At 39.3% G+C, this 72089-nt stretch overlaps 1 protein-coding gene across 1 annotated transcript; it reads left to right on the top strand.

Moving 5' to 3' along the window:
• Window positions 1-31101: 31101 nt before the first annotated feature.
• zgc:165507 (monocarboxylate transporter 2) lies at window positions 31102-59285 on the top strand. The gene is made up of 5 exons (XM_005939239.3): window positions 31102-31327; window positions 42381-42627; window positions 52633-52776; window positions 53791-54594; window positions 54975-59285. The coding sequence occupies exons 2-5, from the start codon at window positions 42414-42416 to the stop codon at window positions 55253-55255; spliced, it is 1443 nt and encodes a 480-aa protein (XP_005939301.1). The 5' UTR covers window positions 31102-31327; window positions 42381-42413; the 3' UTR covers window positions 55256-59285.
• The last annotated feature ends 12804 nt before the right edge of the window (window positions 59286-72089 follow it).

The raw sequence follows: 72089 nt of genomic DNA, 5'->3' as shown, positions 1-72089 counted from the left end.
TTTTTTTTTGAGTCCATCACTTTCATTTAAACTAGGCTTAAAGCACAATGTTAGCCAAACCAAAGCAATCACGGGGATGCTTTTGCTAACTTTGGGGAATACACGTTTTCCCCTAGCAACAGGTGGTTGCCAGCTGGTTACTGTCATGTCTGTAGGCCTATGTGACACAGGCCTTATTCACTTTATGTTACAGTGATGGTCACACATTCAAAATAGTGGAAAAGCTAACGCCACATGGTTAAAAGACACGGGTTTGCAAAAGGTTAGTATGCCGATTGACTGTATAGCATGACATACATTACATGCAATAGTGAATCTTAACAGTGCAGAAGAAACATGTCTCATCTCTTCACCGTTTTTAATAATGCTAGCTAACACGCAGAGTACGAACCCTATGCTGCCTGAAGACATGGATACAGTTTTGTTAAAATCCATGGATGTCATTAATTACAACATTTTTTCACTGGCTATACAGAAATGAGTGTGTTCCAAAATGCTACCGGACCACTGAAATGTCCCTTTTTGGCAGTTAGCTCATTGCTCAGATTATCCTTCATTTAATTTTTCATTTAATTGTTAATATATAAATGATTTTGAGATAGTATCAACAGCCATGGGGGAGGTCTCTCAGTAGAAAACGCTGTAAAAGTTATGAAATACACTTATGAGTCCAAAACTTATGCTGTCCAGTAGGGAGTCTTTGCTTATGTTTGACACCCCCTTGTTATAGTGTCCGTGACAAATACGCTAGGATAGGGTCGGTTTTGAAATAAGATGATCAAAAAAAGAAAAGCTGTAATTAAAAAGGAACCTATATTCAAGTATACAAAGGTAACAAAGCCAGGGTCACACGTTTGATCTCGACAGCTTGTTCAGTGGCAGCCCCGGGGCAAAACCCCTCACTGAAACCCACAAGTAAGAGTTACTGAAACAAAATATCAAAAATAGTTGATCTCGCTCACCTGCTGATCAGAGCTGAAAAAACCCCCAAACAGTGTCCTTTTGCTGCTGACAGGACTGTGTTTGCGCATGTCTGCTCCGGTCATTGCTTTTGCATTTCAAAGCATAGTTGTTTGATTTAATAGCTTGGCTCTCAAATCAGTAATGGGTTGAAGGGTCACTGCGGAAAACAATGTACCGCTAATAAGTGACTCATTTTGAATAGAATAGAGGAAGCAAGCATATCTGATGGGAGATAACAGGGAGAGGGCCTGCGGGGGACACGCTGTTAATGAGGACTTTTACTATAACACAAATATACAATGGATGTTCTTTATGTTTTCGTTTGATATTTTTTGAAATGTTCTGTGTTGAAACAAAAGACTCTGAATGCCCTCGGAATGATTTTGCATTTTAAGTTTTGCATTTCTAAACATTAACTGCTACACATTATCACTTGTTATAGTGTAACACCTTTACAATAGTTAACTATTAGCAGTCTAATCAGGAGTGGGGCAGTGCACCTTCACAGGGATTCTGACATCTCAACCCAGCACCCCCTCCCGGCTTTTATCCCCCAGGAACCTCCTGCTGCTTGTCTCCTGAATGCTTTCCCTCCTCCTTTCACCTCTTCTGTTTTTCCATCCTGACCTATTGTTTGCTGACTGATGAAGCACAACATTCAAACCGGCTTGAGCTCTTTGTTTCCGGAGCAGCAGGAGATACCTGGTCAACCACCTGAAAAAAGGAAGGTAGAATCTTTAGGTTTGTGGTAAGTACATTCAGTATTGTTTAGTTACTTTCCAAGAAAGAGTATGAGCTCTGACTGTCAAACACTAGACTATGTCCTGCTGAAAAAACACCCCTGAAACTTCTGAAGCAAGATTTTCATTTGCAGTGACCAGAATCGACATGGAGTTAATCGTCAGAGAGACAGCTCAGGTCAAGGTGTTTGAAGACAAAGTTAAAAAGGCGAGACGACGATAGTTTGCACATATGCAGAGAAATGATAGTGAATACATGGGACAAAGGATGAAGATGAAGGCAGGAGGAGAAGAGCAAGACCTCCGAGTATGTAGTGAATGAGGACATGCACAAGGTTAGAAGTGATTTCGATTTAGACCGGACGCCCCTCTTAACCCTGAACGTTGACCTGATGAGTAGTTACATTTCTCAGGAGGTGGACGTCAGGTTGTGTGGAAGGTAGGTATCTGGGTTTGAATCCACCATCTGCCCCATGTCTGGGCTCTCTCCGGGTACGCTGGCTTATTCCCACAGTCCAAAGACATGCAGTTAGTTTGGTTAGGTTAATCGGTGATTCCCATAGGTGTTAATGATAGTATCAATGGTTATCTGTCTCTGTGTCGCAGCTATGCAACAGACTGGTGACCTGTCCAGGATGAACCCCACTTTTCTTATTCTATAGCAGCTGGGACAGGCTCCAGCCCCCCTGTGACCCTGAACTGGGTAAGCAGAAGAGAATGGATGCATGGATGAAAATAAAAAAAATCATTTAGTGCGAGGTTCAGTAGTTCAGTTTTCACTTTGCTTTTCTCTTGGTTTTTGGTCTCCAAGGTTTCATTGTGTGTTAGCCGTAATATCTGCACAACCTTTACAAAGAAAACAGCAAAGTCAGTGTGATAAAAAGAATACCTCAATTTCAACTTTGTCAATATTCAGTTTTGTGTATCATACTGTATTGGGATATATTAGAGGTATTTGTATTTGCTAGAGCTATTTTGTAATATATTGTATTATTTAATATTATGATCACTCTTGGATCAATGAAGGATTCTGATCAGGATGGTTTCAATGATTATTTTTTTCCATTGATCTAACCAATATTCAAATTGAAAGTACTGATTTGTATGGTGCTATGTATGAATCACTACTTAACAAACTTAAGAAAACACCAACAAATAGAAAAAAGCTGCAAAAGCACACAAAACAAAACAGAAGTTGAATAAAACACAATTACAAAAAATGAATGAAAACTCACAAAACACAACCAAAGTGTTCATGGGGAGACAATAACGTGAAAATATCACATGTGGAAGTGACAAGCTAACAGTTATCGACTAATCAATGAATCCTTCCCTTTGGGAGTCGGTCTTGTTGCACTCTCTGGCGTGTTTTGGTTCCTATCACTTCAGAAGCTGTTCTACAACATTATTGTGCCCCCCGAATACACCTTTGTTGTGTTTTTGTTATTTATTTTTTACATCCGTTGTGTTTTATTTAACTTCCATTGTGTGTTTTTTTCCTAGGTTACAGTGAGTTTGACCTCTCAGGACCACCATAGATCATGCAGCTTTTCAGCATTTTACATAAATGTGAAAACCTTCAGCTCAATGTATTATTGGACAAAACTCTCGTCTCAGGCGTGCTGCTAAATAGACCATGTAAGGGAAAATTTGCAGTTCTTTTAGAGTTGCTTTTTGAAGTGTATTGAATGGTAATTTGACTGTGCTGTAAAATAGGAATGTGTTGGTGTGAAAAGCAGAGACAGGTAGCTACAGCTGTTCGGTGTCTCCTCTCTCCTTCATCCCCACCCAAGTGGGAGGTGTTGAGGTGAGAATGAAGCCCTCCCTCCAGCTGCAGTCCTTCTGACCCAAACAGTCAGGGCACTCCCAGCTTTTGTGGAAACAAGCTGACAGGAAAGGTAAACATCAAGGTGTGGAAAGAGCCTCTTCCTTTGGTGGTCTCATCAGTCACAGAGCCCCGCACCAGTTTAACTGCAGCTTTAAATCACGAGCGGAGGCTGTGAATTCAAACATCGGCCAGCAGAGATGAGAAATTATGATGTGAGAGCTGACGTGATGATGTGAGAGAATGGAGCTGCTTTTCGCCTGTTGTCAAGGAGATGTCTGGTGTATTGTGACCTCTAGGGGTGGAGACCATGGAAAGGACATCACACTTACTGTACATTTGTACATCAATATTAAAAACTACACTGCATGTTTCTGTGTTCTTATATATCTGTACAAAACACTCCAGTGACCGATCTGCTTTATCTTTATCTTACTGCATACTGTTTTTTTTATAGTTTTTTATAATTAAAAACTTGTTTTTATGAGCTTCTTATTTTCTTTATTTTTTCCATTCTTATTTAACTTTTTATTTTTTATGATGGCAAAGCTGTCTTTAAAGCAACGCGCCAAAAACAAACTTATAACAACAAATACAACTTGATACAACTGATTTCTGGTATCCATCCATCCATTTGCTTCTGGTTGTCCTTTTCAGGGTCGCGGGGGCGCTGGAGCCTATCCCAGCTGTCATAGGGCGAGAGGCGGGGTACACCCTGGACAGGTCGCCAGTCTGTCGCAGGGCCAACACACAGACACATTCACATCTTTGGGCAATTTGAAACTGCATGTCTTTGGACGGTGGGAGGAAGCCGGAGTACCTGGAGGGAACCCACGCAAACACGGGGAGAACATGCAAACTCCACACAGAGAGACCCCGGCCTGATGGTGGAATTGAACTCAGGACCTTCTTGCTGTGCGGCAACAGTGCTAACCACCGTGCTGCCATTGATGTGCAATAAAATGATAGTGGGAATTTAAACTGTTAAAATGACTTTTTGACCTAAAATCAGTCAAAAGTACATAAAACTAGGGCTTCCAGTTGTCCTGTTTTATTCGGGACATCCCATATAATGAGCAAAATTGGTTCGTCCCTTATTCTACTTCAAATGTCCTGTATATTGCCATTGCCCGCAATGCCACAGATGGCACACTTACAAATACCAAATCTGATTTGACCACAATTGTAACAGACGAGTGCTTGTATTTGAATTTATTTTTTTTTTCTTATTTATCGAAGGAACTGCCCATGTGATTTCTGTCATCATTTACTGCAGCTTTGTATATTGCTTTAGATGAGGTATTTATTAAACTGAATACCTACATTGTACTGCATTTTTATTATAAGAATATGAACATGCATTTATATTTACACTATGCCCAGCTGTCTGTGCATTGTGCTTCTGCCATACCAGAGTGTCCCTTATTTGGTAGTTATAAAAGTGGCAACCCTAGGTCAAACATATCTCTCATGACTGATATCAAGTCATTTTAAGCCAGACATAAGATTCCCATCACCAAGTAGAAGCTGCAATCAATTGTTGGCAAAATGACTCTTCTGTGTAATTTATGTAACTGGGTAAAAGTCTCATTGACATTAAAAAGGTGTTTTTTTAAGAGAGATCTGGTCAAGACAGCACCAGAAATTGTAAGAAATATAACATCACAGTTCTATAAGCACAGTTTAAGTTTCCAAAAAAGGAGAGGATTGATTGTAATCCGGTACAATGAGTAGAGTAAAAACATTTTTTTATATATAACCCCTTCATAAATACTCTTTACTTCAGTGTATTTACTCATTTAAGTAAAGATATTATGCATAAAAATCACAAATCAGTTTTAGTAAACGATTACCAGAACAGTGTAGTTGTCCATAAGTTACGGTCATGGCATTTCAGCATCCAGTTAGCGCTGCCAAAGCATAAAGGGAGTACCATTAGTTCCGCCCAAAGTTTTTAAATTCAACATTTCTATTAGCTCAACAAACATCAGCAAACACACAAACTGTTTGTGTGCAGTTTGTCGTACAATGTGTTGCTAGCTAAAATTCCAGCAGCTGTAATTCCCATTTGTACTCACATTTTTTTCAAATTCTCTTTCACTGCTTGTGTCTTATGGAAGAAGATGCATGAAGAACGGGATTTATGAAGTTTAACAGAGTTAGAAGTTAGCAGGAAGTTAGCGTGCTGTGTTCCATCAAAAGATGATACACTGACCGTGGGATTTCTTGAAAACTGAAACGTATAGTTCTGCTATCAGCGTGAACATAAATGAAGACAGAAAACTAAACTGCAGCATTGTTTAGGATTACTGTTGTTTGGCTAGCTGGTATATAATGGTCTGCTACGTGGTAGCTAGCTATGGCTAGGATAATATGAACACATTAGCATAGTGAAGCTGGACAATGAAGGCTACCCTTTTCCATTTTTTTTACCCTTTTCAATAAAAGTTAAAGTGAGGGTCCCCAATGGTCAGAAACAAATGTAGTTGCATGGCAGTAAAAGATGCTGTAAATGGGTCACACTAAAGTTAGGAGAACATCTGAGATGATCCATCCATAACACAAGGTTCGTCATTAATGTACTACTGCATGGTTTGGGTGAGTGCTATCTAAAATTCTTAATCCTCAGCTTCATCTTCCTTTGGACTCAGAGAGATTCTTTTGTGAGCTGTTCAAATATTTGGTGTCTGGCAAACCATGAAAACTGAGCTTTAAAACATGCTGCAGATTAATACTGCTATTAAAAAATGCAGAGAGGCCAACAGTGATCACTGACTATTTTGGGGGGCAGTTCCCCCCTCCAGGGGCAAGGGTACCTAGACCCGGTTCGTAGAGTACGCTTGGGGAGTGTGATCGTGTGTACAGCGTCTCTTTATGTCTGTCTCCACGTTGGTTGAGTGTGGAGTAAGTGCATATGAGAGCATGAGGGTGGGAATGGATGTTTGTGTCTGTGTGTGCCTGTATGTCTGTGTCTATATGTCAGGTTGGGTGTCAGGACGCCACCTCTCTGGGGACATCTCAGGCCCTCCAAGGTTTGGAGGCCTATCTCCACCCACCACCACTTCCCCTGCCAGTGGCGGACTCCCTCAGCTTCGGTGCGTTGGTGGTTCTTTGTGTCTGGGGAGTGGGCGTCCAGGGTACACACCGGCTCACTCCTTGGCGGCCGCTTATCGGGGCCTGGAGCCTGGGGCTCGCTCGGGCCACTTCGGAGGTGGGGTGCCCCCGGCCTCTCGGCCTGGGGCTCGGTCACTCAGGCACAGCTGGCTGCCGGCGGAGCTCACGGGCGCGTCACTGCAACTCCCCCTGGCTTCTGCTCCGCGGCTGCTGAGTGAGCCCTCATCTGGGACTCTCCTCAGCTCTTACTGGGACAGTGGCGCGGCTGCCCCTCTGTTGGTCTTCCTTGGTCTCTTGTGTTCTGGGGGCCTCTGGATGTCTGGAGTTTTGATCTCCTCCATACCTGCTTCATACCCTGGAGGACGGGGCTGTGGCTCCCCACACTCCCTAGCAGATCGTTACATGGAGAAACCTTTGGAATGCAAGCATGCTGATCCACACAGGTATGCACACAGGTGTACACACGGGTATTCACAGACGCGGACTACAGCTTTCTTGGCTGCTGCCTCAAAGCACATTGTGCGCTGTCAATCTTGGGTGGAGATTTTGGAAAACTTCGTTTTTGTGTTTACGTGTGGACGAGGAAAACTGAGATTTAGTCACGCAACATCAAAGCTGTTTGCCACGTTGTTTACATGCGATTATTTCTACAATGGCGGAGAGCGACAAAATACTGCTGCTGTGAATCTGACTATCTGCAGTTTTAACACACTTGCATATACACACGCAGTTACTGTCCCTCCATTTACAAAGACAGAGGCGTCAGGGTGAACTTCAGACGTGGCTTCTACATTCAACACAGCCGCTGTCACAACCCAAATCCCAACATCAGTTTTGAATAAATGTACTTTTTTTTAAACATTTAAATTTATGTATACTGTGGGCATTTTGTTCATTCCTAAAGTTGTGAGTCTATACCAACCAAAATACTCTCTTTAGTTTTTAACATGTGAAATATTGGAAGGCACTTGAGAAAAGTAACACAAAATGATCTGCCTTTCCAGGAAAACAAAAACTTTTCAGAAGTACTTAAGGTTCTGAGAGGGTACAAAACCCTGTTTACTCTTTCCCTCCCAGGCATCTAGACTTCTGATTGGCCAACATTTAGTTTTCAGTGTTTACACGTGGACGGGATCAAAAAAAAAAAAAGAAAAAAAAAAAGGAAAATCTGTTTTCAAAAATACTCGTGTACGTGTAGACGTAGCCTAAATCTCTAAATTAATATTTTTTTTAAGTTCAGCAGGTCCAGTAATGGTGAATAATCTTTAACTTCCTGTGACAGGATATAAAAATACCAAGAAAGTAAATAATAAAACTCATGCTTGTTTATTTGTGAACTCCGTTGTATCTGATGAGTGTATTTATGCTGGATACCTAGTAAGCAAGCACTGTTACCATTAGCTAAAATGGTCATTCACGCTGGTTTTTGTTCTGCCCCTAATGAGGAATGAGGGATTTCTGTGTTGATTTCCTCGTTCCTCATCAATCAAGTGCTAAATAAAGCTTTGAAGGAGACTTGGCTCTCTGTGGTGTGTGTGGTTGTGAATCCAGCATGGTGGACTGGAAAAACCCGTATGGGTCATATTTAAAGAGCAGGAGCGCTTCATCGGAGCACTTGTTGGTTCACATCATAAAATATACTGTATGCATAAAATAAAAGAAATGAAGCTTAGCTATTAATTACTGTAACATATTCATGGATTATGTGGTAATTCAGTTCAGTTCAGTTCATTTTTATTTCAAACATGTGCATTCACAATCATTACAAAATACAATTCCATTCTTTTGTTTGAAAAGGAGTAGGCAGAAGTATACACTTATTAGTCCCTACCCCCTCAAATTAACCTTAATTAACCTTATTGTACATGAACATTGTTTGCAGCTGCAAAATCACGAACAAACAACAACTGTGAATTTGTTCCAGCACACAGATGTTAGAAATATGGGTTAAACTAGGGTTACAGCTTACAAAAAGCTATTTTTTTCCTTTTTGAAAAGAAAATTTGAACTAGTTTAAAAATAAACTTTAAGAAAAAAAGACAAAGTAAAAATATTTTTATTTTAGACACATGTTCTAATGTACAATTGTTTAGTAATTGCAGTATCTCTAACCAGAGACCTGCACTATATGCATTTACACATTTACAGAGAGCAAAGCAACAGGAGGAAAGAAAGAAAAATATATAAAAGGGAAATAACAGAAGATGAAGAGGAAGAGTGGTTGCAGGAGGGTTGACGAGCGGGACACAGGTGCAAACAATCATCTGATTTTAAATCCTTATGTTTCGATTTTGCAGCCAGGAGTGCTGTTGACTTTGTTCCAGTGTTGCTCACTTTAATGGACTTTGAGTCAAACACATCTGCAAAAAAGCAACGATCAGGATGGAAACTTCAGTGATAGTTTGGAACTTGTAAGTAAAAAGTACTGCACGGCGTTAGCACCAAAACACAGCTTTCCTTCCATTTTCAGTCATGGTCTGGGTGAGTGGCTGGAAACTTCCACTAGGTTCCTGAACTTCTCTGGTCTCCACCCATGGGCATGGCCACCACACCCTCTACCACCTGGAGCTGATTGAGCTAATTAGGCTGGCAGATTTAAGCTCTGCGCTGACGTCTCTTCTTTGCCAGTTTGTTGACTACTCTACGTTGGTAACCAGGCTGTATGGCTCATGCGTCTGACTGTAGGTGCTTTACTTACCTTGTTGTTTTTGTGTGTCAGTGCTCCCAGATGCTCCACGGCTTTAAACCACACATCCTTTTGGTCTTTCAATTTTCCCCTATATTTCCTGGGATTCACTCCTTGCCTAACCTGCCCGCCCTCCTGCTGTCCCTTGGTCTTGGAACCACAAGGAACTCCGGTCAGCCATATTCACATAATCAAACTCACCCGGACCTACGCCGGCTCTCCTTCAACGCATCCATCTCTCACCTGCAAATTAAGCCAAAAGAATAATTACACATACTTTCTCTGGAACTCCCCTCTCGCTAAGCGCTAATTTGGTTTTCCTCAATTCCCAGTGTGACTATTTCCGCTCAGTTACCTTCTCAGTCCTGCCCCTTTGTTTTACCCCAGCCATGTTGCCACATCACCCAAATCCTGTATAGTTTGTCACTATCAAATATTATTCTTGTGTTGAGCAATAAAACTGTCAAAACCTTTTCTTTGCCTCCGCTCTGGGTACTGCGCTTGGGTTCAGTTCCACTTACCGGCCTCTGGCCTTCATAGAGATATTTTCTCAACTTGGGACATCTCAATATTAAAAGCAATCGTCGTGCAGAGACACTTGGATGTGGTAAATTGTTGCTTTCAATCCAGCATGTCATATAGCATACATGCCCAACTGCCAGACTGTGGTGGGACCTCATATCTCCCATGGGTTAAACACAAAGACAAACAGTTGCAGAGCTGAAGAACAAACTGGTTCCTGTCAGTGTGGCAGCTATCAAACAAACAAGCTCTGTGGAGCTTCTCTGGGAAAGTCTACAACACAAATCTGTATAAAACTAAAAAAGGAAAGACTTCCTTCACCCCAGCTTCAGTACCTTCTCCTTTACACAGGGGACTGTCTCTCCATGATGAGAAGAACCTTTTTCTCAAGCTCATACCAGTCCAGTATGGAGACGGCAGCAGATTTCCCTACAGAGGTGGCCCACTTCCCACTCTAGTCATGGGTAGAACTTCAGTGGAGCTGTTCAGGTTTCCCCACAGAAACTGTAAAAAGAATAAAAGTGAATGAGCACACGAGTTTTTCAGACAAGAAGGTGAAACATCTTTATTAAAAAAGTTCTGATCACTCACCTGTTCACATTGTACATCTTCTTTGTGGATGTGTTTGATCACCACCTACAGGCCAGTCAGGAGTACTTTGGTTACTGCAGGGAACGCTATAAGAGATACAGGGAGTGCAGAATTATTAGGCAAGTTGTATTTTTGAGGAATAATTTTATTATTGAACAACAACCATGTTCTCAATGAACCCAAAAAACTCATTAATATCAAAGCTGAATGTTTTTGGAAGTAGTTTTTAGTTTGTTTTTAGTTTTAGCTATTTTAGGGGGATATCTGTGTGTGCAGGTGACTATTACTGTGCATAATTATTAGGCAACTTAACAAAAAACAAATATATACCCATTTCAATTATTTATTTTTACCAGTGAAACCAATATAACATCTCCACATTCACAAATATACATTTCTGACATTCAAAAACAAAACAAATCAGCGACCAATATAGCCACCTTTCTTTGCAAGGACACTCAAAAGCCTGCCATCCATGGATTCTGTCAGTGTTTTGATCTGTTCACCATCAACATTGCGTGCAGCAGCAACCACAGCCTCCCAGACACTGTTCAGAGAGGTGTACTGTTTTCCCTCCTTGTAAATCTCACATTTGATGATGGACCACAGGTTCTCAATGGGGTTCAGATCAGGTGAACAAGGAGGCCATGTCATTAGTTTTTCTTCTTTTATACCCTTTCTTGCCAGCCACGCTGTGGAGTACTTGGACGCGTGTGATGGAGCATTGTCCTGCATGAAAATCATGTTTTTCTTGAAGGATGCAGACTTCTTCCTGTACCACTGCTTGAAGAAGGTGTCTTCCAGAAACTGGCAGTAGGACTGGGAGTTGAGCTTGACTCCATCCTCAACCCGAAAAGGCCCCACAAGCTCATCTTTGATGATACCAGCCCAAACCAGTACTCCACCTCCACCTTGCTGGCGTCTGAGTCGGACTGGAGCTCTCTGCCCTTTACCAATCCAGCCACGGGCCCATCCATCTGGCCCATCAAGACTCACTCTCATTTCATCAGTCCATAAAACCTTAGAAAAACCAGTCTTGAGATATTTCTTGGCCCAGTCTTGACGTTTCAGCTTGTGTGTCTTGTTCAGTGGTGGTCGTCTTTCAGCCTTTCTTACCTTGGCCATGTCTCTGAGTATTGCACACCTTGTGCTTTTGGGCACTCCAGTGATGTTGCAGCTCTGAAATATGGCCAAACTGGTGGCAAGTGGCATCTTGGCAGCTGCACGCTTGACTTTTCTCAGTTCATGGGCAGTTATTTTGCGCCTTGGTTTTTCCACACGCTTCTTGCGACCCTGTTGACTATTTTGAATGAAACGCTTGATTGTTCGATGATCACGCTTCAGAAGCTTTGCAATTTTGAGACTGCTGCATCCCTCTGCAAGATATCTCACTATTTTTGACTTTTCTGAGCCTGTCAAGTCCTTCTTTTGACCCATTTTGCCAAAGGAAAGGACGTTGCCTAATAATTATGCACACCTGATATAGGGTGTTGATGTCATTAGACCACACCCCTTCTCATTACAGAGATGCACATCACCTAATATGCTTAATTGGTAGTAGGCTTTCGAGCCTATACAGCTTGGAGTAAGACAACATGCATGAAGAGGATGATGTGGACAAAATACTAATTTGCCTAATAATTCTGCACTCCCTGTATATAAAAATATGTATGTTATTACTCACTGGCAAATCATCTCTTTTTCTTCTCCCAGCAAAAACGGATCCAAAATCGCCGCCTCTGACCATTTCAAGCTTTGTGTATTCAGCCTCAAAGTGGGCTACACATCCAAAGATACATGTTTTACACACATGAACTTTGGATAATGTAAAAGGTTTCTCCTTCTGTCAACTTCAAATTCAAATTTTATTTGTCACGTACACAGTCATACACAGTACGATATGTAGTGAAATGCTTGGACAACTGCTGGTGACCTAAAGAAAACAAAAAAGGAAAAGGCTATGAATAAGATAGGAAATAAATATGAGAAATTAAAAAGGGTAAATTTAACTAAGAAGGAATAAAATATAAATTAAGGTTAAAAATGAAATAACTGTACAACACACAACACAACTTTATCACAAAGCAGGCGTTTTAATTCTGATGAACCAGGTTCCTTTCTGTGATATCACAAATACACAAGACTGAACTACCCAAATGAAGAAACCAAAGACTTACTAAAAGAAATGTATTGTATGGCATTAGGCAGTTTGAAAATGAATGATGATCAAACTGTGTTGGGTTTCTTTCCAAATGCAACCCTAGGACACAGAAACTGTAAGAACTGACCACAAACAGAAATACTGTACGTACAGAGTACCAGTAAGAATAGATTCCTAACTTATCACATTAACCTTCTATTGTCTAGTCTTCTTTCACACATTAAAAACAAGTCTACACTTTTAAGCTTTTTTTTTTTTTTTATAAATCCTGTCCACATGTAAATGTCTATATCTCGGTTTTCCTCGTTCACATGTAAGCGCAAAAACTGAGTTTTCGAAAACTCAGCCACAACAGCCATGGTAAGCCGACGGGTAAAGAGATCGGTTTTTTATCAGATTACGTCATGGACGAGAAATTGTTTAAGCCATGTTTCCGAAGTAACAAAGAGCCGACGGATGGTCTGGATTGCAGCCATTCCAAGACCAAATATAACGTTCCAGAACACTCCAGCTCTCATGTTAGTCTGCCCCAAGCATTTCCACAAAGGTACGTCTTCTGTTGTAGTTGTAATTACGTAATTTATCATAACATAATTGTTGATGTAGGTTACAAATAAGTCTTCTATTTATTTGAATTGAATTCGTTGTGCTATGCTGCTTTGTTCACTGTGGCTTTGCGGGCTAATGTTTGTTGTGTTTTGTAGGAAAACCAGCCTACAAAATGCTGGAATGCGATCCAGACTGGGCCCCTCTATCAACCTGGGTCATACTGAGTTTAAAGCTGCTACCACAGCGAGATTTGATCGGTTAAAAGAGAGAGCGATATCAAAACAGCCACGAAACGTCCCGCATATATGTGCCCAAGGGAAGCAATCGAGTGATGAATAACTGTTTTCCAGTATGTTTTGATATGGGTGTTTTTTTTTGTTTTTGTTTTTTTTTTTGTTTTTTTTGCATTGTTGATTTGGTTTTCACCGAAACTGCTAAATAAAGCATAATGGAATACAATTTTGCCTCTTTCTTGTAAGATTCTATAATAGAATGAAACAATAATGCCAGTTCTAAAGACAATAAATTGAATGAATTACGAAACACATTTTATTTCTATTAGATCTGAAAATGTTGTGTAATACTACAACCTGAAACGACAGGTTTGCGTTTGCCTGTACAGGAGATAAAGGGGGAAAAAAAACAACAGCTGTTAAATGGAATAGTCCAAATCACCAAAGTAAACTGGACCTGGGTTTGTTGCAGGGATCTGAAGTTAATAAACGTGAAGTGCATACACTCACGCTTAGGACCATATAATAATAAATATGTGCGTGATGAAAGTTGGGCAGCACACTAACGTCCTTACTCCACTCTGTATGCTCGTATGGGTCTGACTCTTTCACTCCTTTGATTTTCTCGTACTTTTTTTTTCCTTTTCATCAAGTCTGTCTTTGTAGGACCTACCGTGTTCTCCGTCGTTTTGTACATAACTTTTTGGGGGGCAAATAAAATTGATGCTTGATGCAGTGTTTTGATTTTCTTGCCACGGGTACCCACAAAGCAATGCGCGAAAGTCACGTGGTCTGTCAATCTCTATAGTAATCATCCACAACTATTTTCAGTTGCAGATGATAAAGGATTCAGAAAGTTTATTCATGCAGGCCCATATGACAGAGAATATGCATCTTCTTTATGTTTTCATATTTTAATTTATATTTAATTGTGTTGTGGTTTGCAGTGTTTTGTGTTGTTTCACTTTAAATTTGTTTAAAAGGAAAAAGCTGAAAATTTAAATAGTTAAAAGTTGAAATGTAATAGTTGGTTTTTGTATTATATGATTTATTTATTACATTTTATGTGGAGTGAATAAATAAAAGTATATTTACGGTGGCCCCTAGAGACAAGCACGTAAAAACTCCAAAACACGTAAAAACTCCAAAACACGTACAAAACACAACAGAAGTGCTCCAGGATGCTAGGCACAGTGTTGAGCTTTTGTTACCTAGTGGCTACACAAGCCAGAAGTACCAATGACCGGATTTGGTGTGTGGTAGTAACAGGTAAATGAACTTTTTTTTTTTTTTTTTGTTAATTATTTGAATATATATAATGCTTGTGTATAAATACACAAACAATACACATATGCTTTCAATTGACTAATTTAAGTGATCTAGGTGAGCGGTCCCCAACCTTTTTTGCGCCACGGACCGGTTTATGCCCGACAATATTTTCACGGACCGGCCTTTAAGGTGTCGCGGATAAATACAACAAAATAAAACTAGTACCGGTACCGAAAAAAAGAAGATTTATTCATAACACACGTGAAAAGACCCAGGAAAACCGAGTTAACGATAAAAACGATAACAAAATAACGCTGAAAACGATAAAAACCCTGAAAACCAAACATTTCACACCTGAGCCTCAACTCTCGCAGCCCAGCACCAAACGACTCACGGACCGGTACAGGTACGAGGCCCGGGGGTTGGGGACCGCTGATCTAGGTAGCTCTGTTTTGGAAGTTCAGTTAACGCTAGAAAAATGTGTTTTGGAATTTGTGCGTGCTTTGTCTCTAGGGTCCACCGTATATATTTATATATAAACATATATAAATAAAACCAGTTTGGTTTTTTTTTGGTTTTTTTTACATTAGTAATTCCTTTTGTGCATAATTTTTTTTTTTTATTGTTGTTAATAATAAATTAAATAAAGCAACAAAACGACCTGAAGAGCCGGTTGGGAGCCGAAAGAGCCGGTTCTCTAAAAAGAGGCGGAAATCTCATCACTAACCTGAATCAAATGATTAGTTCATATTACCAGGCCTCTGGAGAACTTCAAGACATGTTGAAGTTCTGTCTTTCTAAATGGAGGTCTGTGGTGTGGCGGGTCGTGTGTGCAGAACAGCTGGCTGTTTTACTTCAGTGAGGGGTTTAATAGTGTCAAACTGCATCACTGCCCCACTCACCTGTGGCTGTTGTGCTGGGTTGCTGGTTGTATTCTCCCCCAGGTCCAGTAGCTGCCCTCAGATCTGCCAGTTTTGCCACAATCTCAGCTTGGGCCTGCTCCAAAGATTCGGGCTGGAGGCGGCGGCCCAGGTTGCTCTTGGCCCAGGACATCGCTAACTCAATTGGGCCTCTCCAGTCCTGTTTAGGGAACTCAAAATAGCTTTTACTTCCTCTTCTATGCTCTCAGTATAATGATCACGGAGGATCAGAATGACTGTGTGAGCCCAGTTTCTAGCATTTCCCTCAGAGTCTGTGTCTTTCTGTTGGGGATGGCTGGCTTAAATGTCTCTTGAAACATTCTTCAGATGATGCACTGCTTTAATCAGTCTATGAATAATGCGGACCTTAGCAGAAAAGTCTGGATCATCTGATGGTATTTTGTTAACAGGAGGTCCAGCTCGCTCAATTCGGGTGGGTTTTACATACCAGTTGTTTTGAGCTGGTCTCCTTTCAAACCGCCGGTCGTGTCCGGTCCAACTTCCCTGTCGGGCACCATAGTGGTCTGCAGCCAGCTGCTCTCTCCTCCGGCTTGCTGCCGTGCTTGGAAGAAATCTCCCTCACCGTTTTGTTGTCCTCCTCTGATGACCAACGCATAGGTTCTCCGTCTGTCCTGGGATGGAAAGCTGTTGCGTCGTGGCGATCAACGTCACATTAGAAAGGTATAGAGATTGACAGACCACGTGACTTTCACGCATTGCTTTGTGGGTACCCGTGGCAACAAAATCAAAACACTGCATCAAATGCTAATATTTCCAGCACCGGTAATCATTAATTCTGCGGTTTTAATCCCTACTTGCATTTTATTTGCCCCAAAAACAGTTACGTACAAAACGACGGAGAACAGGACAGGTCCGTACAAAGACAGACTTGACTTGACTTGAGGAAAAAATCAAAGGAGTGAAAGAGTCAGACCCATACGAGCATACAGAGTGGAGTAAGGACGTTAGCGTGCTGCCCAACTTTCATCACGCACATATTTATTATTATATGGTCCTAAGCGTGAGTGTATGCACTTCACGTTCATTAACTTCAGATCCCTGCAACAAGCCCAGGTCCAGTTTACTTTGGTGATTTGGACTATTCCATTTAACAGCTCTTGTTACATTTTTTCCCTTTATCTCCTGTACAGGCAAACGCAAACCTGTCGTTTCAGGTTGTAGTATTACACAACATTTTCAGATCTAATAGAAATAAAATGAGTGTTTCGTAGTTCATTCAATTTATTGTCTTTATTTAGAACTGCCATTATTGTTTTGGAGTTTGTACGTGTTTTGGAGTTTTTACGTGCACTCTCTGTGATCTTGCATAAATACAAGTCACCTGCTATAGTGTCAACAAAGGCACTTTGAGGCAACATCTTGTTTCCGTTTGCCTTAGACCAGTTGTAACCCAGAGGGGGAGTACCTTGTGAGGATCTACATCTCATCCTGAGGTTGTTTCCTTCCTCTGCTTCACCATCTATGTAGCATACTGGTCTACTTGGCCTCTCCATTACGAACAGGTTAAAAATTTTCATACCAAACTCAGGTAACCTTTTCACCTTGCATTGGTAAGTTCCCATATCTGTCAGCTTCAGGTCAAGGATTCTTAATGATGCGTCACCATCTTGGGGATCAGGAGAGGCAAAGTGGACCCTATTCTTTAACGGCTCATATAGATTACTGTATATCACACCTCCAGTATACCAGATAATGATCTTGTCATCCTGCTGTTTATCTGAAGGCACAATGTTCCACGCTATTTCCGTATATCCCAAGTTCTCAGATTCAAGGACAAACTCACAATTAAGGGTAACACTGGAATCTCTTGCCACATAATAGTTTTTTATGTGTGAGGTTATTTCTAGAGCACAGACTGAGTCTTTGGTCAGGGAGTACAATATTCCCATGAAGATCAAAAGCCATAGCCCAAACTTTATGTTGAAATATCTTGTCCTCAGTGGCATAGATGAGATGCAGCAGTTCTTTTGCTGAAACATCATTCTGTGGTTCACTGCATGGATCAAACTCGAAGTGAGCTGCCAGCGTGATGAAATGTTTCTGCTCAAATGGATTCTGTCAGGGTCCTGAGTCTGTTGACAAAGTGCTTTTGGTTATAGAGTTATATTATCACATGTTTCGGTCTAAGTTTTGTTATGTTTGAGAGATTTTCTAGTTCTTGATTCTGATTCTCTGCTCCTTCTGTTTAGTGTCCAGTCATCCCTGCCTGTGTGTTCCCCTTGTTCTCTGTCAGTGTCATGTCTCTGAGTTCTGTCAGTGTATTTCCTGTTTTACTTTGAAAGTCTGTCTCATGTTAGTGTATTCTGTTTTGCTTACCTTGTCTCGTCAGCTTTGATTTCTCCCAGCGATGTTTCGCTCCTGTCATCCATTCCCTGATTGCCCCTCTGTGTATTTAAGCCCCGTGTTTTCTTGTGCTTGTTGTCGGTCCATCTGCGTTTGTCTGCGTTCTCTGCCGCTCTTTGTGTAACATTGTCCTCATGTTTTCAGGTATCCCAGTGTTTAGCATTTTGTTTTTCAGTTCAAGTGAGGTTAGTTTTCCCAGTTAAGGTTTAGGTAACTCCCCATTAGTTATTGTTTTTGTCACTTTTGCAAATAAACGCTCACTCGCATCACAGCTTTTGCCTGGACTTTGGTCCTTCCTTCCACAAACACCACACGACTGCCGTAGCAGCTGTGACAGTTTCGTTGCCAGTTGCTCTCCCCGACTTCCCCAACTATCACTGAATAATACACCAACGATAATGGATGTGGCAATGATGATCGCCTGTTCCATTCACACCAGATCTCTTCAAAGATGGCTATTTCGTGTGCATCTGGAGAAGGTCGACTGCGACCATTCTGAGTTGTTGCTACACACTCAGGTGGGACGGCTTAGTCGAGGGAAATTCCTGCAAAGATTTCGAGAGCTCTATCTGGGAATTAAGGAGTTTTTCTGTGTAGCTAAACATGCAGAATACAACCAACTAAATGACGATCAGTGGCTGCTAGATTTAGCATTTTTAACCAAACTGACCAACATCTGTCCTCAAAGCTGCAGCGACATGATTTGGCAAACTTGAAGAACAGGAAGGCGTGTGTGCAGCTTGACGGTGCACGCTACACAGAGCAGATCAGGAACTGTCTGTCAGAGTTTAACAAACACTTTCAAGACTTTGTTTTACTGGAGCCAGTTACTACATTCATGTCCTCCCCTTTTCGGGAAGATGCTGAGGTTGATTCACTCGCGTCAAAAATTTAAACACTGTTTTACCTGAACTTCTCTGGAGATTTTGACACTACAGGCTGACATTTAACTTAAGGGGTCATGGAAAGTTCTGGAACTTACAGAGGAAAAGTACCCCAACATGAAGAAATGTGTTACCTCCTTGACTGCATCATTCAGTTCCACTTATTTATGTGATTCAGCCTTTTCCCACATGAAGATTATTAAATCCAAATACCGTTCCACCATGATGATGTTAATTAACTGTCCGGACCATGCATCCCTGGCTGAGTCCATTCAGTGCAAGTCATCAGAGTAATGTAATGACAAGAAATGTACAGAGTTGTATTGTTCAATATGGGTTCATACAGTTATGCAAGGTACATCAGCATATATTGTACAAATAAAGACTACTCAATATGTTTGCAAATAAATCTATGTTTTGCATTTTTATAGTAGGGTAGGTAATTTTGACTTGGTCATTTTACGAGTAGGTCGCATGCTGAAAAAGTGTGTGCACTCCTGCTGTAGAGGTTGCAAACAAAAGGGCACAGAAATAACACGGTCGGTTATTTGTTGGCCGGATTCAGAGGAGTCTACGAACTGGGACAGCCTTCGTCGCATCGCTGTCACGTAATCAGTCTACAAATGTGTCCTCAGGAGGATGCCTATGTTTTGGGACACAGCTTATACCATGTCTGATGCCATACAGCAAATGCATGCAATTGATTTGATTGCTAATGGGTAATTGCATTAAACATTTTACGCATTTAAATTTAAATAGATGTCAACCTATATAGCCCTCCACCCTTCCATTTAATATTACTCCAGATCCATGCCAGTTATTACAGTAGAGTTTAAAAATAAAGAAGTACCAGTTTTGTTATGCCTTACTGTTTATTGTGCCAGTTTTTTATCCTTATTTGTCCTTTGGTATCAATAGGGTATTTCTCATGTGACCTAGTTACTGCAAACCAACACTGATATTTGTTACTACAATACACACGATACACACTTCTACACTTTTACCACACTTTCATAAACTGAATGATTGTCGTTTTGAAGGTAAGACACTTGATGTGATGTTTTAGGAAACACTTATTTAATCCACTACTTCACCAAGAACAAGAAATGGACTTGAATAAAGTTCCTGTCCTCAGAGGACACTAAAAACATTTGTCCATGCAGTATGACCTTGTGGAGGAAGTCACCACACCTCCCTCTGCTGGCTGGATTTATTACACCCATTCGTGGGCTGTCATTAACCATTTGTCGGCAGCTTTCTGCAGTCAGTGTTGCAGTACACAAATATCAACAAAATATTTTACCAGTATGCAAATGAATGGGGCCAAAAGACACTAATTAAATAACCACAGCGCTTTCTTACTTTATGTACACAGTATTTTGTTGGTTTAATTTTCATTACCATCAACCAAACTTTGTCACTCACACGTTAGTCAACACCACAGCTGAAGCTGCAGTAAATCTGGTGATTTTCTTTTTCTCTCTTTAAAAAGTTGTGAAAAGAATCAGTTCAGTGTATTATGGTGTATTCCACTATTAATGTTCGTGCTCAGAGCTTAAATAGCATAACTGCAGCATTTTCTTTTCTGTGTCACATACTTCTATCTAAAAGCTGACCAGTTAGTTTCAAGCTTCTTTCAAATTTACAAAACAAGCCTGTAAATGGTAAATGGCCTGCATTTGTATAGCGCTTTTCTAGTCCCTAAGGACCCCAAAGCGCTTCACACTACATTCAGTCATTCACCCATTCATACACACATTCACACACTGGCAATGGCAAGCTACATTGTAGCCACAGCTGCCCTGGGGCGCACTGACAGAGGCGACACTGGCGCCACCGGGCCCTCTGACCACCAAAAGTTCACATCAACCTCAAGAATCCTCTGTTGTTCCCCTTTGGCCTACATTCACACCATGCTTGAGGGTGTTTGATGTTTCTGTTTTGCTTTTGGAAGTGCCGTATGTCCTGTAACCTGAGCTTCCATGTTTTCTTTTTTTTTTCTTTTGTTTTTTACGTATGAACCTGTAAACACGGGAGTTTCCACAGACTTTGTTTTGATGAGAAGAAACTTAAGGGAAGTTTCCTCAGTGGAAGGTAAAAAGGGATGTGATGGCAAACTGAGAGAACATAACAATTCTTTGAATAAATGCATACCATGGAGGAAATGATTGTTTTATCCCATGCTGAATTTATGTTTATAGTAATTTCATTTAAATGGAGAAAAAGACAGAATATCAACGAACAATCCAGAAAAATAACACATTTTAAAAGTTATAAATTGATCTGCATTTCACTGAATGAACAAGTGTTTCCAAGAATAACATGTCTTAGTACTTAGTGGAGAAACCCTTGTTGGCAAGCAGAGCAGAGAGATGGTTTTTTAGTTGGTCACACAGCTCAGGAGGGATTTTGGTGCTTTCTCTGAACCCAAACTCTCTTAAATCCTTTAGATTTCCTGGATACCGCTTGGCAACTCGCCGCTTTAGCTCTTTTCACAGATTTTCTATAGAACTGAGGTCTACAGACTGTCTAGGCCACTCAGTGACCGCAATATGCTTCTTTAGACACTCCTTTGTTGCCTTGGCCACTGGGCCACTGATCCACCCACCACCCGTGTTCTGGCTCAGTTTTTTGGCCAAACCTTTATAGCCCCTGTGCCCATCTATTGGCCTCTCAATGTGGCAAAGTTGTCCTGTACTCTTAGCAATAAAATAGCCCAAAGCATCATGTTGCCACCTCCGTGCTTACAGGATGGATTACAGATTACAGTCAATGGAATTAGGGCTGCCACGATTAGTCGACGAGTCATGATTACGGTGACTATCAAAATTGTCGATGACTAACTTAACAGTCGACGCATCGTTTGAAGCTTTGTAAGATCCTGTAAGACGCAGGACTAAGTAGTAGGATTTAAGAGTGTAATAACGGACTGAAACAGAAGATGGCAGCACTGCATGTACAAGGATGCCAGCTGCCGTTAAACGCCGAAGAAGAAGCAGTATCGAATATCATACCCGTGTCCACATTTCAGGGGCCGCATCCTTCTGAGACTGCATTTCTAGGTCGATTACATCACAGCGACGCAACGAAGGCTGTCCAAATTCAAAAACTCCTCCAAATGCGGCCAACAAATGTGTCCTCCTTTTCGCTGGATTTGAAGGATGGGGCGGGGGTATCCTTCGTGGCCCAACTCTATCCCAGAATCCAGCCAATTCCAGTTTCCAATAATGGCGGCAGCTGCTTAGTTTTAATATTAGTCTTTCTGGGTCACAAAACAGACCTTTTAAGATATTTTTGGGCGAGAAAGTAGTCGTGTAAACTTCAAATATCTGCTTGGTTAATCAATACATCATATATTTGGAAAAGTGCTCCGACTTTTTCGGACTAATCGCACAAATAATCGGTGTCTAGTCGACTATCAAAATAATCGTTTGTGGCAGCCCTAAACGGAATATAATCTTGCAGTGCCTTAAAGCATAGCGTCTTACCAGTAGTTTTCTTGGTGACTGTGGTACCTACTACTTTCTGATCATTAAGAAGCTCTTAGCTTCTCACCAAGCTTCTTAACGATGGTATTGTAGTCCATTTCAGCCAAGTTTAAAGTCCCCGACTCATGGTGATGGAAAGGGTTGAAATGGAATAAATCATATGGACAGGTGCACTTTTATACCCATAATTAATGGAGATCAGGAGTGTCTATAATTCATTAATTTATTGATTGCAGTCTGTGTGCCACATGGTCATACAGCCAATCGTGGAACTGAGAATTCTGGCTGGGTTGTAGGGGATAAAACTACTGATTTCACTCGGTGACATGCAGGTCAGTTTATACCTTTTCTTTAATGTGTTTTTATTTTTTTGTTCTGGATTTTTGGTTGCTATTCTGTCTCTCTTCATTATAATTATACAATTTAAAAAAAGAGAGGCTTTATTTCCATTTGTTTGGAGGTGAGCAAGCTTATAAATTCATAAATAAATTCAGCAGGGGATAAACAATAATTCCCAACTTATCACAGCATAAACCAAACCCACTAAAATCCCCAAACCAACTTTTGCCACAGAGCTCCTCTGTTATCCATGCATGATTAAGGCCATGCCAAAACGGACTAGCTGACATTCTCCTTCATTATAATGAACATGACACATTCACCATCATGCTGCCAGAAAAAAAAAAAACCTCACCAGAATATCAAATATGTATTAATCCATGACCAAAAATAGTCCTTCAAATGTCCTTTTGTTATCAGTGTTCTTAAAAACTGCAGCACCCAGCTGTTACAGGAAGGCTTTCAATGCTAATACAGGTTAAAAAATAAAGTGTGGACTCTGATTTGCGCTGTAACTTTGCATGCATGAGTGTTTTGCACAGAAAAAAATAATTTATATACAGTATTATGTACTAAAGTAGTCTTCAGGAGTCGTTCTCCAGATGTCTTGAAAAAGCCCACCTTTGAAAGATGGCTGTTCTATTTTCTGTCAAAATGATCCCACACTGCTTCAATAATGTCGTTCCAACCAGCAACACCTGCAGTTGTGTGCTTTGTGTTTACATTTAAATAAGTGTATTTATGTCAATTCTCTTGGTAAGATTATCGTGGTAGTGCTTCTTTGGACATATCTGGTTGTTTGTCATGTTGGCCTTGTCTCACTTTGACATCAATTTATGCTCCTCTATTTGTAAAAATGTTGTTAAAAATAAATAAATTTTATCTCAGGTTGTTCTTCTGTTTGCTTGGGACTTGTGGCTGATGGATGCCTTTAATGATGTTTCTTGGTCACCTCTAGAGGGGGCATAACACAAACAACTGTAAGATTTGTCAGTGGAGTCAGTCAAGAATCACATATTTGCTTGGCCTTGATTATTCTTCCTTTGGCTGAGATTTCTGAGGTTTAGTTATGATATAGATTTTGCTGTGTGAGCAATGACAGAAACCTACTTTTTCTTTAAACTTACACTACATAAAAGTCTGTGGGATGGCTGTCTGATGTATACATTACCTGACTTGACAGGGTTTGAGACAGAAAATATGGGATGAGCTTGTAAAATGTGCAAGAGAAGCATTAATGAATTAAAAATGCTCTCAAACCATTTGTGTGTTCCTTAGTTAACTTACAAAATGGTAAAACTCTGCCTATATTAGCTGTTAAACCAGTTTAAATTTACACAGAGTAAATTTAAACAGGTACAGCGGTCCCTCGTTTATCCCGAGAGTCACGTTTTAAAAATAACCCGCGATAGGTGAAATATACGAAGTAGCCAGCTTTATTTTTTACAATTATTATAGATGTTTTAAGGCTGTAAAACCTCTCACTACACATTTTATACAATTTTCTCAGACAGGCATGAACATTTTCACACTTTTCTCTCTTGTTTAAACATTTTCAAAGTTCAAACCTTCGCAGAAAAATAAGTCCAGTATTATAGGATGAAACCAAAGATCACACCCTGTTTTAGGTCCAGAACATGGGAATAGAGCAGCTGCCAGAGAATTCAACATTAGTTAATCAATGGTACAAAAGTAGAGGAAGCTGAGTGAAGTTTGACTTATCTGACTGTTTTGTTTCGCTTAATGCACCTTATAATCCCGAAAAGTAACTTCTACCTTCCTTTAGCATGTCCAGAAGTCCAACTTTTTGTGCGATGGTTATCATCTTCCTCTGCCTTTTGGGAGCTACCGCAGGCGCCTTTGACGGTGCAAAACGTTTCGTCGACATTGTTGTGTTTGTTGGGGAGAAAACTTACAAACATACAGTGCAGCACTTCAGAGTCACACTGCTAGCGATCGAAGAGTTATGTACATTTGACAAGCTGAACGCATTCTGTACTGGACAGAAGACATGGCAGTAGATTGATTGACTATGGTCTACAGCCAATCAGGACTCAGAAAACAATGCGCTGATAAAAAAAACCAAAAAAACCAAGCAAAGTTGCACGAAAACAATCCACGAAACAGCGAGGCCGCGAAAGGTGAACCGTGTTATAGCGAAGCACCGCTGTAGGTGTTTAAGAAAACTGCATGTAATCTCCTGCAAAAATCCACAGTCACACATTGAGGCATCTAGAGGTCTGTACATATGACAGAGAAAACAATGATTTTGATATAGCTCGCAGCTTTTGCCAAACATGAAAGACTTTTGAAAATAAGCATTTTGATAGTTTTCAAAGCGCTCAAGAAGCAAAACTGGTAAAAAGCAGTTTAGATGTTAGATCATTCAAGGCTCCCCCCCCCCCCGAAGCCTCTGAAATATTTAGCTCAAAATGGACACACAAAGTGTTTTGTGAGGATTTGGATAAGGCCAGAATGGTGCAGCACTGGGGACAGTTTATTTGCTTTTCATAAAGTCAGAATCAAATCTAAAGTCTCCACTGGTTCAACGTTGTATTTGAAACCACCATAATTGAAGTTTATGTTTATGTTACTTTAAATAAGGGTCCATGATTAGTGTTTTCATGTCGTCTGGTGATCTCTGGTAAGAAAACAGACTGCAGGGCCCAGCGCTAATGTTGTTGTGTAATCCCCGGAGAGCTGAGTAATGAGCATGGACTTCAGTCAGCCTTTAGTTCTGCTGCTCCTGAAACACTGACTGCAACAATAGCCTGTATATCACAAATGGATGCACGTTTTAGATGTTAACTTCAATGAAGTTGTGTAGTTTAAAAGTTTAAAATATTTAATTGCTATACTTACTGTAGCTATATCACAAATTGAATTTCTTCAACAGGTTTAGCCTTGTGCTTCCTCCTCCTCCACCACCACGCACCCTACACTATCCTCACTGGTCTCTCTAATCCCCAGTCACAGACGGCTGGCTACCACAGTCTGAAATAGGATAAGATGCTGGTATTATAGAAAACACGCTGTCTAGTTCCTATACCAAACATGCTGACACCATCTGAGTTTAAGAAACTATCAATCAGTTACTCTCACATTGTATGTGATCAAAGTGCTGGAGAGACTCCAGGTGAAAACATCTCCTGAACCCTTCTCATTTTTTTATACAGAGCAAATCGGTGAATGAATGAAGCAGCCATCTACATCCTGCAGAGAGCTTGTGCTTATTTATTTTAGGTAGTAACAGCTGCACGATCCAGGTCACCTTCTTTGAGTTCTTAAGTGTATTTTACTAGGTGGGACCACATCCTCGTTTTAAAGTTGACAGTATTTGTAGTAGCTAATGGCTGATGGCATGAGTATGAATTGCAGTTGCGGTTTGAGGAAGGCCTCAGAGGGGAATGGTGATGGCTCCTGGCTAAACTATCTCCAATTAACACAAGAGAGAGAAGCAGCAGGAAACATCAGGAAACACATGGATGAACCATCTCATGGATCACTGACTACCAGACAGACAGGCTGCACTGTGTGAGATTGGGCTGTTTGATTTGGTGATGTGTAGTTCAGGAGCTACACGGGGAACTGTGGTGTCTCCATTCCTGTTCACCTTGCACACCTCAGACTTTAAGACTCGTACCACTGACAGAAATGAGCAAGGCACTAGTGGTTGACGAGTTGACAATGACATTGTTTTTTTGTTTTTTTATCTGTAACGTTATTAGCTCATCCAGCAGGCATGTCCATCTTTTAGATACAGTCTGTGGTTTAAAACTACAGAGAATGTGAAAAGCTAGATGAATTAATGACATAAACTGAAGTTATACACACGCCGTTTTTAATCGATCCTTTCCCCCGTTTTTGTTCCGATTTGATCTAAAAATTGTGCTTTCGTTTGTTTTCACGTGTTTTTACACACTTATTACGAATTTTAATTTCATGCACAGAAAAATAAGATATTCATCCAACTATTAACTTGTGTAAGTTATAAATCAACAATTCCATTTTTGGATCACATATTTAAATGTGTTCATTCTATGTAAAATCCCATGTGGAAAAGGAACAACAGAGGTTTGTGTTTTATATCCTCTTGCATTTAAATGACCTGAGAAGAAGTAGATGAATGGATGGATGAATAGACGGATGGATGGGTGAATTTAGTGTTAGAGGTAACGGGGCTCTTGATATATTTTCTGGAATGGATAACCCATCATTTGACCAAATGCACTGAATGATGCACTTGGCTCATTTTTAGGTATTCTCTCTCAGTGCCCCATCCAATGACCTCTGGCTGCTTATGGACTTTGAAAATATAATGAGCACCCTCTCGAGCAAACTAAATGCCAGGATCACCTGAACTGCACTTTAGATTCATTTAATTTGCCAAGTAAAAATGACACATTGTGGAAAAAATGCACAGAGATGAATTAAAATGACCCCAAAATTGAAAGTAATAAATGTAAAGAGAAAATGCCCAAAGAAAAGCAGAACAGAAAAATTCTGTTAAGTTCACAGAATAGAGCCATATCTGTACTTTGAACAAAACTAATTATGATGTGACTGGTTGCATAAAGGTAACATGTTGCTGTTTGGCAGGTTTGGTTTTTGATCATTTGATTATAGATGAAGGCATGAAATTGGCAATGTCTCATTGCAGCTTGAAGAGACGACTGATGAAATCACTTGAGATAATCTCTCGAAACATTTAGAAGAAGAACATGCAAAACCTGCAAAAATTGAAAAAGGAATGTTTTTCATTTGTTTTTCATTATTCATTGCATCTTTAAAGTTTCATTGAGCCTTTGCTGTTAAATGTCATCTTTACATGTGCCAAGTCAGCGCTACCATATGTAGAAGCGTCACTGTGCTCCTTTCAGATTAATCCTGTGGATTGAGGTCAAATGACCCAGATCGGGTGTGTTTGATGTCGGCCGTTTTGTACACACAAGAACATTTTAGAGAAAGACTAAAACCCTCACATCACAGAAAAAACAAAGGTCCCTGTATGCAGTAAATCAACCCTCCACTAATTTCAAATTTCAACTTGAGTTATTTAGTCATGTCTTACGTTCTTCTTTTTAGAATAATGGAATTCCAACATTTATCACGAAAAACTGTATATTATTTTATATATACTTTTACAGATTATTCATAAACTTACATTTTTGGATTCCTTCCTCAGATTTTGGGTATATTTTTGAGGCTTTTCATCAGTACCAACACTTCCACTCCCCTCAGTAGTGACAGATATCAGCTTCTTCAGACACTGCCATTTTTAATGCCCATTGACTCTGGAGCTGTTTTTCTATTGCCTCTTCAATTTGATCCACTAGTGTTGCTGATTTCAAGACCTTTGCATGCACATTTTCTGCAGTGAGCATACTTTTGTAACGTTTTGGGATTTTGTTGCAATTTTAGCTTCTATCTGTATTTTGTAAGATAGTCTCTCTTACAGGCTGCACAGAAAAATGAAGGGAACACTAAAACAGCTTCTAGGAGCCTGGTGAAAGCAATGTTAAAGTTAAAAAATTTTACTGATACAGAGCAAAATGTTTTAACAAAAGTTCAAATCTGAAATCACAGACCAAGCCTGTTCAGTTGTGTTCATGTATGCCTGACAGCCCCTGAGCATGTTTCTGATGAGACAGTGGACGGTGTCCTGGGGAATCTCCCAGAATATTTGGCAGGGTTGACACACTGAGGCCTTTCCCTTAGAGAGAGAGCAAAGAGTTCAGTCATTTGGGAGGGTTTTAGAGTAGAGCCGTTATTGGTCCACATTGAAAGGAGGAACCATCTCAACTACCCCTGCAATCTGGCCCCCAGATAAGAGCAAGAAACTCCGGTCACACGAGGCCAGGCATTGCCCTTTGTCGGGAATCCAGGGCCCACTGCATCAGCATAAACTCTCGATGATGGATTCCATCCCAGCACCGTCGAGTACTTTACGGTGGCACCGACCTGTGAGCACTAAATGCCACCCTCATGGATTCTGTATCTGACAGTTTATTTGAATCAGGCACCTGAGTAGCCTGCTGGAGGCCATATTGTAGGTCTCTGGCAGTGCTCCCCCTGTTCCTCCCACAGTTATTACAGTTTGAAAATGTTAAGCTTTAGTTTAGCGTCTATTAGTTTGAGTCTTAGTTTTAGGCTTTAATGATTATTTTTGTATGCAGGGAATATATCAGAGGCAAAATAGTACAGGTATTACAATAAAAACACACAACCTTTTGAACGCAGTTGACTCAAAGTGTTGCAGACGTCCAAAGTCTCAATAAATATATCTGTCAAAGCCTCATCAGGCAAGTTTTAATACATGTTTTATTTATGTATTTATTTATACCAAATTAATTAAATCATTTCAGTCCAAAATTCAAAATTTTATTTGTATTTTAGTTAACAATTTAAAAATATATATATAATTTTAGTTTTTAGTTTAGTTGTAGTTAACTGTAATAACCTTGGCTCCTCCTCACACCAAAGAGCAGAGAAGTAATTATTGTCCTACTGGTGACAGTAGGACAATAATGGTACATCTGATCAAACATCTTCCAGTTTCAAACTACCTGCAGGAACACAACATTTAAACACACATCTGTGATGTATTTTATTTGTCTGCTAATTTGAAATTCAAAGGTTTGTACATATGTTTAATTATCTGTGTGTGCACTGCACTGAGCAGAGGGTGAGGACTTGGCAGTGCCTGCAAGACTGTTGGGCACATGACTGCCACCTCCCTTATCACGGCCACCACAGACTGCTTTTCTTTACAATCCTTCAAAGGGCCAGAAACTTAGTCAGTTGACAGTTCTCAAAGAAGATCAGCCATAGAGTCAATTGGAATCTATTTGTTCTAGATGTTAGTAAAACTATACAAATCTAACAAATTAACTTTTCAATCATCACTATTTCTGAATACCAGTATGTGCATCATAGGTTAGTACTTACTGTGCTATATCATCATTTTCGAATGCTTGCTTACAGTCAGCTTAAGTTGTATCAGGTAACATCAGGTAGTTTTAAATGTTAAACCATACAGTGGTAAATGGTAAGATAATGAACTGTGCTCATTTGTGTCTTTTTTTAAATGATCTGTTCCCAAACTTTCTGTCAGGTCCCTTTCATCACTGCAATTTTTAAAAAAAGCCAACCAAACCTAAAAACCACTGTATGCTGTAACTTCTGTTATTGGCTCTACAGTTCACCTGTTGTCACTTTCATTTGCACCTTCATTCAAATGGACATGCATGAGCTTTCTTTTTTAAAAATTTATTTTTAGGATGTAGAGCTCTTCTCTTCCTCATTCCATGTCTCCTCCATCAAAGTGACCTTTAGACTGACACAATCTGTAAGTCTTAAGAAGTCAAAGTCCCAATTCCTAAAATGCGTCTGAAGGAAAGAGGGCGCACTGGTGTTATCCTTAGCAAAACTCTTTTCAGCACTACCAGTTATAAAAGAGGTGTGACTTGCAAATGTAAATGTATAAGTGTTTAAGTAATAATTATATAAAATGATTTAACATTTCTGTTACCGGTGGTAGAACAATCCAAATATCGATAGTAGCAATACTGATGGTATTGGTGTTGAATTGATCCAAGCACGATAGGATCAATACTTTGTTTCTGTCCCACTGAATTGTGTTAAGTAAATTATTTTAGGGGGAATTAAAAAATATACCTCACGCATTCATTCTGAAAAATGCCGCCTGCATCTTTTTGTGATGTCATGTCTATTTTATTTGTAGCCTGTAGCAGTTTGAACAACAGAGGTTCACCCAAAGTGTTTTAGAGACATGTACATTTACATTCCAGAGCTTCAAAGAAACAAAACCCTGTTTTAGAATACATGAATAACTGGATGGAGTGTTTTATGCTTTGTTGTGTTGTCTATTGTGGATTTAGCGGTCAATAAAATGTGTTCAGAAACTGATGACAACTCATGTAATAAGTCCTGCCACTCTGATCTCCCCAACACAAGCTGCTTATGATGGTTATCAGTATTGGTACTGGCAATACTTACTTCAGTACTTGGCATAGATCATGCCAATATTTGCAGTAACCCACAGCACTACTCTTATCCTTCTTTGTGTGTGTCTGTGTGTGTGTTTGTAATAAACACACAAAAATGTATAACATCCTCATTTTTTCCTTACATTACAAAGAGGAAATATAATTAAAGCTAAATTCATAAGAACAAGCCAAGCTCATCTGACAGAGATTAAAGTGCAGCAGTAGACCAGACAGACATTTTCAGAAGCAATCCATATGAATTTAATATAATTAAATTAAATTATAACTAATTATTAATTATCATTAATTATTAAAATATTATATAACTATTAAATTATTATATTAAAGACGTGTACTTTGTTTAAACGCTTAAAACGCCAAAATCTATTGTCTTTTTCTCCGCTGTGGTGTTTCCACGCCACTCCAAATCAGGGTCTAGGGATGGTGACAAAAAACAAAAAAGCTGGGCTGCTCGGATCACGATCTAAAACGGAGACGGGGCAGGCAGCGCCGCCCTCTGTGGTGCGCAACAGCTCAACGTCAGGCAGCGGCTCACTCAGGAAATTCAAATAGCGATCTGTCCACAACACAGCCGCACGCATCTTTATGCTCCAAGGTCATCGCAGCCGGCAGCCCGCGGAGGACACGCACGCACAGCCTCCTTCAGAAGGTAAAGTAACATCGAGTGCCCGGTTGTCATTGACTGCAGTGAAGGACGCGCCGACGTTGCCGGTGAGCCCGAGGATTAACCGAGCGATGCAGGGATGCGTGTGCGCTGCGGTGAATGAGCGCTGTAGCCTGTCAAGACAGCGGCTTGCGGCGCTGCAAGTGTCCCAGTCGGATGGGTGACCGCATTTTATGATGCGTTCAGGAGCCTTTGAAGAGAGGAGAGAAGGGAAACCCATCTGCCGCTTTGCTGTCAGTTGTCGCAGGTGGAAGAGCTGAGGTGCACAGTCCTAAAATATATTTGCACTGATTTTTGGGCTGTTTTGAAGCATCCGGTTTAGTAGGCCGTGAGCATTAAGACTGGCTTCATCCGGTCAATATCCGGTCTCTATCAGCAGCATCATATGATTAGGCTGCAGTGCTGAGGAATCACTCTCCAGTTCCTGCGCCTTTCCAGCTATAGGCATTTCTGATCGAGTCGAACTTTGAAAGAGAAAAAAGTGTATTATTATCTTAGGATGTCACAAGTATTTATGTCCACGTCAGGTCTGGTTCACTCCTGCTCAGTTAGTGATCTGTATGAATAACTTCACATTCTGCATGTGATGAGTACCCTATGTGTATTTAGCTTAAATGGCAAAAAGCTTACACGACCCCAGTTTTAGGTTTGAATAGAAGTGAAAAAATTAAGTCTGTAGTTTGTAATCTATGATCCTGTCGTGCAAGTTGGCTGTGACAGAGCATCTTAGCAGGTTATCAAATATGTGGTTGTAACAGCGCCCTCCGTGGTGAGATGCTAAAATGCTAAAGCACAGGCAGAGTTGTAAACTGAAGATCAGTAATTAAGTTCTAGGTGGCTTACAGTAGCTAGTATAAACCGGATTTATCAAACCACTTGTGGCCATAGGAGCAGAACTGAAATGTTCTGAGTCGAGTTTCAGTTTGTTAAATGTCTCATGAGTACAACTTTTCAGTCACAACTTGTTATTGTCATTTTAATGACATTTTGCTAGCAGATGAAAAGGTCTTTTGCATCCATTATTTATTTGCATTAGATTTACATGGGACTATGCATAAACTTTAAAAAAAAACTTTAAAAAGCTCACAAGTATTTGGAAATACTGTTTTTAACTTTCTTGCTGAGAGTCTGATAATAATATTGTTACCCGCACCAAAAAAATGAAACTACCATCAGCAGCTAGTTAGCTTAGTATAGCATATAAACTGGTCAGCAGCTAGCTTGCTTTGTTCCAAAGGAAAGAAAAATAAAACATGTTTCAGCTCCTCCAATGCTCACCAGTTAACATGTCAAATCTGTACATCTGTGTTGTTTTATGAGGAGATGTGTGGGACAGTTTTTTGACCAGGTGCAAGCACGGCTAACCAGCGAAAACGTATCATTGCTATAAAGTAATACGTGTGATATTAGTCATCTGTGTTCCTTTAACTTACTTTACTGATATGTCCAGAATTTTCTTATGATTAGAATTTCCATTTTAGCTTTTTTTTTAATATCCTAAGTTTGTTATATCATGCCCTTCCATCAGAAACGAAGTTAGCATTTTTCTCTATTTAGTCTCCGTCCCATTTTGATTGTTTTTAATGTTGTCTTGTCTGTAGATTTAACCTAAACAGTCTGCAGTTGACAATGTCCACACTGTTTGTTTCTCCGAAAGCAGTGACCTTTCTGACCATGTGGGCAGAAATCTTAAAATGTGTGTTGTTGTTTGTTTTTAACTAAGTTACTCTTTGGCTAGCATTTATGTCTTTGCCTGAGGAGATTGTTGTTGTGGTCAGAAGTTTAGATTCACTCTTCATGAGCATGAATGTCATGGTAATTTATTTGAACTTTTTTTCTGGGTGGAATGATTGTACAGCATACATCTTTAATGTCTTTTAAGAAAAACAAGAATTAGGTGAACAAATTTGAATTCATTTTATATTTGTCTCTAATGCACACAGGGCCAGTATTCATAAAGACTCAAATATATAGATTCATTTAAATCAATTAATAATTGAATTGGTTCTAGGGCTAGGTTTCAAAGGCTTATTCAGTTTATCTTTGCGAGCATAAAACGTATTTGTTTGACATCATTCCAATACTCAAAACAATGGGGAAGTCCAGCTAACTCCACAATTTTCAAACTGACACAAATTAGGAAAGTCTCTTGAGGTTCATAAGTACAAGTTGTTTTTATGTGTCATCACTTTTCCAAAATCTGCATGAAGACCTAAACCGTCAGTCTAAGGTGAGAGGAAATTGGTTAGGAGATCCAGAAACAATCCAGGAATCACCACGGCTCCGGCTTGCCATGAACTGAAAAGTGCTGAAACAACACCATCACTGTCCACGGAGAAGTAAGTTTTAGATGGACATGGGCTAAGGGTGCTAACCAGCAAAAGAAACCCTTGCTCCAAAATAAACAACTTCAAGCTCAATTGAAATTTGCAGCTATACACATAAAAAACAAAAATGCCTATTAGAGCTTTTTTTTGGTCACATTAACAAGAGGTACAGTATATTTGAATGGAGTTAAGGTGAGGCTGTCAAACCTGAGAACACTGTTCCAACTGGGATGATCTGATATCCTCGTGTCGGTGTTGTTCCCACATCATCATAATAAATGTTGTTCCAGGTTCAACATTGCAAGTGACCAATCACATTGTTGTGACGTCCCCCTTTTGTGCCTTTGAAAAATACCGCCTTAAAAAAATCTACTTCACTTGCGAGAAGAGAAACCGCTTCTGTCCGCCGATCCAGGAACTTGAATTCTTTGCATTTCAGGATACTTTCCTTTAATAAACGGTAAGCATTATACATATTGTCCTTACAGAGGCGGTTTCTCTTCTCGCAAGTGAAGTAGATTTTTTTGAAGGCGTTTGTTTTTTTCGAGGTCGCGGATGACGTCAGCAGACGGTCACTTGCAATGTTGAACCTGGAACAACATTATTTATGATGACAAGGGAACAACACGAACACGAGGATATCAGATCGTCCGTACCAACTGTCAGGCACGGTGGTGGTAGCATCATGCTCTGAGCCTGTTTTGCACAGTGGATGGAATAATGAAGGAGGACTACCTTCAAATTATTTAACTTTACTTCACATCAACAGCTGGATGATAGAAACTTGGACACAACTGGGTTTTCTAACAGGACAGGACTGTTTTGGAAACCTGCTAAACCTCTGGATTAGGTTTCATTAGTATGACCTTATGAACACTAAACATGGCGTATACTCCACACTGAGAAAATATGTTACTTACTTACTGTTAATCACTTAACATCCAGAATAGTCAAACTACAGCCAGGCCTTGGGTTTCAGCATTGTTATTTTGTCATGTAAAACCCATGTAAATGCACTCTGACAGCAGCTTCCTCCTCAACAGTGTACTGCAAATCACGAAAACACAACAGTTAAGAATAAGTAAGAGGGTCAAAGATTCCAAGTACGGAGCAAGCCTCCAGACTCCACAGATCAGCTCGATAAAACGTCCACAGGATGTCCCTAAACATGGCCTATCCAGAAGCTTAACCCACAAGACCCAAAGGATCTGGTACCACAGGTCACCCTCAGAAGTTCCATACCTTGATGGATCAGCAGTACAGTTGCAAGGGTTTGAAAAATAGTGATAGTTCACAAATGAAAAAAAGTTAGCTCCCTACATTAAAAAGAGAAAAGAAAGAGCAAAGAGCAGACTCAAACTGATTCTACCTGATTCTTATTTGAAAGATGGAAATCATGCCAGATGTGAACCCACCCATGACACACCATCACAGAACCACTCGGCACTGATCAAAAACTACAAAAACTGTTTCTTTGGACTCTTATGATGGCTAGTTAAGTTTTTTTTTGTACCCTATTCGTCAAGTAATAGGGTAAAAAAAGTACAAATATTCTGAGCAACAGAATTAGTATCATTACATAACATTAGTATCCTTCCCCCCCATACACATTTCTAGACATGACTAACGTTTGCTGTCTGACTATTAAATATAACATGATTACAGTTCTGTGACCTTCATGACATGGTCAGAGGTGTGTAGTGGAGAGGGAGCTCAGGATTGGATGTTTAATGTGGGTGTTGGCAGCCCATATGGAAAAGTGAATAAGCCTCCCAGCATGCTCTTGTGTCCACACATGAAATTTATTTTCTAAATCAAGGCATCCCGGAGTTAGTAAAAGGCCAGAGGCTGAGGAGAAAGGGAACTACAGTGTTAGTGTACTTTATGGGGAGACCCTCTGCCTGATGGCCTTTTTAATCATAAAGCAGATTTTAAAGGAATTATTTCTTTGTGAAAGAATATGGGCGAGTGTGTTTGCCTGACTGCTGAAGTGAGATTAGATTGTTGTTGTGATGATAAGAAGATGGCATGTGTGCTTTAGTCAACATTTAGAGAGGTGTTTATTGGGTTAATAATGAACTTCTATTTTAACAATGGGTGTACTGTTACTTGGAGGTTACCTTAGAGCTAATCTTCCATAACTTCAAGTCCCAGCATGAGGCTTTGGCGGAGTCAGGAGGAGGAGGGGGGCATGCTGGCAAGCTGAGTGTAGAGGTCAAGTTTCCTTTTGTACTTACAGGATATGTTCACCTGAATAGCTTTTAAGTGAAGCTTTTGAGTATTTCTTCTGTTCAAGGTCTTCACAAATACAGACAAATCCTACGCTTTAATTTATCTCCTCCAGGTAAAACCGGTGTCCTCTTGCTCCGTAACTCTGATTTAGTTAACCTTCTGTTGTCCTTCATTACAATTCAAGTCTTACAAGGCTCCACAAAAGCCCATTAAAAAACATTAGTAATTGACCACTGCTCAACCTTCCACTATCAGTAAAAGTGGAAAAAGTACTTCAACATATAAGAATTCAAAGAAAACTTTTAATTAGATGTGAACATGAAAATGTGGAATTGTTGCTCTTCTGAAGGATGTCTTTGCTGTTCTTTTCATCCTCCTTTAATGGCCCCTGAAGGCTACCTTTAAAAGGTGTCTGCAATATCTCTCTCAGGAAACTATAATTAACCTCCATCTAAAAATAATAACTGGATGTTGAAGTTGTGTTGGCAGAGTTTGAGAATCATGATTCCCTTAAGGAGATATTAAAGTTTAAACCTGTGGTAATCAGTGTTTTTGTAATAACAATAAATCAAGTTCTCAATGTGTTTTGTACAAGGAGTTATTGCACTTACTGTTTTAGAGTCTTTAAGCTTTTCTAATGTGATTTTTTATGGCCTCTAGCTTTACTGCAGAGCCGATATAGGATATTTAAGCCTGATACAGATATCAATATTAGGTAATCTGATATATGAGACAATATTATTTATTTTTGAGATACATCAAATAAACAGTTTTCACTTCAATTTGTTATGTTTAGTTATTTATTTACTCATTTTAGCTCTGCACCATTCTGCCCGGATCATCTGGTTGTTGTGTTTTTGGTGTGGATGACAAAGTTTTCAATGTCAACACACGTGACGTGGCTGAAGGATGTTTCTCTCGTCTCGTCTGCTTCTTCATCATTCAGTTATCGGGTGTTATAAATTCAGATACTAATAGATTGGCAGAATGCTAATGTCAGATTTGGATCTAAACATGATCATATGTAGTCATTGATTTGCTGCTACTACCGTTAGCAGGAAATGTAGTAGGTCTGGTGTGCCAACTCAAAGAGGGCAAATTTCATTTATTCCTCTTTACTGACATGAAATCCAACACTGAGTCTCAGCTTTGTCCTTGTTGTGAATGAAACCTGACATTCTTCTTGATGTCTTGGCTTCCTACCAAGGCACTAAGTGATGTCTTTCTAGGACACACACATACACATTCACACAAAAACACAAACACACAGATGTGAGCAGACCTGTTTGCACGGAGAACATTTTTTGTCATAATGCACAGTTACTGTAACCTTAACCTGTCACGACTAACCAAACTCTAACCTTACCCTACAAACAAAGACTTGTAGCTCAAACAGCACACACATTCTGTCCAGTATGTAACCCAGCTTTTGCCAGTTCTATGATTTGATTATAGAAACTCTATTTTGGTTTCTGCTCCCCTTGCCGTGTCCTTGCTGCCCCCTCCACTGAGCTCTGTTGTCCGGATAAGACTCATCAAGGTGAAGTCAGGTGGTCAATTCAAGTGCACTGAGATCACACAGGCCCAAAAAAACCTCAGTCTGTTCAGCTTGAGCGACTCTGTGCATGGCTCCACACTTGTTGAGAAATGTGGTTTCACAGTCGCTCTGTAGAACACTTTCTAACATGGTGACTTGTGATGGATTCTTTGGGGGATTTATTATGATGCTTGAAAAATGCGGTTAATCCAAATCAGTGCCAGTTGGCCAATCCTTCCTCTTGGGTCAGAGTGACATATCTTTAAAAATACTTGGCAGATATTACTGGAAAATAATGAATTCAGCTCATTTTGACTTGTCTTCTATTGCCGTCTTCCAATCAAGATTTCTGTTTACGTTGGTTTCTGCCAAAACACAAAGTAAGCTTCATGTATCCTTTGTGTTATTATTAGATAGCTGTTTCATGTCACTAAGCTAATGCTAGGTAGATAACATAGCAGTCATATATATACATATAAAAAGCAAAAGAAGAAAAGTGCTAATATGTTTCCTAATCATGTTTCCTGAACTCAGTGGAAAACATTGCTAGGCCAAGAAAACATGCTAAAAAAACATAATAAGAAGACATAAGAACTTCAGGAAAGATTGTGATTGAATCTTAATTCACTGACATTGGACCACTAAATAATATGACTGTGGATCTTTCTGACATGGTTCCGCTAGAAAATGGACAATGGGCTTTTCATAGGTTTGGGCTAAATGATCGATGACCCAGTGAATGTATACGCAGATGGAGGACAGAAGCTGCTCTGTGTCTAACATGCTGCTTTGGAAAGACTTCACAGCTACAGTCATATTTTATGACCACTGTAAACGAGCCCTTATTTATTATGTGAAACATACAAATACTCACCATGGCAATCAGCCCATCAGTGCTGGTACATAGTCAAACTAGCATACTGGTCTGTAACTGCTGACCTCTGTGGAAGACAAATCTGAAAAAAATTCCAGACAGGAGTCAATAAAGTTTTCTTAGCACCTTGACAATGAATTATGTTTGGTTGGTGAGTTGGAATGTTTTATTCTAAAAGTGGTCTTTCAAGTGGGTGTGGTTGTACAGTCCTGTTGTTGTCACCTGACTTGTTCCTTGGCACTGTTTTATAACCCACCAGCTTTGACCCAAGCAGCAGTCAGGGCCGTAGTAGCTGCTCTCATGATCACTGGTGTGAAGGGCACAGGGGAGACGGCACATGACACTGATCTGGAAGGAAGTAAGTGTTGACTTTGTAACGACCGAACAGTGACTTTACTTTGTTTGACTTCTTGTGTACTTATATGGTTGATCATAAACCAGATCCATCAAGCTTGTGCGGACAATTCCCTTTTTTTACCTACTAGATCTTTTATGGCCAATCTGTTTGGAGCTTCATATTAACAGCCATCAATTTATAAGCTGCTTATGGGTTCTGAGGATCCTTCGTGCACTGTTGTCACGTTCAATCAATCAAAACTAGTATTTCCACCAATTGCCGCTCTGGACAGTCTGTAATCTGATTAGCACGGATTAGACCTACTATATGAAACTCCGGGAAGAAAGACTAATCTTTAACTTTGATTAAAGGGGCAATACAAGATATATATATATATAGAGGACAGTTTTTAGCACAAGTGATGTTTTGCTTAAATCATTCACTTATTTAAAACACAGTTCCACAACTATTGAATTCCAAAATAAAAGCAAATTTAGTCATTCCCCTTTGGCTTTTAATTATTATTATCTGAACTATACAGGATTTTTAAGACCAGTACCAATACGATATCAGTTTGGATATCCAACATATCTGCCAATATGGTAAAGGAAAACAGACAAAAGGAAGGAAAAACACAATATTCCTTTTGCTTGCTGGCCAGGTAGAGTCATTCATCCATCAACACAGTGCCTGTTTTTTATCACTTGAACACAGTGATGCACATTGAAACTAGTCAGTGCCTGTGTGGCTCATTTAGTCATAAAAGTCCATACAACATTGTTAGTATAGTTTACTTGTTATATGAGTTGAAAATCTACTTGGAGGAAATGTTCTAGTTGGCTAAAAGCGAAATGCATCTACTACACAAAATCTCTACAGACTTGCTACAGCCGCACGTCTCAGGGCCCCTGAAGTTTCTTATTTACTGGTGCGTTCCAGTTGAAGTGGAAAGTTAGAAATCCATAGACATCCAAGTCGAAATTCCCAAATGAAACACTGCTCCGATTCAGATTTCTTTCTGTGAACTTTTTAAGCACAAAACAGCAGGTATTGTGCTGTCATGCTAATAATGCACGAATGGCTCTACATTGCTAAGAAACAGAACAAATCCTGTTTGAACTTGCTTTTCCAACTTTGCTACTGTAGTTCGTTCGTTTTAAAGCCTTAAAAGTGTTCGTTGTGATGTCACTCTCTGGCCTCCTGCCAAGAAATAATCTTGTCTTTTATTTCCTGCTTCCTAACTTTCTTTAGCTTTTCAAAATTATTGACAGCAGCAAATGTATGAGTCTCCACAACAATGCAGTCTGCTCATACCTGAGCTGGAACAAGGAAGCAGAGTGACATCATTTATTTACACTGGTCTTTACGAGTCATTGATGCACTCGGACAGGAGAACCATATGGTTCTCCTGGTTAAATCCTTTGATGTTCTTAAATGAAACTTGCTCTGGTAAGATGTCGACTCAGGGCCGGTACGTTTGGATCAGCCAGCTGAATATTTTCATGTAAAAGTTAAAAACAATGATGTTGTATTTCACTTAAAGTTGTGGTTTGAATTTTCCAGTGGTTGCCTGTTGTGTTGTAGAGGAAACTGTCAGAGCTGATGGTCGAGTCGCTTGATCAGATACAAAGCTGGATAGTAAGGTTTCGTATGATGTTTATGTTTAGTCAATTTTCTGCTTGATCAGTCAACTGGCACGGGAAAGATGTTATCATTAAGCGCACAGACAGGTGAAACTTGATATGCACTGTGCGGGTCTGAGTTTTAATCGTGACCATTGTTTTTTTTCTAAATAAATAATAAAACACTGACAATTATTTAGATGTCTGAGAAATAGCGGGTGACGGCTACCCCAGCAGCAATCTCTTCCCCTAAACAATGAATCAAATGCAGAATGCAAAAAACTGCAGTTCCTTTAATGGCCACTGGAGTCTGACTCCAAAAAGAACTCCATCCCCATAAATGCCCAACTTCAGCCACAGTCTACAACAAGAAACATTTTAGCCCTCGGTCAGAGAGGCCTAGAAACTGTCGCTAGGTAAAAATGTGGATTTCTTGGTGTGCAGCTGCTGGAGGTTGCTGGCAGATACCTGTACTGAATGGAAACTCTCTGCCTTATGCAGCATGCTTCAAAACTAGTAAACCTTACCTTGAAGCATGCTGTCCATTTTTGGTTTTGCAGCTTCACTACCACTGGACTGTAGAGGGCCATGGGTGCCAAAATGAATTAGCTAAATACATAATTAAATAATGGATAAAAGTAGAAAATAATTAATAAAATATTCATTAATTTAATTTAAAACATTTAATAATTATGTATTTATTTTTAATTGTAATTCATTATTGACACATTTAATTAAGTAATTCCTTCCAGTTTGAACGAATTATAGACACGTTTTATGGTCTATTCATGACAAGTAGCTGGTAATTATTAGCAGTACGCAACCAAAGTGCAGCACCACATGGCTCTTTGCAACCAGTTACACCTGCCAGCAACTTCCAGCAACCGCTCACCACATGTAGGAATGCAGCTTCCTCCCTAGAGACTGGTGGTTGCCAAAGGGACGCCGACCGTACTCTCGGCTTGTATGACTGAGACCTGAGGTCTTTATAGCTAATTTCCCCCTTACTAACAACTTCATGGTGGATTTAAACGCTTGGATTGTCTTTAAGCTTACAATGACTGTTCTGACTGGCAGGTATTCTAGCAACCAGCTATTGCTGATACCTGTCTGCTAGGAACAGGTCATCATTAAGCGATCAACAGGGAACCAGTTTGACTTTTAAACCTTAAAATGGGCCTCGCTCTCTAATGAAAACATAATAACACAAAGCTGAAGTGAAATCAGCGGTGCCAATTATTTCAGACTCGTACCCGGTAATCCGAGTCTGGCTGTGTTAATCTCAATAATTACTCACTTGTGATTCTGCACCGCTGACATGAGCAAACATGTTGACTCTTCGACAGGTTGCTCATTTCTGTGACGCCACACTAGCTGCCATCATCTCAGTGGGTGCCTCAAATTAATTATACAGCTGTAAATTATATAGCCTCACCTCTGACTGATGACAGAGGTGAGGCTAATGAGCTTAGACAGAGCTAAAAACATAGCAGCTGGCCTTTTTGGTTTATCACGTGTCCGTGAATATAAATGCATCTTTCTTTACTTGACTTGTAGCATCAGTACAGTGATGCGTGGCAGTAGATAGTTTCCATACTTGTTTTTTTTCCCTTACGTATAATTAGGTCAGGTTTACTCTGTATACACACCACGTGATTTTAAACTGCCACTACACTTCTGTAAGTCAAGCTCTACCCTTGTTTCATTAATGCCTGTGGGAAGGAGGTGTGCTCAAGGTGAGCAGTGGGTGGGGGAGATCTGGCCTCTCAGGTATAATGAGTGCATGCCCTCTGGAATCTCGTGATCCTGTGTTTGCCCACACCCTATAAAGGATAAGGGCCTCTGGCATGTCCTCCTTGCTCTTGTGTCACATTACTGTTTGCAGCTGCGCATCTGAAAAACAGAGAGAACAAACATTTGAACCTCCTTTGTCATCCCACAGGTGTCTGTATACTGTCAATATGAGCTACAGCTTGTGATTTATCTACAGGATATACTACCCCTAATGATCGATGACATTTTCCTAGAAACAGAACTTCTCGGGTCATTTTTTCCATAACCTTAAAGTTCTCTGTGAGTTTTGATATCCTCCTTTCTTTCTTTTTCCAGCGTTCAGCAAATCTGCGTTGAGTTGGGCCAGTGATGCCAACCCCAGCCACAAGTCCTGCTGTGCCCCCACCAGATGGTGGGTGGGGGTGGGCTGTGGTACTTGGATCTTTCATCTCCATAGGATTCTCATACGCTTTCCCGAAAGCCATCACAGTCTTCTTCAAAGAAATCCAGAACATTTTCGGCGCCTCCTACAGTCAGATCGCATGGATCTCCTCCATCATGCTCGCCGTCATGTATGCTGCAGGTAAATAACTGGTTAAAACAAAGGAAAAGCTAAATGAAATTTTTCTAACATAGTTAAACCTGTTCATGTTTCGAAAGCCTCTCATAATAATTTGGTATTCTAGAGTGGGGTTGTCATGGGTTGTTGCTACAGCAACTACACGACGTAAAACATAGATCATTTAATTATTGCATATAGGGCTGCTCGATTATGGCAAAAATGATAATCACGATTATTTTCACTGAAATTGAGATCTCGATTATTTGACGATATTTATTTAACCCTTTAAGACCTACTATAGAACCAAGTCCGACAGAGCTTATATTATTTTTTTACATGTTGTAGTGCCATTTGTGGGAGCATTTCAAGTTGCTAAATAACTGTTATAGCCCATATTTTAATAATATGTATGCATTAAGTCATAGTAATTAATTGCAAAAAAGTGCAATAAACTACAAAAAAATTGAAAATTGTTTTTGTTTTGTTTTTTTACATATATTTCTACTTGGAGAAATTTAAGAGGTTATCCCTCAAAACTTTAAATACAAAAAAGTTGCAAAAAATAGTTTACAACAACAGGAAATTTATTTTGAGTGTCTTCATAGTTTTATTTTTGAGATACACCAATTTTTATATACTGCAGGAAAAACAAAAAAACAATCCTATGATGCAAATTTGCAAAGAAAACAGCAGGTGCATCAAAATAAACTATTTCCAGCAGTGCAATTCGAGTTCTAAGCATCCCAGAAACTATTCAGAAAAGTCAAACATGACCAGTATAGGCTTTTAAGGCCTACAAGTAAAAAACTACATTTTCCGCGAAAATGACGTCACTTCCGGTTTCGGGCAGGAAATGCGATAGTTCGCGCTGACGTCTTTTTCAATGTGGGAAGTGTTAAGAACAGCTGATCGGATCGGCAAAGCGTGTTTCTGGAATATTATGTTTTTGTTCCTGCAAGCGCTTTTTATGCAATTTTTGCAAAGCTATATGTGGAAGGAAACCGTGACCTAGGACAAGCTGATGGCATAAGATGTAAGTACAACTCCTCTGGTTTCATATGCAAAACAAATTATTGCGCTAGCTTACGTGGTTCAGGTTCTACAGGGATTTAAAAATAGTTACACAAAGCGGAGCGTGCTGCTCTGACCGGATTTAAAGGGTTAACAATGACTTTAAAAAATAATATAAAATAGTGTGCAACACCACTGAAGTTTTTTTACCTCTCTTTTCAACCAACAGCAGTCACTCTCCTCTCCAAATAACTTCTGCTTAGCTTTCCGAGCTTCCCTCGGGTCCTCTTAATCAGCGGTCTCCAACCTTTTTTGCGCCACGGACCGGTTTATGCCCGACAATATTTTCACGGACCGGCCTTTAAGGTGTCGCGGATAAATGAGGGAGGGGCTAATAATCGGCTCAGTCATTTTTAATGATCGTTGAAAGCCCAGATCGTAATCGTGATTAAAATTCGATTAATTGAGCAGCCCTAATTGCATAAAAGTATTATGGAAAAGTTACAAATGAATTTTGTATAAGGCGTCGTATTAGTTATGCTAAAGAAGACATAAAAACAGACCTCCCACTATGAAACTGATTGAACCGGTCTCTGTCTGCATTTTCAAAATTTAACCCAGAGAACGTTTAATTAAATCATTGTTAAAGTAGAAAAGAACAGGCTTGTTCTCCATATGTCCATAATCTGCTTTATCGTGGCTGCCTGCAATAACAATTTCTCTTGGATCTAACTAAAGTCCACTTGCTGCTCCGTTAACGATAACTGATGGCTAACACAGCTATGGGTTAATTGCTAATTGTTAAACAGCGAACGTCAACATGTCTGCCAGCCAGATTAACATTTATGATAACTGTTTAATACTTTACTGCTGTTGAAACGAGAGCTTTACTGACCTCTGAAGTTCTTTCTAAAGTGTTGCTCAGTGTAAACTAGCAGCTGTTAGCTAGCAGCCTTGCTTTGGGTTGTTGTGTGTGAGCTGACGGAGGCAAAGATGCTATTGTTGGTATTGATACAGTTGCAAATTAGTATTTTTATTCAGTAATAATTTGTTATTAATTAATATCTGAGTACTTGTGTTTTTGTCAATGCTACAACCTAATAATGCTAAATAACTTGAGTCTAGATAGTTGGAGTTAGCAGATGCACCATCAAAGAAATCTGAAGAGCACGATATGAGGAAAGGCACATAGGATGGGACATGGTTTATTCAATAGTTTCTCTCATCATTGTCACACTGTTTCTACCTGTAAACACAATATGCAGTGACAGAACTAGTTTGTGTCATTGGATCATGACCTGGATTTGAATCCACACGAGATGCTAGCACAGCATCACATGCACAGCCTGCAGATAACCAGAGAAACTGAAGCCGAACAACAGCAACGACAACAAATTGTAATTCCTTGTGAGTCAGAATCACTTACAGCCTGGAAATTGGGAAAAAAATAATCTATTGGTTGTTGATTGGATTTTGAAATAAATTGATCTGTCTTCTGACATGGAAAGAGGCGAATTTTCATTTCACTGAGGCAGAATTTTTATTTCCGCGTACTAGAATTTCTAATAGTTTTCAGCCTCTAATCAAATTCAGAGCACGATTCGGACAAATCCTTTATCTTCTCAAAATGCTGCCACATTGCTGCAGCTGGCTCTTCATTTTGTTTTGAAAAAAGGAACCTTTGAAGGGTTGGAATTTGTTTTCAGCAGGTCGCCCTCTCCACCATATTGCTCTGATCACCTGCTGTATTTCCCCACTTTGGCTTCAAGCCTGCAGTTTCCTGGCTCGGTAGTGCCATCTGTCCACGCTGTAATCCTCCTGTCACTCTGTCGTGTGCTGTTGTCATCGTCAGACCCGCAAAGCTCATTTCCTATGTTGTGTTCAATTGAAAACAAATTTTCATTCAGTAACTATAAGGTAAAGTCTTCTGCTCAAAATTAAGTATTGTGGTCTCATAAAGTAATTTGGGATTGTGAGTAATTCTGATTATGAGTAAACACCTTATGGACAGGTGGCGTTCATCAGGCTGAAACAAGCCAATGGTTGCTGTTCTGGTAATGACACAACCGCTCTAATGTTCCTAGCGAAACATATTTATCAAACAGTAAAAAACTTGAGTGGTTATTGGCTTTTTCACCGATCGCTAACTGCTGCTTTAGCTTAGCAGTGTCTATATGCCGCTATCACGTGGTTACGGCATCAATACATGCGCTTACTGAGCGAGCCGCTCTTGTTTCTCATTCGTTCACATTGATTGCAGCCATTCAGCTATTCATTAAACACCTGCTCTCTTGTTCTGACTCTCACGCTGATGATTCAATCAGAGTTTAACACCTTTCTAATTCCCCACCGCTGCTTTCGTGTGTGTATTGGTGTTTGCATGGCCCTGTCATTACTGTGGAGCTGCCTGGTAATGAGCCGACAGCCCCAGACACCCACAAGTAATAATCTAATTGATCCAAATGACTGAAATGACCTTTTACTTATTACCTCTACCCTGAGCTACCTTGTGTCTCTTCAACCTGCTAAGCTTTTTGATGAACAAAATACTGATGGTTTTGGCTCAGTGGATTATATTTTATAAGCCAGTTAGGTCACATTTGCAAAGTCCCACACGACATGAGATGTGTGTGGAAGGTTGCTGGTTTGATCCCTGGCTCCTCCAGTCAAGGGCGAGATACTAACCCCAAGTTGTTCTGCGATGCATCAATCGGCCTATGAATGCTGGTGAATGATACATAGAAAGCAGTTATAGACAATGAGGCAAGTTCGGCTATTATTACATTCACAGAGAGTTGGGGAATGGCTGCAATCACAGAGATATAGGATGGTGACAGATGGACCCTTAGGCCATCTGTCACCTCGATTCAGAGATGGTCTTTCCCTTTAAACGTAAATGGCCTCCTTGACTTCGCCCTCAAACCAGCGTTCCTCCCTGTCCAGGATGTGTCCACTGGCCTGTAGGTGTAAATAGACTGTTTAGTCCTTAGCTCTTCTGTGTTGTGCCATCTGCTTGTTTGGTTTCCTCGATGTGTAAATCCTGCTGGCACTTAACATTGTACACTACATTACTCTGTTTGTGCCACATAAGGGATCACTACAGGTTTTCACTTAGGCAGGAATTATCTTTCTTCTCTCCTGGATCAGCTGGAGCTTTCTTTAGGCGCCTTCCCAGCTTTGACAAATGTCCAGCTGAGATAATCACATTTACTCAGGGACTTCTTGATGTGATGTTCTTCTGCTTCCCTGGCCGCTGTGTCTGTGGGGATGGTGTTCGCTCTGTGTTGTAGCGTCCTGATGACGCCCAGTTTATCATCCACATCATGTCAACCTTAGCATGCTAAGCTATCCTTCTGTCAGAGGAGGTTAGCATTAGGCTTATAGTTAAGTTTCACAGAACCCCGCTCTATATCGCCACTTTGGCTACTTTTTGATATTTGTATTGATCTCTTTTGTTGTTATTTTATAGGAAAAATCAAAAACAATAACTAGAATAATAAATAATAAGCTAACCCATCGCTGCAGGTCTATAGCCCTGAGCATTCAGTTATGGAACCAGACGTTTTGAGTGGCAGTACAACTGTGTAGCTACATTTCAGTTTCAGTTTTTGCATGACAGAGCTTCCTCTACAGAAGCTCTACAGATATTGCTACTAAAAATTTGCATAGTCATTTGCTTGCCCTGATGTGCATATCACCTGGCTGACAACATGTTTTCCAGAACAAAAGAACTATCGATGCTATTCTTTTGTTTCTCTGTAAGAGAAGGTGTGGTTAAAAGCTGTAAACCCAACATTGGAAATCTTTTGTGACGGCCTTTGGCATACTTCAGCCCTAGAGTGCAATCCTGCCTCGTATTACATCAGGCAGCAGTGAAGCAACCGCCATGATCCACTCAGCACAGCGAGTGTCGCACTGTGATGATGTGTTTAATCTGCATGCTGTGTGTTTATGTTGGATTAGTGTCACTAATCCACAGTGAGAGAGAGAGCGAGCGCTGACCTTGGCTGTGGAAACGCTGCACACTGTATCACACTCACTGTTAGTCTTAAAGACAGGATACGAAGGCTGGTTTCTCATAAGGAAAAAAGCCAAATATTTTGTTTTTAATGTTTTACCTGGTCATTTTAGAAAAATATTAACAATAATATTGCTTATGATGATGAGTAAATATACTTTTATACATTCATTTACTCTTATTTCTCAGTGGAAAAAGTCAATGGGAACCTTGTTTCTTGAACTTGAGATGTCATTTCCACCTCATTAACACCTTAAGGTTGCTGTATTTGCTGCATGTCAAAGTGATTGAGCAGTCCTTTTTACCACACTGCACAGTAGCTGAAAAGAGAACTGTTGCCAGTGACGTGCATGAATTATCATTAGAAATGTGGATATTGTGAGGAAACATGTAAGTGTTGTCGTCTCTTTAAAAATGAGAACTTATGTAACTTATTCAGAAGCACCTCTGTGGTGAAAACTTTACCTGCCCTGACTGATCATGCCAGTGAATTTCAAGCACCTTTAAAAATCTGCATTTATTTTTTTTCCGGCTTAAAGCCACCGTGTTAGCATCATCCAGGATGTTGCTGCTTACTGCTCTACAAGTGTAAACTTTACATCAAAGCCTCTTGTGAGCCCGAAAATTTGGATAAACTTTTATCACATAAATAAACTGGGTTTCGGGCTGGTTCACTCTCCGTTATTTCCCTTAAAACATCCGTGTAATGGGTCGGCGGTGAGTCACTTCAAAAAACCGCAGAACAGCTTTTAAAAGTTGTTTGCCTCCATTTCTGTCAACTCTTTATCCTGTTTGAAGTGTGATGGATAGCCGGCATCTATCGTGAGCTGAACCAGCCTCTTCGCTTGCAGCTCACATTAAAGTCTCGTGGAAAAAAAAAAAAAAAAAAAACCTGTTAGACGCGTCTCTATATGTGTCATTCCCTTTTGGGATCTAGGTGCTTATATTTAGTTTGGGTCTTTGTCCACTGTGTAATGAAGTCCACGCTGTGTCTGGCCAGGAGATGATAAGCCCTTTTGCAAGAGAGGTAATGTGCAGGCTCAGGGGCTTCCTCATCTTGGCCGATTCGGGTCCCGCCAAGCCCCCGAGAATACCGATCACTGCTGCGGATGCAAATGAGGGGAACTTTCCTCAAGGTCGAAAAAAGATTCATGCAGAGCAAATTAAGTGAGATGACTCCTCGCCCAGTGTGGCTTTTTAAATTGCATTGGGCCTGGCAGAAATATGATACATCTTCTGCCTGGTAATGAGAGCATTATTCAAAAAAAGAAGAAGAAGAAGAAAAAACATCTTTCATTACTTTTCTCTTTCTGTTCGATTTACACCTCCTGCACTTAAAATTCAGCAAAAAGGTTAGGAGACGGGGTGAGTTAAAAGATGCTTAGATTTCTCAAACAATTCTTATTGCTGCCTCATTATAAGCAGGGTGCTTTGTACAGAGAAAGCAATCAAATGTTCTCACACATCTCAAGTGGAACAAAATGTAAACAATAGAACATAAAGTGCCACAGCAGCAATATAATCTGAGTTGTTGAGTCAACCATTTTTAGCTAAAATCAGTGAAACGAGCAGCAAAGCAGAAAAATGTGAATGAAAATTCATTCCAGGCCCAACGGAGAATAACAAACAGTAAGTCATTAAGTTAGAGGAGATTTTCCCATCACTGTTATTAGAATAGAAATGGACTTACTCTGCGTTTTTTTTTTTTTTTTTTTTTTAATGCAGGAAGAACTAGATTTTAATGACAGCAAGAAGCACTGCAATAGCTTTGAAGTGCACTTAAAGCAAGTGCAAGATGCAGGCTTTTGTTATATGAATCCCATTTCAACATTCTTGACATCATTTTGTATATAATTGTTATTTGTTTATGTGGATGTAGTACATTTGTAGCATTCATTTCATTGTTTAGTAAAATTATTAGTAATGTTGTTACATATTGTTGGTTACAAGCTGTTACTGTAAAGTACATAACACCTAACCCCAACCAATCACAGCAGATGGCCCCGCCCCTCCCTGAGCCTGGTTCTGCTGGAGGTTTCTTCCTGTTAAAAGGGAGTTTTTCCTTCCCACTGTCGCCAAAGTGTTCGCTCATAGGGGGTCATGTGATTGTTGGGTTTTTCTCTGTATGTATTACCTTACAATATAAAGCGCCTTGAGGCGACTGTTTTGATTTGGCGCTATATAAATTGAACTGAGTTGAATTAGATAATAATCATAAACAGTGTCATTTCCTATATGTTGCTAATACGAACAAAAAGGCAGAATTTATTTTAAGCATAGTTTTTAAGATAAAAGATATAAACGTTTGACCTTATTTGACCTTGAAGAAGAGTGAGAAGAAGTGAAAGGTCCAAAGTAATGTGATATATAGAATCCCCATATATAATTCCCTGTATGCCCATATGTTCTCAGTACAAATAATGGCACCTTTTTTTAAAATTTTAAAATTTTTATTTTATTCAAACGAATAATGGCACCCGAGAAACACTTTCTTAAATCGCTCTGTGAAGCATTATAATGATATTGACCTTCGGATCAATCTATCAATCTAGAGATCAGAGGTCAAATGTCATATGATTTTAAATCATATTTCGGTACTTTCTACATGTTGACAATACACACCACCTGCACCAATCATAGTTTATAAGTTACAAGGCTTTTTGTAAATTTTCCACCAATAAATCATTGAGTTTATTTTGAAAACCTTGGTGGATGCAAGCCAAATTTGGATGGATTGTGACCCCACTCTACTCCCCTTCAAAGTTTTATCTGAATTTATTCAAAGATTTTCAAGCTATTGTGTTTAGAGACAGAGTGACATGCACACCAAAAACACAACCTCCTTGGCGGAGATCACTTAAATCACTTTAAGCAAATTTGCACTGCACAAGACATAATGCGGATTGCACAACACTGGACATTATATTCTTCATTTCCAGTTAATACTTGTTAAGCTGCTGTTATTGTGTATATATTTATTTATATTTCTTCATACATTCTTATATAGTTCTATATTGTGTATTTTGTTGTACAGTTATTTTATTTTCAACTTTAATTTATATATTTTATCTTATTCTTTCCCAGTTAAATTTACCCTTCATTCTAATTTGTGTTGTACAGTTATTTCATTTTTAACCTTAATTTATATTTTATTCCTTCCTAGTTAAATTTACCCTTTTTAATTTCTCATATTTATTTCCTATCTTATTCATAGCCTTTTCCTTTTTTGTTTTCTTTAGGTCACCAGCAGTTGTCCAAGCATTTCACTACATATCGTACTGTGTATGACTGTGTACGTGACAAATAAAATTTGAATTTGAAATTTGAATTTGAGATAATAAATACCTGTGGTTATCATCCTTACTAATATTTTAAAATATTTTCATTTTAACCCTGAATAATTTGATGATTTTTTTGTGTTGTTGACCCAACTCCAGTTTCTATTAGCTTAATAGAGCGATAGCTTCAATTTCCATCTTTCAACTTGTCTTACTTTCTGACTCACAGCTATAGCTTCATGTTTAACTCTTATGAGTTTTGCTTCCATTAGCACCAGGCATCTATTTCCATTATGGTAACTAGTAGCATACAGTGAAAACTTTGCACTAACAGTTAGGACCCTGATTAAGCTGGCAAAGCGGCGAGATAGCAGTTAGCAGCTAGAGAGCCAGATATTTTCCTTCATGAGTTGCTGAACCAAGGCTGAGGGTTAATATTGGATTCAAATTTACGCTACTAGTCTTATTAGATCATTATATGTCAGTAATGTGATTACATGGTGTCCTATTGACCACAATTGTCCAAATATACTACAGCTTTAAAAATTAAAGCCTGACTGATATGGAATTTTTGAGACTAATGACGATAATGGTGATAAAAAGAAAAAAATGATTCTTGTTCTTTCTGACACATGAAACGTAATTCGATTTCCCTAACATTTGTTATGTGTAGTTAAGCATTTGCTTGTTTACACTCTTCCCAACTCTGCTGGGATCAACTGCTTGTTACATTTGTAGCAATCTAAACAGTGCTTGAATGCTTGAAGGGTGTTTCTCCAGTCTCGACTTTTCAAAATTTCTTTGCCCACAATTTTGTTCTACATGTACAACAAAAAAAACCAAAACCTATTCTATTCAATTCTCTTCCATTATAACATTGGCTGATAACATCGATGTGTGAATAAATCAGGCAGGCTCCACTGAAAGTCTTGCTCAGTGCTGGATTTCACATTGGAAGTGCATCCTGGCTGATGAATTCAGTGCTGAGATTCATGGATTTCATAATGAAGGTGCATTCGGAGATTTATTACAAGTCATACATACCTACAGCTCATAGCATAGTAAAACTATGGAAGTGCCTTTGTGAGATCTAATCAGTCTTTTCCTATTAACATTTGTTTAATAATATTCACACAGACCTCTGTTTTTTCTTTTCATTAAGTCATTTAGATAACATGGTTACATTAGGGATTTCTTATAACCTAATTAACCTAATTTAAGACTTTGGCTGTGAGCTTTCAGTGTCATTACATGCTGAAGTTGCATAATTAGTGACCTCACATGCTCGCAGTAGGCGACTCTTTTGTATCCCTTACAAATCTGGATTCAGTGAGTAAACTGAATGTTTTCTTAAGGCTGTTTGTTTGCACAGCCTCTAAATGTGCAGCCGGGAGAATAAAACATTAGTTAATGTATTTCGACACAATGCATTTTTTTACATAACTTAAACTTGTCAAATGGAATTTAAAAAGTAATTTTACATGCAAGTCTATTCTGTTTAATCACACTGTCACTTTACTTAAATTAATTTGACACACGATGGTGGGAGTGCCTCGTTTAAAAATTGAAACAACCTAGTTTCTGCTATTAATAGCTGCTGGGTTCTGGGTGGTGTTCGGCGCTAACAAGATTAAGTCATTATGCGCTCACTTTCAGTGATCCTGACAGCTGTAAACATGCAAACATGTGGTTTGATTTTCTGTCTTCTATATTTTGCAGGTCCCATCAGCAGCATACTGGTGAACACATATGGCTGCAGACCCATCGTCATGATGGGGGGCTGCCTCTGTGCCCTGGGCATGATCTCAGCTTCCTTCTGCACTAATGTGTTGCAGCTTTACATCTGTATGGGAGTTGTTACTGGTAAGTCCATCTGAATCCGTTTAAATCCATTTTGGGTTAATTTGATTATTCATTGGAATCTGGTTAGAAAAGAAAATAGTTTGCTGTATATATTTAAGTCATTTTCTTTTATTTAAAATTTTGTAAGATTAATCATTTCCATATTTGGACGTGGCACTTGTTTCATGTTTTCCAGAAATCAGCTACAGTACAACAGTATCAATACAGAGCATTAAAATGTCACAAATTTACCATCTAATGATCAGTATTCACATGTGGGGAACAAACCATTTAGTGTCCTGTTGTACTGTTAAACTATTTAATAGCTTTTTAAATCATTCGCTCGCAATGCATTGCATTAGGAAGGTTTTTTTCTGACCTCTTTATGAATAAAACTCAAGTGCAACTGAAGAAAACACCATCAAATAGAAAACTGTTGCAAAAGCATGAAAAAAAACAACAGAAATACTAAAAACAGCAAAAAAAACAAAAACAGCTGCACTTTCCTTATGTTTTGTGATTTGTTTTTGTTTTTTACTTCCACTGTGTTTTATTCATTTTCCATTCTGTTTTTTTTTTTAATATATCCAGTGCTTTATTCAAATTGTTGTGCTATTGCAGCATTTTTCTATTTGCTGGTATTTTCTCCGTGCCGGCAGTGTGCACACTGCTAATGCTGTTCCACAGCAGGGATAATGATGACCTTTTTCATTTCGTGCATTAGCCTGCTAATATCAAGCCTCCTAATAAACACTAATAAGCACAAATTATAGTTGTGGCTGACAGGAATGTCCTTAGTTTCATAGATTCAAGCCAAACTGCTGCTGTAGCATAGCTATAAGCACCAAAGCAACATCAACAAAAATCCTTTTTTGCTTAAAGCTATTCTTATGTCTTTTTTTTTTCAAACTTTATTTTAATTTTAGTTCTTATTTAGGTAAACAAAAAAATAAAAGTAGTATTCTGTAGTATTGATTATTGTAACTGCAGTTAAAGCACAGTTGTTTCAAGTTCAATGCCTTTCTTTCAATATAGGACTGGGGCTGGCCTTCAACCTGCAGCCAGCGTTGACTATGATAGGGAAATACTTCTATAAGAAGCGTCCGATTGCTAATGGGCTGGCAATGGCAGGCAGTCCAGTCTTCCTCAGCACCCTGGCTCCTCTCAACCAGTATCTCTACAATCAGTTTGGCTGGAGAGGAAGCTTCCTCATCTTGGGTGGCCTGCTGCTGAATTGCTGTGTGGCAGGTTCGCTCATGAGGCCTTTAGGACCTCCACCTGGCAAGGTCAAGAAGGATGAAGAGTTGGCCGCCATTGCTACCACGAGCAAGGAGAAGCGCAGTTTTTTGCAAATAGTTAACAAGTATCTGGACTTATCTCTGTTCAAGCATCGTGGCTTTCTCATTTACCTGTCGGGTAATGTCATCATGTTCGTAGGCTTCTTCGCACCTATTGTTTTCCTTGCTGCCTATGCAAAGGACATGGGTGTAGATGAGTACTCTGCTGCCTTCCTGCTCTCAATCCTGGCTTTTGTGGACATGGGTGCCAGGCCTTCCATGGGGCTACTGGCCAACTCTCGTTGGGTCAGACCCAAGATCCAGTACTTCTTCAGCTTTGCTGTACTGTACAATGGAGTATGCCATATCCTCTGTCCACTGGTTGAAAGCTACACTGGTTTGGTGGTGTATGCAATATTCTTTGGCTTTGCCTTTGGAATGGTCAGCTCAGTGCTGTTTGAGACCTTGATGGACCTGGTTGGAGCTCAGAGGTTCTCCAGTGCTGTGGGACTGACCACCATTGTGGAGTGCTGCCCAGTTCTCATTGGGCCACCATTAGCAGGTACAGTCTTTCTGTTTTTGAGCATATTTCATTCATTTACTGGTTTCCATTCAATTTAATGCTGTCAAGAACAACGAATGATAGCATCTATTTGCAGTCAATTGATCCTGGACTACTGCAGCTAGTTGAAAATGATACCAGTCCTGAAAAACACTTTAGTATTTTGCCCTCTACAAGTTAACCAGCTGATTGGTGGAATCCCAGAAATGGAAAATAAATGATTTGGCAACACAACTTTAAGGAAAACACTGACCGAACCCACAATTCAAAATTAAGTGACATTAGCTGAAACATGTTTCCGGTATAGTGTACCTCAGTTTTACATGTGATACTCTAAAATGTATATTATTTATATCTTAATAGTTTCTGTTGTCTTGCAGGGAAACTGGTCGATGTCACAAAAAATTACAAGTATATGTATTTTTGCTGTGGAGCTATTGTGATTCTGGCCAGTATTTGGCTCTTCATCGGAAACTTCATTAACTATAGACTCTTAGATCGTGAGCGCAGACGTGCAGAGATGTACAAACGGACTGAGACAGAAGATCCGGACCAAACTCTGGATCAAAAGGAGGCTGATGGCGAAGCCCAGGCCACTGAAGAACTGGTCGACGAAAGTCAGAAAGACGAGCAACCTATGCAGCGGGAAACCAACATCTAGATTGTACTACTCTGCCAACACCTCACTGTCACCACTGCTGCAATCTTGCCACACCCTCCACTATGATCAGACTGAGCTCCGAGCTAAGAGGTGCCTCCCGGTGTTCCGCCAGGCTCTATCTGGGGTCCTCTACTTCTCTAAAGCCAAAGCAACAGCAGTGTTGTAGGAGAGGCTGTGAGGGATAAATTCTCTTTGACAAAAAGTAAAGTGTAACATACTGTTTGCATGTGAAGAGGCTAAAAGTCAAAATGTTTGTGGAATGTTTGTGGTAGTACTAACTGTATTTTCTTTTTTCCAACATTGAGCTTGTATCGGAAATACTATAAACTGCGGCGTGTGGAGAAACACTCACATGACACAGTGGCTGTTTGAGTCAGTACAAGGGAATATTGTTTCTGTCCTATAAAACTAGGACAAGTGGGAGCAATTGTAGCAGCAAATTAAAAAAATTGGCAGATAATTTTGAAACCTTCATCAAAGATTTATCTGCTGCCATTTATTAAAATAATAATAGTACTGACTCTGTTTTAAAGAGATTTTCTGTGTGACCCAACAGAAAATATCTTTCCATTCTTCCTGCTGCGTCTTCTGACCTGAATGCATCATAATTCCAACAGCACCAGCAACCACATGTTTAAAATAAATAAGCCTCCTTAACAACATAACTGGTAAATAAGATAGGGGTTTTTTGGCATTCAAAGACATTTCCGTCACTTAAACCAGTCTCCGTTACTTGTGATGTCTTGACCACAGACTGCTGATAAAAGATGGACATAACTTCTGAGTCATAAATGCAAAGCCAGTATGGAAGTGCCTTAAATATGCATTTTTTTTAATGGCCACTGGGGGGTGCAAACAGTAGTCCAGTTTAATGAAGGTCAATACAGATCACTAGATCTTATTTAAAATGACATAAATGACATAAATTTTCATTAATTATTGTGCATATAAAACTTAAGAGTATCCTTTTGGGCATGCTTTGTGATTGACACATTGTTACATTGCAGGACTTCCTTTTTGTGGGAACCAATCCTTTCAAAGCTCAAAGGTAGCGATGGAAAAAATGCTTAGCTCGAGGCTTTGCATTGGGACTTCTCTAACTGATGCTTAATGACATGGTGGTTAAATCCATCTTTTATATACAGTCTGTTCTTGAAGTTGAACTAATTTCAACCTCTGGCTTCAGCCAACAAGCAATTTCATTTCCTTTTTGTTCAGCATCTGGGTTGTTTGAGGTTCTACACCCATATTGGACAAGTTAAATGGAGGGTGCTAAATTGCTAGTGCAAATAGCTTACCAGAAAAGGCAGATGAAGGAATCACCTTTGGCCATAGTAATGAACACACCCATTCTACAAGTATCAACATTTAAATTCAAGTTGTGAAGAATGGGACTGTACCTAATTGCACTGTGCTTTATATGGCAACTGGGTGCCCTAAAATTCCAACTTCCATAAATAAGGTACAGATGTGTTCACAGCTGGCGCCTGTGTATTATGCTGTCCATCCGAGAACTCTAACTTTATGCAGTAAAACCTGCCAAAAAGTCCAAGCTCTGATCGGGTCATAAAATGCTACGTTAAATGTCTTGGGTCCCATATTCTTATACTCACATATACCGTGTGCCGCACTAAAAGTGAAATGGCCACACTTCATTCCAGACTTCATTATGAAATTGCTGCAATTCAGTGAATTTAATTATGGTTGAATGTAATTTCCTCTGTGGGCCTTAAGAAGGTATTAATGACCAAAAACCATCGATTACGAGTGGTTTTCTACATATGAAGCCCATAAGCAATATGCTCACATTGTAACACAGCTATACAGGGAAACATATTTATAGTGACCATTGCCTCTCCATACTGTGATACATTGCCTTAAATTTAGTGCAATCAGTGCAGGGGAGACAGTGAAAACTTGATGAATCTTGATAAATCTTTGTGTTAAACGTGGTCCACCTCTTTGGTTTGATTAACTTCCCAACTCATGAGAAATCAATGTAATGTGTGTATACTACGTGATAAAGCTTTAAGTAATTGTATTCTATATGCTGTAGTCATTAACAAACTAATTCACTAACAACCCGCGCACCAGTATGTTAACAAGATGAAGGAACACGTCACTAATTAAGAAATGCTAATTGTGTCCAAGTGTGTCGTGTTCACTCAGATATTTTGGTTGTTATAAATGTCAGTGTTGTTCAGTATGATATCCATTACATGTGTATTTTTGTAAAGGTCACCCTGCTGTGCTGCTGATCAGTTTTTGTCTGAAAACCTGGAGCTAAAACTGACCAAATGATATCCTGCCACAGATAAGAAAGCCAAACACATTTGCAAGTAATCATGAACATACACACTGGTCCCTTTATAAATGGTGGGATGTGTATTCAGAACTCTGAAATCCTGATATCAAGCTGTGTATCAGTGGTTCAACCATATCTTGTCTTTATCTAAGACTCATGATAATAATGCTGTGATATCCTCTGTAGGTGGGTTTGAATCGGCTGCTGTTTTGCTTGTCTGTGTGAACTCTGGTATGAGTATTGACCACTGCTGTGTTCTTTGTTTGTTTTGTTTCTTGCAGGTAATATTGTTCAGTTTCTTTGAGCTCTTTTTTGTCCTGGACTTAGTCTCACATATATTTTCCTTTAAGAATCACTTAATCTGAATCTCCTGTTATGGCCGCTTGTCTCCAGAAATGCACTTTAGTTCATCAGCATTTCATTCCCGTATCACACAGTATTTTTATATACTGTCATGTCTGTACCCTCCTACATTTAAAGTCTGTGAATGTTACTTTATTCAGCCTGCACTTAATTAGTGGAAAGAGGTTCACTATGAATGCTGCAAAATCACTTCTATCAAATAGCACTGCCCCCTGCTGGTTTCAAGCCACATGAAAGGTCAAGAAAGCCAGGTTGTTGTTTGTTACATTTACCTATTTATAATATCAAAAACAATTTATTTTTCATGGGATAAATACATGAGCATTTTTCTTTTCTAAACTATATTTTCTTGATATTTATAGGTTGAATTATACACAAAAAACAAAGCAAAATCTTGTCATGTGAAAATATGGGGAATATAAATTAATTTCAGCACAAAGTTTCATTCCTATTTTTTCCAATGCCCAATTTTCCCGGTAATTAAAATGATGCAGTATGGATAATGTTATTTAAGCAAAAAAATAAATAAATAAATCATATACCATTAAATTTAATGTGTGGTAAGGTAAATAACATGCTTGGAATGTTCTGATATTTACATATTGACATCCAAAACAAGCATTTTGTGTATTTGTTTAATTACGTTTATTATCAATTATAAGGTGTAGCATCTCAAAGATTGTGTTTATTTTCTTTTTATGTGTGTATATTTAGAAAGAAGACATTTATTTTGAAGTTTGCTTAAAACCAGTTTTAGCAGAGCGATGACATTTAAGCGAATAATAATGACTCCTCCCCCTGTGGCATTATTTTTTTAACACAGTTAACTATTAAGCAGCTTAATTTATTATCCTGGTGTGTGGAGGAGGTGTCACTTCGCTGTAAGATATATGCAGATGCTAACGTTGTTGGACACTGGACAGCACTTTGCAGCTAACACCCTTAGCTTGTTGAAATGATAGCAGATTGGAGCTTTTCATTCATATATTAAATAATATAAAACAAATCGTGAACTGTTAACTATAATGATCTGTTTTTCTTTGAATAATGTGTATTACATTTCAATAAAATTATTTTCTTTTTATATGAGAATTTGGGGAATTAGAGGTTTATTCTCAGTTAAATTTGTCTTTTTGTGCATTTCAAATTACCTTTAAAAAACACAAGCAAACACAATTCCAGCTTGCAGGTGGAATCTTCCCACACGTGTATCACACTGCTTTATGTTAATGTGGATATCAGTATGTGTCGCTGCTGATTGTATGGAAGGTCATTTGCTTCTGGGAGGAGGAGGAAATGTAAGCTAACTGTGCCTTATTGTTTTAAACTGACAGATATAAACATGGACAATAGTGCAACTTCTCCCCTTGCTTATGTTGTGTGTATGTTTACACATCACTGCAGTCCTTTTTACTCTAAACGATCAACTTGTGTAAAGGAAAGGAAAAAGAAATTCACTCCATATTTAAACCACATATGAACAAATACCCTGATGATGTGAGAATGTGTATGCACTGAATCTGGAAAAGTATTTTTTGTCATTTGTCTGACAGAACTCACTATGTATTGTGTTTATGGAGCTTTGTACACATAGTCACACATCCAGATATTTCTGTGTATGTACACATGTACTTTTTTGTGTGCGTGTGGTGTGTTTGGACCTTCATACTGTAGTTTGTCTCAGCAGTAATCTCAGTGTCTTTCATCCTTCGAGTACCAGATGTAATATACGCTTTCAATCAGGGCAACTATCCTGTACAACATGATCCTTTTTCAGATTGCGTCACTTATTTCCACTACCTCTGCAACTGTCATGTCAGAGTGGGGAACAGAACCACACGGGTATAGAAAATTAAATTATGTTTTTGTAACTAATATAAAGATATCACAAATCACATTAGCTAAATAAACTATGTATGTATTCAAATGAACGATTGTCCCTGACTTTGTTTATGATTTTACGTTTTGACTGATAGCTAATGAAAGTTAAACCAAGCCACAGACTGGATATAAAGATGGACATAATGTAGCCTCCACCTGTGAGGTTTTTAGCAGTATTTTACCTGCACTCTCTCTAATGGCCAACAGGAGGCGACTCCTCTATTGTCAGAAAGAAGGCTAGTTGATCTAGAACATGGTTACTTTTCCACGTGACTTAAATTAGCTCTTTTGTAAGCAAATGCAAAGACATCATTTTATCACAAAGCTATAGATCTGTAGATATATAAAGTCTGGCAAGTGCCGAGTGATGTTAAAGGGATTGAATGCTGACGCCAGCCGAGCAGCTGAATTCAACAGGTGACAAAAGCAGGAATGAGCAGTCATGTAGCTATAATGCTACATGTAGCATTATAGCTACATGTAGCATTATAGCTACATGTAGCATTCTAGACTCCATTTCTGTCTGATTCTGTTGATACAAGAGTTGCTTTTCCTCCTTCTTTGGAATGTTTTTCACCAACTTTTATGTTTACTTTGTTACACTTGAGGATTGTTTGTGGCCTGATTAGGGTAGGAATTATCAGTGATTGGGACTGTAACTATATTATACTGTTAATTTTTGAATTATGCGATTTTGTATCTCAGGTCATTTTGCAGGGTGACATAAAAGTAATGTAATGAGTAGTTTAATGAATTAGGCTACGTCCACATGTACACGGGTATTTTTGAAAACGGAGATTTTCCGTTTTCGTTTTAAAAAATAATCCCGTCCACACGTAAACGCAGAAATGAAGGAAAATGCTGCTAGGAACATGCCAAAGCAACAGGTGGCGATATATTCCTAACCGTGTAGAAATGTTGGCCAATCAGAAGTCTAGAAGCCTCGGTGGGAAATAGTAAACAAAGATGGGGCATAGAAGCAGAACCGAGTTGTATGTGTGGAGGGACAGTAACTGTGTGTGTATATGTAAGCATTTAAACACTGCAGAGAGTACAAGTAACAGTATTGTAGAAATTAATTTCACCGAAACAATAACGTGGCGCACAGTGTGACGTCAAAAAAGGCGCACACCTTTGACGCTGCGTTTTCTCCGTTTTTCTCGTCCACACGTAAATGCAAAAACGGAGTTTAAGAAAATCTCCACCCTGGCAGGTGTTTTTAGAAATCTTCGTTTTCAGTGACCGAAAACGCCGTTTACGTGTGGACGAAAGGTGCAAACGCATAGAAAAATCTGCGTTTGCAAAAATACCCGGGTACGTGTGGACGTAGCCTTAGTGTCTATAGCAGGGCCGGTATCCTGAAACTTTTCCATGTGTCGGTGCTGCAACACACCTGAATAAGATTTGTAGGTGATTAGCAAGACTTGACTGCATGCTGAGGTGGCAACACCTAACCTTACTTACACTTTTATTTAAATGTACTTAAGTTAAAACTAGTTTTATTGAACCATATTCATTCATGAGCTGCTGTAACATGAATCAAATGGCTGAATTGCCACCTGCAGTCAAGTTCTATAGTCTTGCTAATCACCTACTAATTTTATTCAGGTGTGCTGCAGCAGAGACACATGGAAAAGTTTCACGATACCGGCCCTGCTATAGACACTAATTCATTAAACTACTCGTTACATTACTTTTATGTTACCCCGCAAAATGACCTGAGATACAAAATCACATAATTCATAAATTAACAGTATAATATAGTTACAGTCCCAATCACTAATAATTCCTACCCTAATCAGGCCACACACAATCCTTAAGTGTAACAAAGTAAACATAAAAGTTGGTGAAAAACATTCCAAAGAAGAAGGAAAAGCCACCTGTGGTCTGTAGGAAGCAAATAAGTAACATAACCCAGAACTTTTTAAATCAGCATGTCAGTGACATAGTAGTACATCTGCCTCATGATCCAAACCAGTTTCACCCAAACTGTAAAGACCACATGTGTGGCCTTTACAGTTTGGGTGAAGACATATTAGGCAATCATTCATTATATGCACATTTAATTAAGTTCCTTCCAATACTGCAGGAGGACTAATGATTCTCGTGACTTGTGGAAGGATGTAATTCATTACTTTCTGTTAAGTAAAACTTTAAACACTGTCCAGCACGTACAGAACATGGCATGAATATCCGTTGCAGCTGGTGGTTGCAAAAATAATAAACTGGAAAATGTTAAAAAGCTCAGAGCTTAACAGAGTGACTCTGGACACATGAACATACTGATAATTATATCAAAATATCAATTAGTGCATCTTTAATTTATTAAGTGTTACTTATATGTTTATGATAATGTTGGCTGTGCTTTTCTTTGACAATAACACAGATGTGCACTACCAGTCAAAGGTTTGGACACACTTTCTCAGGTATTGTTTTTTCTTTATTTTTACTACTTTCTATATTGTAGATACAAACTGGAGATATCAAATATATCATGCAAGATATATGGAATTATGTAGCAAAGAATAAATTCATAAATAACTCTACATATGTCTTATATTTTAGATTTGCACAAAGTGCCACCCTTTGTTGACAGCGCTGCAAACCCTTGGCCTTCTCTCAATGAGCTTCATGATGTTATCACTTGAAATGGTTTCACTTGACAGGTGCACCTTGTCAGGGGTCAATTGTGAAATTTCTTGCCTTCTTAATGGGGTTGGGACCATCAGTTGTGTTGTGCAGAAGTCAGGTTGTTTCACAGCTGACAGCCCTATTTGACTACTGTTAGAATTCATATTATGGCAAGAACCAAATTCCATTATTACTTTAAAAGCTGAAGGTCAGTCAGTCTGGAAAATTGCTAAAACTTTGAATGTGTCTCCAAGTGCAGTCGCAAAAACCATCAAATGCTACGAGGAAACTGGCACACCCCAGGAAAGGAAGACCAAGAGTCACCTCTGCTGCTGAGGATACATCTGAGTCACCAGCCTCAGAAATCCCAAGTTAAAGGCACCTCAGATTAGAGCCCAGATAAATGTCACAGAGTTCCAGTAGCATACACATTTCTACATCAGCTGTTCAGAGGAGACTGTGTGAATCAGACCTTTATGGTCAAATAGCTGCTAAGAAACCACGACTAAGGAAAAGCAAGAAGCAAAAGAGATTTGTTTGGACCAAGAAACACAAGGAATGCACATTAGACCAGAAATTACCAGAAATCTGTGCTTTGGTCTGATGACTCCAAATTTGCTTCCATCTGCTGTGTCTTTGTGCGACGCAGAAAAAGTGAACGGATGGTCCCTACATGCATGGTTCCCACCGTGAAGCATGGAGGAGGAGGAGTGATGGTGTGGAGGTGCTTTGCTGGTGACACTGTTGGGAATTTATTCAAAATTGAAGGCACACTGAACCAGCATGGCTACCACAGCATCCTGCATTTAGTTGGACCATCATTTCTTTTCCAACAGGACAATGAACCCAAACACACTCCAGGCTGTGTAAGGGCTATGTGACCAAGGAGAGTGATGCGTCAGATGGCCTGGCTTGCAGTCACCTAACCTATGACAATAGGTAGACTGTAGACTAACGGCAAAGGTGCCAACAAGTGTTCAGCATCTCTCCTTCAAGACTGTTGGAAAACCATTTCAGGTGACGACCTCGTGAAGCTCATTGAGAAAACGCAGAAAATGAGATGAACAGAATCAACTTTTGGGGATTTACTTACCTGGATGACTGAACGTGCATCAAGACATTAATATTCATAATTTTAATTACAAGTATAATTATATATTGATTCTAAGTTATAATCCACCAGACTCTCTTTGCTATATTAGTTTGATCCCATCAAAAAAAATGATCAGTGGTCTCATTAGTCTGATGCCCAGCTTATAAATTGTAAAAGTTTTTCAAATATCAAATTTCCTGCTGACACAGAGGCACAAAAACAAACCGCCAAATGAAAACAGAACCTCCAAGGTGGAGGCAATAATGCTTCAGCAAGTCAGCAGAATGAATAATATCTCAGTGTGTCTTTCCATTAACAGTCAGCACACAAAATCACCTGGATGGGACCAACAACTCTCACCGCACTCACAGTGCAGCTCCTCCTGCATCAAACTCAATAATTAACTCACTAATAATCACGCATCATTCTCATATTAATTCTGGTTAATGGTGACCAATGAAAACTCACACTTCAAAGATGCCCCCACCCCATCCTGTCGCCCACTCCACATGGCCCGCTCCCCGCTGTCTCATTAGTATGCAATGCATCAGCGAGGCTATGCGTGCCGATGATGGCTGAAGACCCTCAGGCAGAGTTTCAGGCTAGATTTTAATGGGGCGGTGAGGGTCACCAAGCAAAGAGAGAACAATACGCCTCTCCAGTTTCCTGTGATCGCCTTTTCAGCAGGATGGGGCACCCCAGGGGGAAGGACCTGTTGGGGTTTGAATGCAGAAGAAGCTGACCTTCAAAACAGTGTCAAACCATATTCCCTGTAAAGCTGCAGAGTTTCAGGTCAGCCTCTTTTGAGTGCTGCCGGTTGGCAATTAGCTGTCATACCAGTGCTCAGGCTAAGCGCACTTCACTAACAATGTTGTGATATTAGGTTAAACACTGAAGGGACACGGGCGGCCCAGCGGATATGTAGCCATTCTTTGATGTTGCATTGAAGCTGTAACCGCAGCACATCCAGCTGCTTCCAATCCTTTTTTTATTCCTACGCTTCTCTTTTCTCTCGCCTTTTAACAGGACTCTATAAACACACTCCAACCACTTTTTTTTATAACCTTATGAAAGGTAGATTTTATGCAGCAAATGTAAAATATGCCTCGAATGCGAGCAGCAGCCAAAAATGGGGAAAAGTTAAAGATGTATAAAGCATTCACTGGTTTTATATATTATTCATGACTCTGAATGTTTTTCATGCTTTATGCATGAAAACACCTATTTAAATGCTCATCAGGAACTGTATGCTTGGTACTGTATAAAAATGTGCTCTATAACCATATTTTTAAGTATCTTTTTACGCTAAAGACATTTTAGCGAAGTAAAATAGTGGAACAGTGCCTGAAGCAGAGTGCAAACGTTGTGCTTTTATTAGCTGATTGGCATCAGCTGTTCCATTCATGCGTTGCAATCACTGGCTCGTTCACAGCTGTGTGGCTACCGGCTTAACTCTGACATCCAGTCGTACTTGCATATTCAAGTGTGGACTGCTGCAGTGGGAATTTACTCTCAGACAGCCCTAATTTGATACACCGAACTGATCTGACACGTTTGTCGATCAAGGAATTGTTCGTTTAAAAAAGGTGCACTAAAAACAAACGCAACTGTAAAGTATGCGACACACACAGCGATTGTGCTCACGAGCAATGTTCCCTCTTGACCTGTGTAGTGAGTCTGTGGTCTGGGAGAGAGTCTGTAACTCTCTGTCTGCAAAATACAGTAAATAATGACCAATGTTGGACAATTAATTATATAGTTACTTCTTCAAAAAAGTAACTGAGTTATGCAAACAACAAAGTTTTTTGCAGCTGTTTACCTAAAAATGCAGCCAAGGCGTTTTTAAATAAACATTTCAAACTATTTACAGAACAATCAGCTGTTCTGCATCAAATCTGATGCCACACAAATTATTTGTGCCACTCCAAAAAATAATTTCTGTCCACTATGAGATGAAGGAGAACAACAGCCTGATACAGCCTCATTGTTCTGACACACACAACAAAACTATTGACTACACTACACACTAACTACACAAGATCTGTGCTAAACGTCGCAAATCTCTCACATGTCAAAACACGGTGTCACTCCTAAAACTTTCCCCCTCCCTAAACAACTAAATGCCATGTTGCCATATCTTTCTTTTGATTGGTTGACATGGTACATTTTTCGACCAATAGGAAAGGGTGGGGGTTTTTTTTGGTGTTGTTTTTGCTCACAGGCGGAGCTTTGGATCGTTTTCCTTATAAAACACAGTTTTTAGTTTCTTCCCGCAGTAAATATAAACAACAATAGTATTCAGGAAGAAAAACAAACATTGCATATATTTTTATCATAACTCTGGTTTTACGTGGCCGATCAACACAATTTAAAAACTGGTATAAAATCCACACTGTGGTGGGGGCCGGTTTGCAGCATAATTTGCATAGTACAGTTTTCTGGTCCCTGTCAGACTTTTCATAACCAAACCATGTCCATGCTGCAGAGGTAGCCCCACGTTTAGGAATAAGGTCCTCAATGTATTTGGACTGGTCCTTCTGTTTGGACCTAACTGGTTCTGCCTCATCTTTACTGGCCATGCTGGTATTCTCTGTGCCTGCATCCATGTGGTGACCATCCAAACGATGAAAAAATATTTCCGTAAACAGTGTATTTTGTGACAAACGATAGCCTATAATATGAAACAATAGATCTTTTAATTTTGTCATCGAATATATGTCGTCATATCGAACAGCCCGACCGAAATCTCAAAACTTTGTGATAAACTGATAAAGTCACACAAAAAAAGATGACTTCACATTACTGCTGCTAAAGGCTACAAGCTACTGAACGATAGTGTACTTGGTTTTTTACAGCGCTGTAGTTCTTAGTAAGACAAAAGCATCCAACTGTGTTCATTCCTGCTCCCTCCTCTCGTCTTTACTCGCCTCATTCAAATGTTTGTTTAGGTTGTAGGAAAACATATTCATTGTTAAAGATGAGGTAGCCTTCTGTCCATGAAACAGAGAATCCAACAGCACTGAACAACTAGCACGGTGTGCAGATGTGTGTTTAGAAAAGATATGAACAAGTTTATCCTTCATAACTACTAGAACAACAAGTCCTTGTTTAATCAAAAATATCAGTATTTCACAAAGTCCACTGGATCATGCACACACTGAAATACCACATAAAATTTAGTATAAAATGAACCTTGATACCATTCACATGCACATCCATTAAATGTAAGGCTTTAACCAGATGCTGTTAGCTTAGCATAATGGAAGCTAGCTGTTTGCCCAGAAGCAGTGGCGTACTCTATTCAGAAATGGGAAACACATTTCCTGATTTGTCATACTTAAACCTACATACCACCAAATAAATCCTTACTTATCATGTAAAGCAGAACTAGAAACCCCTCTTTTAAAAACAGAAGCTTTACTGCAGCGTTTCCAATCAGTTTCTTTGCGTCAGCGATCCCTGAGGGGCTCACATTGTATTAGATGTGGTTGATAGCAGCTGCCTGATATCTAATGCATATAAAGCCAATATTGTCTGCCCCTCATATCACAGTCTATGCATTGATGCTATATCAGAGGAAAATGTCTCTCAAAGCATCAGCTACGGAGCGAACCAAACCAATAAAAAGATGGCCCGGAGGCGTTCTGACCCAAACTGGACCTCAAACTGATATGGCCAAAAGCTACAAGCTGCTCTGGTGTCTCAACAAGACACACATTAACCTTTCCTCCGTTATTTTTCTGTGGAGATCTCCCACTTTGAAGTGCTTCCATTTAACCTTCATTTAACTTTTGTGTCATGCGCTCCCAGGCGCCCCATTTTGACAGCGGAAGCCTTTAGAAGTCAGAAAAGGCCTGCGGCTATAGATGGCATATCAGCACATCTGTCTGCTGCAGTGCCAGGTTGGGGAGTGAGGAACTGGCTGTTCGTTCTTCCACAAGTGGTCTGTCATTTTCTGGCTAGATCCCTCTTTAGCTCAGTGTCAGAAAGACACTTTAAAAAGGCATAATCCTGATCTTACACTACCAAGGAGTCAGAATTTTCTAGGGCTTATTCAGACAGCATGAAGCCAGGCGAATATGAACTAAAACTGGCATTTCTTCCAGTGGTCTATTTTAGTTTGAAACATATTTTTAAAAAGAAAACCTTTTCTGACTTGTCTGCTTGGGGGACACGACTCTAGAGCCGCCCACAGAAGGAGCAACATTAGCACATTTGACACTGTGTTTTTAATCAAGGTCAAAAGTCACTCTCGTTTTAACTCTGTTTTGGTCTCCACCGATTTCCAAGGGTAAAATATTTAACTGTTGCTCACTGAGTGTTGAACAGTTAGTCAGTGACTTTTGGGGTTAGTACAAATTGTTGTATTTAGCAACTTTATCTAAAAAGAAAGACTAAAAGGCTACAAACAACGAAAGACAATCAAATGCTTTTTTAAAACTGCAGAGTGCGGTTGTAATTTTCTGAAGGCTTATTGCAATAAAGAGCTGTTTTCCGTTACACACAGTCATTAGATAACATAATTACTGACAGGTGGAGCTTTAAAAGAAGAAGAAGAAGAAGAAGAAAATTCACTTCCCCCATTTTCATATATTTTGGGAAACTGACACAAGTTTTAGAGCACGAAGGTACTATTAATCCTTTAGCTTGACAATATCAGTAACCACTTTATTAGGTACACTTATCAAATCAGCTCTAATTCAGCAATTTTCCAGTATGTATTTTCATTTTGGGTTAACAAACCTGCGGTCCATGCATAGATGGCACAGTGGTGAAGTGTTTAGCACTGTCATCTCACAGGAGAAAGGTTCCTGGTTTGAACTCCAACTCTTGAGTCTGCATGCTCTGTGCCTGTGCAGGTTTATTCAGTTTTCCAGCTTCCTCCTGCAGTCCAAAGGGATGCATGTGAGGTTAACTGGTGATTCAAAATTGTCCAGCACTGAAAGGTAAATAAAGTGCTTCAAATGTAAAGAATGAAGCATTTTACAAAGTATGAGAACAAGACACTTTTAGCCAAAGCACTTTGTGTGGTCAGTAATACTAGACAAACACTATATATGTATTGACTTATGTCTGTGTTGTTTTCTGCATGAGGACACTTGTACTGTGCCAGTATCTGTCAGTTTGACAAAGGTCATTTGCCTGAACTGAATTTGGTAAAAGAGCTCTTGTCCATTTAGCACCGTCGGCTTGGAACAAACTGCAGAACGAAAATGACTGAATTCATTTCATGAAGTGCTTTTAACTCTAAACTACGAATCCTTGAGGCCAAGTCCATAACATGCAACTGTTTCAATTCGATTGATTTTAACTGATTTTTTATTTGAACTTTATTGAATTTTATTGAATTTTATTTTTTATTTTTTCGCATGTGTGTTGTTGCTGCCTGTGCTTAATTGAGTAATTTCTGTAACTGTGAGACACTTGCTGCCTATCTTGGCCAGGTTTTTAATCTCAATGGGATCTTCCTGGTTAAATAAAGGTTAACAAGTAAATAAATAATAAAATGAAACATTTAACTCCAAATACTTTGATAATTTATAGTAATAATAATAATTTTAATAAAATGGTTTCTTTGCATTTCTTTGTTCATTTTGAAGGCATTTAAAATTTCACACATTTTTTTTATTACCTCACAAATGTCTGTTTATTCTTGTGATTGTCTCATTAGCATGGGGCTAGTAGCCCATACAACCAGGCACTCACATAAAATACATTATGTAGGCAATTATATAGTATTTGTATAGAGTATGAGCCAGTCGTGGGGGACGAAGGGAGAGGAACACTATTTCTACAAAAATGGCAATAATACAATTGCCTGTAGTGCCAGTCTTTAACTTGGCTTTAGTACAGCCAATAAATGACTGCATGTTCAGACCATTTGATTTTATTCAGCCAGCACACAGCTGTGTGACTTGGTCTGTGGCTGGTTGTACAATTCCAAAGGACACATAGTATGGTCCAACCACATCTTTAAAGACAAACAGATAATTACAAATAATATTTGATTTTTATATTCAGGAACTGAGCAGAACACACAGGTACAGGTGCATTGTTCAAAAAGTGGATTTTATTTGAAGAATACCAAACAACTGCAGGTAAAATAACCAGAACGCTGCTTTAAACAGACCGTGAACTTAAACTGACCAAACCAAAGCAAGAACTCAGCCTATGTAGCAGAGCAAACCACTGTAAACACAAAGTGATTACACCACAGTGCGAATAAGTAAACCAGGCACAAAGAACCCTCCTTCCCTCTGTCATGTCAGCTCCACCCTCACGTCCTCTTTTGTTCAGCCAGGACAGACCGGAGCACCAGATACATAATAGCACATACAGATAAGAGTAATGGTGACAAACCAATATAAATTTAGCACCATCACTGTGCATCCACTCGCTTCTGCCTGGACCTATCCCAGCTGTCTTAGGGCGAGAGGCAGGGTACATCGTGGACAGGTCACCAGTCTGTCGCAGGGCTGACACATGGACAGAGACAACCATCGCACTCACATTCATCTCCAATTTCACACCAGTGGGCAATTAAGTGTTTCCAATTAACCTGTCCCCACTAACTGCATGTCTTTGGATTGTGGGAGGAAAAATATTTTTTATTTACAAATATCAATGTTGTTGTTATCAAAATGATAGATATCACTTATTTACTAACAAGCAAACAAACAAGATTTCTATTGATTTATTCAGTACATGTGAGGTTTTTTGTTTTTGTCATTTTACATTTTCCTGTTTTTCTATACCTGGTTCATTTATTTTTAATTAATCAACTTATTTGTTTGTAACCAGGTTAAGACTGTCATTTATTAAAATGTGTTGAAATATTAAAACCGTTGAAATCCATGTTAAAATGTAAACTAATAATGGTTAAAGTATTTAGTAAACCTTTAAGAGGAGTACAACATAGTTTAAAAGAACATTTACATTAAATATGGCTCGTTTTTATTTTAGTGAGGTTTGTATCCTGTTTTATTGTGAAGAGGAAGTCAATGTGGTTGTGATCGGTAGTTGTGCGTATGCATGAACAGGACTATCTGCTCGACAGTCTTTATCGATGCACACATTTTGCAGACTGCCTGTGAGAAGCTGGAGACGTCCACCGTGCATCTGCTCACTTGGAGATGTTCGCCGATCAGTCTGCATTCCTTCACACATAACTGTTTCTACAGAGCATATACATGTAGAAGCATTATAAAAATGAGTCTGAGTTTGACATTGAAAAGATATTCACAGCAACCACATGTGGACAATAAATAGCCCGCCCACTGAGCTCCTATGGATGTCAACACTAGAAGTTCAATAGACGTCAAAATCCGGTCTTCAAGTCTCACATCATTATCCGTTTCCATGTCCAAACTCTGTTTCAGGTCCCCAAGTCAAACAAACGCTGCAGCTTCACTGAGAGTTAAACACTGTTATGTGAAAATGTGGTTTAGACAGCAACTTAGTCACAAATACAGCAGAACAAGATGGAGCAGAAGACTACCCGCTCTTTAAGTCTGATGTCATTAGCTGTTTCTAGGTAAAAACCTTAACCTTAAACATCTGCAGCAATAATATTGATCCACATAAAACTAACAGGGAAGATTTTTTTCTGCAGAACAAATAGTTTTATTTTTGATACTTTGATAGAGTTGTGATATATATAATTAGCTAATAATACGGTTAATTTACGGTTAGTTTAATTGCTACTGTTGCTAAAGCCACCACTTGTCATTGTCAGATTTAGTACTAGATAAGCAGTAGTGCAGGACTTTCTGGATCAGGAGCATATCGTGACACTTCCCTGCCCAACTGTACTCATCTAGTAATGGAGAGCCATTCCTGAACAAGAGATCTGGATACATGTGCAGAGGACATCGTACCTCATAATAAAGAAGTTGTACATACATATATTATACTGCCAAATACACTAATTATTACTATGTAACTCCAACAAATGCAGCAAAATTAAAGTTAAATGTGGTATAAATGTGTGATAGTGTAACATATCAGCCTTTACATATGATTGAAACGTTGAGTGTGAAATGAATGAATATAATAATTATCATGACTATGAATAGAGAAACGTATCCATGTAAAACAAAGGTAAAGAAAATTTTAATCTCTGTTCATATTTGATTCATTTCATGGTTGAAAACTGAAGTAAACAGGATGCTTACTGACTGTGAAATCCTTTAGCCTCCTTCTGTTATCAATCATTACTTTTTGGTGCATTTCATTCACATTTTTGTGGTTAGAGCGCTTTCTCACAGTTTTTTTTTACATTTTTATATCAACACAATTAATTTATCTAGTGAAGCCACAGCTATGCTATAGCCACTCTATACCCTTCTTAATTGAATCTACACTTAAACAGACAGCTTACTCTCTTAAATTTGCTCTTGAAAAGGCACATCTTATGATTTTTTTTGGTAGTGCACCTGTTTCCTTGATATTTATAGCTTCTTTTCATGCGGCTCTTAATTGAAACGGTTTGTCTGCGGTTGACAAACCCTGTCTTCATCTGGCTGGAAGGAATCAGCTGGGATTTTGACACGAGTCCAGAT

The sequence above is a fragment of the Haplochromis burtoni genome, unplaced genomic scaffold (assembly GCF_018398535.1).
Source record: "Haplochromis burtoni strain Fernald_Lab_line unplaced genomic scaffold, NCSU_Asbu1 Contig_267, whole genome shotgun sequence".
Taxonomy (NCBI): domain Eukaryota; kingdom Metazoa; phylum Chordata; class Actinopteri; order Cichliformes; family Cichlidae; genus Haplochromis; species Haplochromis burtoni.
This window is presented reverse-complemented; position numbering and strand designations above follow the sequence as displayed.

Coding starts and splice junctions, on each gene's coding strand:
- zgc:165507 (XM_005939239.3), top strand. CDS start 42,414: ATGCCAACCCCAGCCACAAGTCCTGCTGTGCCCCCACCAGATGGTGGG. Junction 42,628..52,632: donor CGCCGTCATGTATGCTGCAG/GTAAATAACTGG, acceptor TATATTTTGCAG/GTCCCATCAGCAGCATACTG. Junction 52,777..53,790: donor CTGTATGGGAGTTGTTACTG/GTAAGTCCATCT, acceptor CTTTCAATATAG/GACTGGGGCTGGCCTTCAAC.